This window comes from Amblyomma americanum, chromosome 1, assembly GCF_052857255.1.
Source record: "Amblyomma americanum isolate KBUSLIRL-KWMA chromosome 1, ASM5285725v1, whole genome shotgun sequence".
Classification (NCBI taxonomy): Eukaryota; Metazoa; Arthropoda; class Arachnida; order Ixodida; family Ixodidae; genus Amblyomma; species Amblyomma americanum.
Genome location: NC_135497.1, coordinates 245,098,058 through 245,168,611, shown reverse-complemented (window position 1 = coordinate 245,168,611; position 70,554 = coordinate 245,098,058). Strand labels below are relative to the sequence as shown.

Here is a 70,554-nt window from a genome sequence, read left to right as displayed (position 1 = left end):
TTCAATAAAAAACCAGGCACAAATAAATACGGATACGGGTGGAGGCAATACAGGCCTACACGTAGTCGAGACTGTTTTCACGTCATGATTCCGCCAACAAGTAGTGAGGAATGCGCGAGATGTGTAATCAACAAGAGAATCATTCACGATGCGGTGCCCATGTAGATACCTAGAAATCCACTAGCAGGAAGAACAGAAACGACGAAGCACGAGTAAAAGGGCAAATAAGAAGCCAATAGGCATTGCCGTCGTGCACGCGCACCTTCCACTTGGCCTCTAACCGGCGTTACCTCCAGCAGACAGCAGGCCAACAACTAAAGCTCTTACATAATCGTATGCTGCAGAAATCTCGTTAAGACAGGAAGCAACGGCGTGAAATAGCTTCATGGAGTAGTGCAACCAACGTCGAGACCAGCAGACCAGGCGGTGTGCGTTGTCTGTGGCGAGGAGTTGTTAACCTTGATTTTCTCACGTGCGCCTTCTGCTCTTCGGTGCGGCGCGCGCTCATTCATACTGGCTGCACGTCAAGAGGACTCGAAGGAAACCGCTGGCGGCGTCACAGACCACGCAGGTGGTGCAACGGATTGTTTTGACGCCATGAGCTTTCAATACAGTCGAAAGAGGTTTGCACGCACGTCGCTTGTTTTTTGGCTCTCAACCACAGAGGGTTGCAACAGAACGGGGGCCACGTTCTTGTGCGTGTAAAATTCAGCAGGCCGTTCTTTATCAGTACTCGCACTTTCTCACTTGGCACAGAATCCGTTGCGAAGAGCCAGATATGAACCATGAAGGCATTCTTGGTCTGCGTGCTGCTCGCTGCTTTCGCTGCCCTGAGCTATGCTCACCATCTGGAGCTCTGCGGTGAGTTTGTATGGTCGAGACATACGCTGCGTTCTGCGACCGATGGTGAGGCCATGACTGTTTGGCTTTTGCTTGAGTTAGATTGCTACCGCTGGCATCTGTAATGCGCCGTGGTGCTGCTGCCTGGCTGTATCGTTATAGAAATATATCTTATACTAGGTAAACTAGAAGCACTGCCGGAGAGGACATGTCGATACCGTATGTGATATCATACAGCCTGGTCTAATAATAATAATAATTGGTTTTGGGGGGGAAAGGAAATGGCGCAGTATCTGTCTCATATATCGTTGGACACCTGAACCGCACCGTAAGGGAAGGGATAAAGGAGGGAGTGAAAGAAGAAAGGAAGAGAGAGGTGCCGTAGTGGAGGGCTCCGGAATAATTTCGACCACATGGGGATCTTTAACGTGCACTGACATCGCACAGCACACGGGCGCCTTAGCGTTTTTCCTCCATAAAAACGCAGCCGCCGCGATCGGTTTCGAAACTGGTCTGAAATCCGGTTTCTTTCACGCAAAGATTTAAACTAAAGTGCATTTTGCAACTGACTTTTTCATGTTCCTCTCCCCTTTTTGCAGCTTAACCTGATGTACTGGATGCAGTGCGTAGAGTAATTTGATTTCATGAAAAATGATGCTTCGTAAAAACCATGCAGTAAAAAGCCACCTCACGTAAACGAGCTTCGTATGACAAACTGTGTCATTTGAAGAACGCATTCGGATGTGTCCGAAAAGCACACAAAATGGACTCCACAAGGGTTGATTTATGTGTGATAACATGCTCTGCCGAATATATTTTTTTGCAGATAAAAACGACGTGCAGCTCAAGAGCGAACTCCAGTGAATTCGGCGCTGCATCTCGGCAGCTGTAAGGCATGCCTTCGATTTCTCTGCCACCAGAGTGCAGTAAGGGAGGGCAGGCGAAAAAGAGTAGCGGGAGTAGGGGGCATGGATAAGATAAGTGCCTGAAAACATTGGGAAAATGCGGTGAGTGCCGGCAAGGTACCCCGATTTGTAGCGCACCCTTACCTCGTGGCTTGAAACAGCACAGTTGTTTTACGTCTCATTTTTCCGCAAACGACGAAAAAAGTGGTCAGGCGTTTTCGCCACGGCATCGCTTGATGTTGTTTACAGCATTTTTGTATCTGCGCAAACATTAACGATATGCATTACGCCGCAGCCAATGGGTACAAATGATAAATGGGATATAAATTTATTGGTGAAAAAAGGCTACAGAATAAATCGTTGAAAAATCTCACATCATATGCCTCGAAACCAACAAAAAAACAACAAACATTTTCACGCAACACACGCAATTGAATCAATAGCTTATAAAGATATAGGTGCCAAAAAACGCTTGGTGCGAAAGTAAAAATACGCTGGCTCTAGATCTACTGCGTATGCTGGTTCTCCAAGGTCTCTGTTCGTGTTCATCAGCGCTCCACGGTAAAAGTTTAAATGATTTCACAAAAGCGACTGCACATTGAGCAAATATGCACTTGGAGACCTAGAAAACACGCCTAAGGTCAATAATTTTTTTGTGATATTTATAATTCGTTATCTCAAAAACGTACTCATTGTTTCAATACTTTTGTGTTGTTCGTACATTAAATTTTCTTTCCTACGCTTAATTTTGCTGTGTGAAGTTACGCCTGCATTACTCAGCACAGGTTTTTGCTTTAATGACGTCTGAGAGAGACGCTGAATTCCTTGATTTTGGTTGTTGCAGGCCAACCGAAGTTTCGACAACGCGGCCAGGAATCTCGGCTGCCAAGACAGCGCATGCGTCATCCGAAAGCTGTGCGTCGGAAACGACCTGGTGAGTAGCCGTTCACTCTGTAACATTAACCACGTCATCCAATGTTGGACGACTGGCCTCTCCAGAGCACACGAACAGACGCTCGCGCTTTCAAAAGTAGTCAATTCATATAACAGGGATATGTGAAATGCGCACAAGGCTTAGACACGTGGAGAGAGAGATGCGGGACGGTTTTGGGGTAGACAGAAGTGCACGGAGAAGTAAACATGTTTCTTGAAAAGTGTTTTGGGTTCGGCCCCTGGATAAGGGAATGGATGGCGAAAGTGTATATTAACTCCATATCTATATCATTCCACCCCACATTTATGAAGTGCCCCGGTAGATAATCATGATTAAATTTTTTCTCACTTGTCATGTTCCTGCTTGATTAATAGAAGGCGACTAGAGGGGAAATACTTAATAAATGAAAGTAAACAGTCGCCGTGATGAAAAAAATTAAAACACATGTCATGTCGCACTATGTAACTCGTTGCCTGAGAACTGCAACGCATGTTCTTTAAAATAAAGTGTTGAGCCGGTGGCTTTAATTTGAAACATTGCAATTGGAAAAATAATGATTAAAAAATGCTTCGTGAAGTTCAGGACGAAAAAGGAACCCAATGAGCGTCTCCTTGGCTTTAGAATCTGGGCTGTGGGTTTAGAAATTTGACGGCAATATCCCTGGCAATTAAAGCTCGTCAGCAAAAATAATAATAATATGGACACTTTAGCAATCTACAGCTAACGGCGCGCGCGACATATCAGCAAGCTCACCCAGTGTTTGTCTATTTTTCTTCTACAGCAAAAAGCCATGGCAAAGCATTTTACGGTAAATGCATTATCTTGCTCATTATTGCTCTCCGCCTTGCTGAGGGAACTCTTTTTTTTGTCTTCTTGTCTTGGTGGCTAACGCAAGCTAACTTCGAAAGCCATATTAATGTCCACACAGGTAGTTCCATATAAGACAAATAAAATTGTGTAGTACCTTGACATTCATGACAGGTAACGTGCAGTGCTGAACAGCATGTTTGAACGAAAGGCACCCGGCACAGTAACAAATGAAATACTTAAACTTGGAAATTTAGATAAATTAAGCTAATTTTCTGTGAGATGTACATCGCCTTCAATGCAGAGGCCGAGTTAGCCATAAGTAATACTTTTCATACACATCAGTTATGCTAGCAGAACTTAGCACATAGGACACCTAGCGAAAAACTGTTTTTAAACATTAAAAAGGAGATTAAGGAGCTGCTTGCAATAAACCTCTACAGCACTTTCATTTTTTTTCTTTATTTAGAAAGGAGCTAATGTTTCGAAATTAACATTCAGAGGTGTTAACTGGTCATAACACGCAAATAAAGCCGCTCGACTAAGTTCGGTGCCGAAAGGGAAATTGCGACTCGCTTTTTCGACAAACAATGGCTTCACAATTTACCTGTTTCCTTTCCATGCAGAGGAGTGAAATCACGGAAGTCCACAACGCAGCCACTGCTTGCGATCCCAGCGCTGGTCACCACCACTGAAAGCTACGGGTGAAGTCATTCCACAAAACTGATCCCGCGGAGATGACAAGATTGTGCAAACAGCCTGACGGTCGTAAAAGCTCTGCCATCACTGGATTCCAGCGAACTTTTCTTCCCAACCACTCTGGACATTTGCAATGCCAAATAAATATGTTTCTTTTTTAATCACTCCTCACATACCATATTCTGACAACTGCCAATACACGATATAGAATGAACACTTACAGGATGAAGCAATATCCTGGCTGCCTATCAAAATGCATGCGTGCTTCCTTTTCGAGGATGTAGGGGCTTCAGATGCATTGTGAATTCACGTAAGCCGAAGGAGCGCATATGATGTGAAAATTCATTACTGATTTCAACCGCATTGAAGTAGATGAGATCGGGGCCATTTGCTAAGATTTTCAAAACACCTTTTGGTTAATTAACATTAAGCTCTTTCGTAAAGAGGCTCCTTTCAGCGGCTGCAGCCAATACTTTGCCTTCGAAAACAAAAACACAGTGTCACAAGCGCCCTGAAGTTGCAAGCCTCCGCATATTAGAGCGCGGCGCCTCCGGAAGAGCAAAGCAATACCTCTCAGATTTCGCCAGCAGCCAGTAATGTAGACATGACCGTGGATTTAAGATCGGAGGCGCATTTGTCTGGGTGGAAATGACACAGTCCTGAGACTAACCTGTAAGGAAAGATGAAGGACCGAACCTCCATATGACGCCTAGAGACTTTATTCCACTCCGTCTTCGTTCGTGGAGGCCGATTTCAATGGCTGGAAATACGATTCACCTCACCGAAGGTATTGGGAGAAACTGGCTGATGACCTCGCCTTTCTCAGCCGAATTTGTGAGTAAAGAGACCTAAGCTCGTCGCCTGCTGTGGGCGGATGCCCCCAAGTGACTCCTGTTACCAGTGATCTGCATCAAGTATAGCACGCCGGCGCAAGTCGCCTTGTTTTGTACGGGAATAATGGCCGCTGAATTTTTGTTTAAAGCCGTTCTGAGACTTTACATGCTTCTCCTTCTTAAGCGCATTGTAAGAATTAAAAAAATATATATATCTTCTTTGTCGTAAAATACTCCGTAGGATGGCGAAGTGCGGCAAAACGTTAATACTTTTGTACCAAGAGCTCAGAATGTCAAGTTGCAGCCGGAACATCCTGCTTTTCTGCTGATTCCCCCCTGATATTTTTGGCGCGTTAACTTTTCTATTAGGTGATGCAAATCGCAAAGATTTTTCGTAGAGCCCACTTATAGCATTTTTGGTATGTGCTAACAGAACTGCAAATTAAAAAAAACGCTCTAATACAGACCAATATGGACTGTATGGCACCATTACGGTACTGAACGTAATTTTTTCTGTGAGCTGTTAAATAGCAGGCAAGAACTTAGTGCTCTAACTTCTAGAAACCTGCTCATACTTCTCGCGTATCACCTTTGCTAGTCGAAACTACTTACAGGGGTGAAACTATTTCCGAGATGCAGGTGATGCCGATGCAGAGGAGAGAGAGAGAGAGAGAGAGAGAGAGAACACTTTAATGCGCGTGCAAGGCACTTCTTGCCGGTGAAAACTGCAGTATTGAGGTTGGAGTTCGGCACAGTGTGATGGTCAACGAACGAGGGATTGATGCGGCTATAGCGTTGGCCGCAGCAGTGCGCCAGATGAGCGGCCCATCTCTCTTAGGAATTTGCGATTTCATGGGCTATACGATGTGCTACTGGTAATTCAAAATAGCTTCCCTTGACGAGATCAAGCAGCCGCCACTATAGGGTCTGTATTGATGTCTATTTGGGCTTCGCGTTCGATCCCCGTATCCACAATACTAACTCAGCTGTGTAAACAGCCCACGATTGGCTTGGAGCAAGAGGGAGCCAGTCGCGTGTTCGGCGTCTTTAGTAGAACGCGAAGAGATCCTAAAGGCTGGGCGCACTGCATGATTTGTGATTTTGTGCTGTATGTGTATGTATGCTTTGTGCTATATACACTCTTAACTGCTGGGTTGATGAAATTTGGAAGTTAACTTCTGCGCACAGAGAAGCCCATCAATTTGACGCCGGACCAGTTTTGGCGGCCGAAATAGTTGCAGAACTGACAATACCTCCAGCAAAAAACATCCCGCGAGTCTTCTGGGGACGCCGCTGCATTGTGACGGCGTCCTGATTAAGCGATTAAAGGATTAAGTAACATCCTCGATCGTGCAACACATATGCCGCGCATAGACGTCGCGATGGGAGTTGAAGCGCAGTTGTGCCAGTCTGCCGAACGTTGAGCCCGTTAAAGCAGTTTGTGGCAGGGCCCACACACCTTCCCTGATTCAGCGGCAACATGGTCGAGTCAACATGCGCCGGTGTTATAAGAACAAACTGGCTGATTGCGCCGTGGGTTTCCTGCAACCTGTGCTATCACTTGGAAAAGCGCAGTGATGCTTTCCGAATGCATCGGTAGTGTTATAAACGGAAAGGCTCCAAAAAAAAACATAAATTTGGTGCCCCACGTGGATGCGGGCAAAGAAAAGTAAACAATTTTTTTTACAACGCTCTACCAGTGCATGCTTTAAAACTGCAGTATTTTTATCTGAACATAAATTTATGCAATATTTTTCTTTCTTTGGCGATGCAGCAAGCACTTCATTGGTACATACGCTGAATTTCACCTACGTACAAGGCCCTTAGAGACAAAGCCCGCAGTTTCCTCCGTCCAGACGGCATGCAGCAGAATCAAGTGATATAAAAATGTTAACCAGAGGGTCAGAAAAGCGCCTGTAGTGCTTCTCCAGAAGCATCAACTTTAAAATTTATTTTGCTAATATTTCTTAACCTTGGAAGTGGTTTTCAAACGCCTGAAGTAAAAAGCGAAATAACCAATTATCAATGAACAAATGTTATGCTATTGCACAAGTTTTGCTCGAAACAAGAATTCGGCACGAAAAACAAGACTGGTAGCACTAGGAACCAATCAAGTGTAGGCGATGAACACAAATTTAAAAGAAATGTCAATGAACAGTCCCAATCTAGCAACAAGTTAACCTACGTAGTCAGATGTAGTACCTTGTGTCCTTCCCCCAACATAGTCAATCCCTCAATCCCTAGACATGGACAATTCGTTGATTTTTTTCATTGCTTGATTTCTTGATTTGCATATTTTGATTATCGAATGTGGCTAGGATGTTATATTCAACTTCATTCTTTCGCGCAGCAGGCTCAAATCACGGAATTTCGCAACGCTTCCGCCGCGTGCGGTTTCAACCTCACCAGTGATGAACGCTCTTTTTTGACGCAGACAATTAAGTCCTCCTGTCAAAACGTTGAAAAGTATCTTGAGGCGTTTCTACCCCACGCTCATTCTTTGAGCACCGCTGACTGTAACCGAAAACGCCATCCATGACTACTGGCTTCCCGTCTGGCGAAAATCTTGACCAAAGCAAAGACAACTGTTGTCCGCTTAATTAAGTCAGCGAACTGCGTCTAAATGACTTTTCCTTCTACCGAGAGAAAATAAATATATTTTCCTGCAAAGGTTTCGTAGTGCGCAATTTGCTTTTATAAACACAGCTAGCCATATAGAGTTGTTGAACGCTTACGTGTTCAAATAATATGCGGAATCCTTTCCGGCCCTCTTTTTAAGACTTTCCGGACATGTATATTCAGTCGAGGAAGCCGATTGGCAGCGTACAACGATAAAATGTAGCTGTGGTTCGAGCCGGCTGAACCAAGTAAGACGACCGAAAGCTCTGTTAAGCATGGTTATCCAATCTGACGCCTTTCCATATCGTGAAGATGATCAGATTCCGCTTGACGGAGACGATACTTAGTCAAAGCATTAGTTCCATCACGTTGCTCATCCACGGCCATTGTGTCAACGTAAGCACACGCCACGCGCTTTTATACAGCAAACTGAGCCTCACCCGATTTTCCAGCAGTTGCCAGAATGCCGCCGGCTCGGCATACGCAGCTGTGGCGAGGCGCAGCGAGTCACGCGGTATGACGTAAGAGCCAAGCCTACGCTCCTCCTGGTTTGGAGGTGAAATTTCATGGCCACATGACCTTGAGCTTTGTAGGGGAGGAGTGGAGCTTTCGCTCTAAAACTGACTCGACGTCACTGTAGTTGGCTTGCTAAAACCGTCGAGGATGGCGGCGCCTGTATTAAATTTTTCTTATTTTCGACCCTAGAAAAGGAGCGACTTAAATCAAGAAAGAAAACAAAGAGTTTCATTCAGCTCAGTAAAAAACACCCATATAAATTGCGATCGCGCGAGCGCAGAGAACAATCATTTGTCGCAGTCGATCAGCTGGTCCCAGCTTCCCTTGGAAACGAGAATCAGCGGACCGTGCGTAGCATTATGTCACCAGGCAGCCGTAGTTCATTCTCGGGAGCCAGGAAAAGGCGAGGCTGCGCTAGTCGTATCAGTTGCAAAATGTCCTGCACAGATGGCGCTCCTCGCATGGCCTACAGGTTCACAGGTTCAGGTGACTTTACACCCGCTTGACCACCCTGTACAGCAAGGGAACATTGGTAAGGTGCAGCATCCAAATGTAGCGCCACTGCTGAGCCGGCAAGTAGTCACCGAAGTGGCCTTGTGCTACTGCCGACTCATTTCAGCAGCTGCGCTACTGTGCACCGGTCCCATTCTTATTGCCCTTGCTGCTGTCTTGGTCACTGGCTGCTGGCTTTTTCCCAGTGACCGTGGCGAACAAGAAGTGGCGGGTCCAGGAGAGCAGTGGCACGAGGAAGGAGGCTGCGATAAACCATTCTATGTACAGGAGCACCGCTTTGCAGGCACACTCGCCAACCATGCGGGCAAACTGGAAGGACAGGTGGAAGACGCCAGCGGCCAAAGGCGAGAGAATATCACAGATGGTGCCCAGCCAGCCGCCCAGGAGCTCGCACAGCGAACGCTTGAATGGACACAATATTGAGACAAACAGCGGCGTACACATGCGTGGCTCGAGGCAGGCCTGGCGTGTGAAGCAGGCGGTCACTCCGGCTGCGCTTACGAAAACGGCGGTATCGGGAATATCTGCGCAGTGGACGAGCGGCTTGGGCCCCAGAGGAACAAGGCTGAGGAACTCGAAGGGCGAACGGGTGACGTCGTTGCCCAAAATCGGCGCTGCGCGCTGCACGCTCTTGCGTATATTGTGCAGCCGGTGGTTGCGCAGCAGTCGCTCGGCCATGAACGTTACCTGCGGCGGTGATAGACACCTATGTTACTGATGGCCAACGCGTCACACACACGCGCTGAGCATCCTGCGCAGTTAGGGATTCCAGCGCGCATAGGAAGCGGGGCCGAGGCTCGTGAGAAGCGAGAGAACATTCAGACGAGTTAGGTAGCCTCGATAGACGGCTCGTATACGTCTAGACGGCAGCGGCATCCCCTCACCTGCAAGCGCGTCGGCTTGGAGCCTCACAGGTCCTCTGACGGAAGCTCAGCGGCGCAAGACGTGTCGTCACGCGTCCGCATTTGGTGGCTGCTGCTTCGCCTCTCGCGTGCACCACTGCGCTTCTTTGTTCTCTGTCGCTGCTGGTGCTCTTCCCTCGCAGCAATGAACCATGAGCACAAACGAAAAAAAAAGAAGACAGCAATGTCTTGACGCCTTACAACAAATAATCGCGGCAATGATTTAATATCACTCGCAATACCAAAGCCACTAAGCACTAAACATAACCACGTGCCTCAGTTAGTTGAAAACTGGCATGAGAAGAGAAGAAAGTGCTTTTAGATAATAGAAATGGGTGTTTCACGGAAGCCCGCCACGAATATTTAAAATAAAGTTTTTATGTAAAGAGAAGTTTTTCGCAGCTTATACAGTAATATCAGCGTTAGCGGGCGTTAGAAAGCAGACACTGGTTAACTTAATTCTAATCGTTAACTTGCTGGTTGGCAACAGTTAACTATTACAGGTGCTTAATTGCAATTAACGATTTGTAGGCGGCTGTGTGTAATAGCCATATCAATACTGAGAACTTCGAAAACGCATTTACTTGCCTCTGTAGCTAAATAAATTTTGGCCATTTCTTGCGTCATTCGAAAACCGCGTGCCTGCGGGGAGCACACTCCGTCACGCACGTACCACGTGACCTTCCATGCCCCGCCCGCGCTGGAGCATCGAGTGGCGAGGAGCGGAAGCTGCACAGCGCGCTCTTATAGCGCGCTATGCGAACCATCGAAGGCATAAGTTGCAAAAAGCTAAGGTGGCCCGCCACGGCGCACCAATCACGCAAGCAAAAACAGATGAAAGGGCATCCACGTAATGCTACGTGAAAGCACTTGCAACCTTTTTTGTTCGCTTAGGAGATTTAGCTTCAACTGTATTGCGCACGGATGATGTGGTAGAAAAAGCGATTCAAGAGAACGTGTGCGGGCGTTCAGTCGCGAGCATATTTGAGTGTAATGATGACAGTTAAATGAATCACGTGATGAAGCACTGGGCCACTTCGACACGATGCATCCGCAGTCAGCATCCGCATGGCTCTTCATCAGGCAAGGGATCTGATGCAAGCCGCTGAGGTTTTTCCGTCTAATTCTTGATCCTGGAACCGAGACGCATGTGTGCCGTGACCCTCGCACAGGCCTCCAGCATCGGACGTTGCATCCTCCCTCCAGTTACGTGATTCGTTGACCGCACCTGTCATTTCTCGAGAGCGAACCCGAAGAATGCTGCTGTTGCAATTTTCCACGCCTCATGTGGCACATATATTCACAGGCAGGATCATGCCGGCATCGGAAGGCGAACGGTAGGTAAACAACATGCAAATGCTATGAAAATAAGACAGCCCACAGCTTAGGAAAAATCAGGCGCAGGATGAAAGGGTCACTGTGGAAAACTATGTCTGCATTTTGTTTTTAGTAAAAGTAGATTCTGTGACTCTTTGTGGCTATGCTGACGCCGATATGGCGGCAAAAGAATTCATTGCTGATCAAGCCGCAATTAAATCTGTTCCCACCGCTCACGTGAAACGCGCGACCTCATGGCCCAAAGGAATTCAGCTATCACAGCCTTGGGGTGGATGGCGCCGCAGCCTGGCCTTGGGGATCCATGCACGAAAAAAAAACTTAGCCGTGATTCAACGCGGCTGTACATAGTAAGACGGGCGAAAGCTATGTTAAACATGGTTAGGCATGGTTGAGCTTAAATTAAACTTTATTGCATATCAATGGTGACGATACATCGTCGAAGCACTAGTTCCGTCACGTCGCCCATGCATGGCCTTTGTGTGATGTTAAGCACACGCCACGCGCTTTTATACAGCCAACTGAGCGTCACCCGATTTCCAGCAGTTGCGAAAGTGCCGTCGGCTCTGCGTACTATCCTGTGGCGAGGCGCAGTGAGTCACGCGGCATGACGTTAGAGCCAAGCCTCCACTCCTCCTGGTTTGAAGGTGAAGTTTTATAGCCACATGAGATTCAGCTTTGTACGGGAGGAGTAGAGCTTTCGCTCTAAAATCACACATTTCGACCTGGCGGAAAGAAGGAGTCAGCAGCTCTATATTTGTGCAAAATGTTGTGCAGGGTGCTGGCTATATGTTTCGAAATATTTTATTACTTCGCATAGACCCTAGCCGCCTGCTGGAACCACAGATTAAATATTGAGGCCATTGTACCAAACGCGCTGTAGTGTTGCCAGTCTATGCTTGCAATCGAGCGCGCCTCAGGACGAGCAAAACGGGGGGACGTGTCAGGGAAGAAAGAAAAGCAGATCACCCTGGTAACACGGATGGGAATGGCAGTTGAATTACTGATTAGATCTTCCAAAGTGAGAAGAAACGATCAAGCTCTAAAGCTACCGGGGCCTCCCTCCTCCTCGTCAAGCACCCCCTGCGGCGGCTGAGTGGATAGGGCCCTCGGCTGCTGAACGCCAGGACGTGACACTCGATTCCGGCAGCGGCAGCTACGTATCGGAAAAGCGTAGAAGACGCCCATATGTGATCTCGGTGCGCATTAAATATGTCGAGGTGGTCGAAAAATAATTCGAGGCATTTAATTAAGGCGCCCCTTTCTTTCCTCAATCTTTGACACCAGACGTTATATTTTCGAGAATGGCGTGGCTGAGTTGTGCACTAAAGGTCTGCTGCGACTTTCCTTCATTCATAACTAGTCGTTATGGCCCCAGCAATTTCAGTCACTAGGCACCGATTCAATCCCCTCAGGAGGTGTCATTGTTGAACTCCTGCGCGTTTGCCTGTAAAATTTTTCAGAACATGGAATGAACAGAAACGAGCACAAGACGCGGGACTGGCTCCGAGAAAAGCGGCCACAGAAGGACTTTAAAGACCACGTCAGGGTTTTGTTGGAAGCGGCTGGCTAGAGCGGATTTGGAAGAATTTAAGATTTTATACATAATGATCATCCTTATTTCGTGCAATGGCCCCAGCATCCCCTACGTCGTCCGGCACAACGAAGACCAGGCATTTCAAAGCGCAAGTTGCGTAAGCCTGCTTCTCTTGTGAAGGCTGAACCTGATCTTGTGTTGAAATAGTTGAGTGCGTGTGTATTTCATTACCCTAACGCAACAACGTTAAATGCCCTGTTCGTTAGAAAATCCGGTGTTGCCGCGTTGGCGGCATCGGCGTTGTGGGCGGAAAATGACGGGCGTGGCTCTGGCAGGTGGTCCCCAGAGACATCTTAGAGGGTAGGTGGACCACTTAGGTCACGTGACCTTGCGGCCTCGCCACAACCTGTCTACCGGATAGTGAGCAAACTAACCACCGTGGCAGATGGCAGTTAAATTAATGGTTCGGGTTATAGGGGCTTAACGTCCCAAAGGGACTCAGGGTATGAGGGAAGCCGTAGTGAAGGGTCCGGAAATTTGGACATCCTGCGGTTCTGGTGCACTGACATCGCACACTGCACGGCCCTTCAGAATTTCGTCTCCATGAAAGTTAGACCACCGCGGCTGGGATCGAACCCGCGTCTTTTGAGTCAGCAGCCGAGCGCCATAACCACTGAGTCACAGCGGCGGCCTCGTTGATTGGTCGCTCGGGAAGAGCAACCTGGGTCGAACAAGGCCCAACGCTGAGAGCACCTGCAATCGCAGGGCAGTGGCGTATCGCTTTACCGCTGCCCCACTGCGCCAGGAGGGGTATCGGGATCTTAGAGAATGACCTTCTGCATATATGGGAATTACCCCATTATGCTACCGCATCATACTCTAATGGTAGAGCCTAAGTGTCCCCTCCAGTTTTCTGCTAAGAGGCGCAGCGGTTTGTTTGCCGCCGGCCTTAATTGTCAACTTTTTTTTTTCCGATGAGAGTTCCTTAGTTCTGCGTAAAATAGTGGAGCGGAACGCGCTCTTCATGTGGTCGCATATTCATTTTCTTCTCTTGAAGGATTATAAAAGGAAATTTGCGATATTTTTCATTTTCAGTGCTCCTCAGGCTTCGCCATTGAAAGGTTTTTTGCGAAGGTTTGTTCCTTTGCAGCGTCTGTAATACCTCTAATCACTGAGCTACGTGGATGATGCATCCGCGATTGAATAGAACTAGAAAGAAGAGAAGCAAATAACTTATTTGCAGGGATTGTGACTGTAGCCTTTTCTTTTGTATTTGAATGTCTCGGGAACATGCACTGATATACCTCTATGTTCAAATATACTTATAGAGTGCAGCTCATACTTGAGTGCAGAGATGGCGAAGGTTGCACAGATGGCCTTCATAAAGAAGAAGTGCTGTTGAGCTAATCTCACACATGGCGAAGGTTGCACAGATAGCCTTTATAAAGGCGAAGTGCTGTTGAACTAATCTACAAGATATGTGGAACAATATGAAGAAGATTGGTTGGATTCCTTAGAAGCAATCTAAGACAAAAGATCGCCTGGCGCCCACCGTGTCATTGCTGTGCTTTCTGGTAAGCTTGTACTTGGCGAAACCGCGGCCGACCCCAGTGATGACTTCGAGCGTGGGCGCACGAAGCGCTCACAGAGCCCAGGAGGAACATCAGGAATAAGCAGCCGTTGTTGCCTTATTCCATGGAGTCCGAGAAAGCACAACGAACGTTGGTACCGATTGTAAAAGGAGCGCATCGGAAGTAGTTTCGCGGACATGTAACACTGCTAATGTTTTTTTCGTCTGCAAGCCAATGTTCTACAGTCGCTCGAAAACAATGCTGTTTTCGCAGGCATAACTTTTGTTTTATCAGCGGGGAACATACATATTTCTAAGACCGAACGAAACAACAGCTAAGCAAAAAAGAAGAGACAAATAAAACCAACTGAAAGACGTAAAAACAGATTCCTGGGCGAGTTGGTAAGACATATTCCTGAAAAACAGCGCAAACTTGAACACGGACAGAAGGAAGACAACAGACGGGCGCTGACTTACAACTCAAATTTTATTGCTGGGAGCAGGGAAATAAATAGGTGCCACCAAACAACAAAAAGAAGCACAACACTCACAATTCATTCACATCACCGAGAAAGCCATCGCTATGTCATTTGCGTGTGGTTTAAAAGTCAAGTTCTTTGCATGAAATTGTCAATGAGGGGCTGCTGACACATGTATCTGCTGATCTGGCGATTTTTTCGGCTTCGATGATTTCACGGGTTAGTTGATTCGTGTGCTTACTTATCACCTTGGTCTTCTTGATGTTGGGACGGCAATTCTTCTTTTCGCAATCTCTACAATGAATGGCCAGATGACCTTTCACGGTGTTATACACGTTGTTGTTGTTTTCTCTGAGGCGTTCGTTAAGGCATCTGCCTGTCTGGCCAATATATTGTTTGCCAGATGTCAGCGGAATGGCATACACAACACCTTCTTGGCAAGCTACTTAACGGTTCTCGCGATTAATGGTACATTATTTCTCGACATAGGGTGAATTAACTTTTTTTACAAATCTTAACTAGCTTATCGGAAGACGAGCAGACGACTCTAACATTTCGGCGCTTGCCTATCTTTTTCAGCCTGTGTGCGAAACGGTGATGTAGGGAACCAAGGTAGTCTTTTCGTTTTCCTTGTTAACGGGATTAGCCGGTTTTTTCTTTTTCTAACAAGCTTCGAAGGATGGATTCCGATATAGCGACGAGCAGTTGTTTGGGATACCCAGCCCTCAATAGAAGTTGGGTTTGGTGGTCGAAACTGTTTTGTATTGAATGAAAGCAAGATTTACTTAGAGCACTGGTGAAGCAAGACATAGCTACGGGACGCTTTACCAGTTTTGTGTGACAGGAAGTGTAAGGAAGCAATGGCTTATTACTGCGCGGTTCGTACGACCAGCAACTGTGGTTCTGCTCAAAAGTGAGTTTTAGGTCAAGAAATCTGATGGCCAGATTTTGAGGCTCTCCACTAGTCAATTTTAGTGGAAAACAACACTGTTCAAAAATACCTTGGGTTTGTGAGAATGCGGCATTGAAATCATGGACGTCGGTATCTAACAAGACTAGAAAATCGTCAACATAACGGAAACATTGCAGCACTTTGGACCCTCTTAACTGTTCTTTGAGAATTCTGTCCAATTTTGCTAGGTATAGGTCACTGAGCACAGGTTCAAGACCTTGGTTCTTGTATAGCGCCTGTGCTCAGTGACCTATACCTAGCAAAAATGGACAGAATTCTCAAAGAAAAGTTAAGAGGGTCCAAGGTGCTGTAATGTTTCCGTTATGTTGACGATTTTCTAGTCTTGTTAGATACCGACGTCCATGATTTCAATGCCGTATTCTCACAAACCCAAGGTTTTTTTGAACAGTGTTGTTTTCCACTAAAATTGACTAGTGAAGAGCCTCAAAATCTGGCCATCAGATTTCTTGTCCTAAAACTCACTTTTGAGCAGAGCCACAGTTGCTGGTCGTACGAACCGCGCAGTAATAAGCCATTGCTTCCTTACACTTCCTGTCACACAAAACTGGTAAAGCGTCCCGTAGCTATCTCTTGCTTCACCAGTGCTCTAAGTAAATCTTGCTTTCATTCAATACAAAACAGTTTCGACCTCCAAACCCAACGTCTATTGAGGGCTGGGTATCCCAAACAACTGCTCGTCGCTATATCGGAATCCATCCTTCGAAGCTTGTTAGAAAAAGAAAAACCGGCTAATCCTGTTAACAAGGAAAAAGAAAAGACTACCGTGGTTCCCTACATTCACCGTTTCGCACACAGGCTGAAAAAGATTGGCAAGCGTGGAAATGTTAGAGTCGTCTTCTCGGCACCTGATAAGCTAGCTAAGATATGTAAAAAAGCTAAGTCACCCTATGTCGAGAAAGAATGTACCATTAATCACGAGAACTGTGTCGTAGCTTGCCAAGAAGGTGTTGTGTATGCCATTCCGCTGACATCTGGCAAACAATATATTGGCCAGACTGGCAGATGCCTTAACGAACGCCTCGGAGAACACAACAACAACGTGTATAACACCGTGAAAAGTCATCTGGCCATTCATTGTAGAGATTGCGAAACGAAGAATTGCCGTCCCAACTTCAAGAAGACCAAGGTGATAAGTAAGCACACGAATCAGCTAACCCGTAAAATCATCGAAGCCGAAAAAATTGAGAGATCTGCAGATACATGTGTCAGCAGCCCCTCATTGACAATTTCATGCAAAGAACTTGACTTTTTAACCACACGCAAGTGACATAGCGATGGCTTCCTCGGTGATGTGAATGAATTGTGAGTGTTGTGCTTCTTTTTGTTGTTTGGTGGCACCATTTACTTCCCTGCTCCCAGCAATAAAATTTCAGCTGTAAGTCAGCGCCCGTCTGTTGTATTCCTTCTGTCCGTGTTCAAGTTCGCGCTGTTTTTCAGGAAAACCAACTGGCCGTCGCGGCGCAAATTTGGTGCTGCAAAGCGCTACCGATCATCATCACGACAGAGTTCACGTCCAGAATATCATGGTTTACTTGACACACTCTCACTATCCGCCATTTTCTGGATGAACACAGACATGGTTGACTCTTATTAGTGCGGGGTGACGCCACTAATAACTCGGTGGAGTGCCCTGCCTACAAAGAAAAACTAAACCTCTTACGCTTAAACTCCGCGCAAAATATTATAGTAAAGAAACACACGCTTGGGGAAAAAGTACGGGAAATTAGGTTTCAGTAAAGCCGTCAAAATTTCAAGAATTAAGAGAACCACGAAAGCGTATTCATAACCTAACAGGATCCGTTATAAACGGGCGTCCTGTCTTACTTAGCCAATTAAATATAGTTTTGAAGAACTTTTTGTTGGGCTATATGGTGCATTTTGTAACAAAAGAACTGTAGCGCTACCGAGACGAACACAAGAGAGAGGTTTCAACAGGACTTGTCGGGCTAGTTGGTTGATCATAATGCAAAAAAGACGAACTGCGCAACAAGAACACGGACGAAAGGGAGGCAGACACACACTAACGCAGAGGCACACAGGACTAGCGATAAGCCTGTGTGCTCTAACCTGTGTGCGCTTAGCGCTACTACTGTGTGCCTCTCTTTTGAGTTCGTCTTGGTTGCGCTACAGTTCTTTTGTTATAAATATAGTTTCCTTGGTGAGGAATGTAATGGCAGGCAATGAATATGCGCCCCAGTATATAGTGAAATCGCACCCTCCGCGCGATGCAGAAATCGAAAATCGAAGCTTCTGTAGTATTACATGGGCTAGTACTAAAAAAAGTATGCAAGCGCTGAAGCAGAGTTGTTGTACTCGCACAAGGGTTGTATTGAGGCGACGGCCAGTTCTATACTTGTTCCTTTTACGTTCCTTTAAAATATTGGGAGGAGTGCCCAAATTTCTTTCCTGTATCCTGATTAACTTGCACATCTTCCAAGTTTCTGGTTCCGGCACTCTCTGTTTAATAAGTCGTTGCCTTAATGGGCTAAGGCGAAAACTTATAGCATGGACGGTTTTGTCCTTTCCTCCTGCAGTGCATGAGTTTTTTTGTTTGTTTTTTGAGAAATAAGCCAAATCCAGGAAGTCAGTTTTTGCAGTAGTGGAAAGCTCACCGCTATATTATTCTTTTTGCAAAAACAGTGATAACGAAAGGCGCCAAATAATGCGTAGAAAACCTGCGCGCAAACTCTATGTCAAACTGAAAATGAGCCTGACACCATCGACGTGCGGATCAAAATGAGCCGGATATACTCGTGTGAAGTTTCTTTGTCAGCTTGAGCCTCATAGGTCGTACTGCTTCAAGCGTGGTTTCATTTATTCTTTCCCAAGCGCTACTTTCTCATTGACTGCCAAGGATATGAAGAAATCGGCAGAAGATCTGAATCCAAAAGACGACGATAAGGATGAAATAACTAGCCCCATCGCCGATGAAGGAATTAAGAATTGCGCGAATGAGATACGCACGAAGAAGATGCAAAGGCGCTCGCAAACGCAAACGTCTTTGCCTCTTCTCCGTCCGCGTCACGTTCGCGCAGTTCTTTCTTCGCATCTATACTGAACCAACTAGCCCGGCAAGTTCTGTGCTACAGTGAACGTTGAAGCGTTTACTTAGCCTAGTTGGCAGGGTCTTTCGCAATTCATTTCTACAAGCGAAGTAGCGCAGGGAGGCAGGAAATTAGAATCCTAGGCCTTCTCCCCTCGTTGTGGGTCCTCTACGCGTCTACAATTTTGAAACTGCTCATGAATACAGAATTGCGTGCTCAATTAAAATATTTTCTAGACCTATATATGCTAGGCACCGTGAACAATAAAAAATAAACGCTGTGATGACAGTACTTGCGACAGAAGCCCGCTATCCGCCTTTACTTGCGTGTTTTGATGCAGAGCAGGTGCCTCTAACGGCACACAATTAATGCTCTATTTGTTTTTCTTTAGTATTACAGCTTAATGATTTGAAAGATTACTTTAACAAACAGATATTGTAAATACCTGTAGAAAAATTGAAGAAAGAAAATTTTGCGAACAAACACTCGGTGAAATTTTGTTTTCGGTCGAAAAGTATCAAATATAAAGCATACATGCTGATATTGTCTAAACTAGTTGCATAATGTTTTACTAATTCGTGGCGTAGATTTGCTCTAAATGATATGCAACTGACATGTAACAGCTCGGATAGCGCTACTGTTTGTGCGGATACCGCGCTTTTCCCACCTGCGGTTAGGTGCATTAGGCTTAGTTTGAAAAAAAAAAACCTTAAAAAATCCGTTGCATGTGTTACCTCAATTGTTCTTTTTTGGCCTATATCACGTGTTGCTGGATTGCCAGGTGGGTGCTCAAAATAACTTGAAAGCGGAACCATCTGCGCATACTGGCGTTTGGCATTTGTGACAGCACAGTTTCTTTTGCAATCCTGTATTCTGCTGCAGACAGGAACATTGTGTTTTACCTCGATTAAGGTATTCGACAAGATTAACTCAGTTGGCTCATTAACATTAGCCGAGATTGTTGTGAAGTTTATTTACAGAAGCACTGCACGGGTAAAGCAAAGTAAACTAAAGAAGACCATTCATACTGCAGCATGGACGGTAGCGGCTATTATATGTCCTTTATTTGTTTGTGATACATTCAAAAATTTGTACTAATGTCGCTTCCATTTCAGTATTGAACTGCCCGAGGGTCAATTACCGGTACGCCTTCGTAAATGAATATGAAAAAAGATATAATTTGTGTTGTGTTATATTTTGCCAGCACCAAATCATAACAGATAGTAACCGTGTGCCGATGGCATTCGCCCCTGCGGGTAGCCATTTCCGTGTTCTCAGGGAGTTGGATAAGAACGGACACACTTTGACAATCTTAAATCATCATAAACGCATGCCTTTGAGAAAAGGAATGAACGGCTATTATATTATTCGCTCTCGAGATAGTTTGGGCGCTATACGGTGTTCGAACGTAGACTGCACGCGCATAAACGTTCCATTGCCCACGTTTCTATTTTGGACGCTCCACGCCTGAATTCAGAGTGGCAAATTCATGTGGTCACTCCAAAGTTGAGACCTCAGGTACGAAAGGCTCGTCTGCACCGCCATGCACGCGGCTGCAGAGGTACGTATTTTTGTTGTATGTGTGTTTGTGTGTGTGAATGTTGTGCGTATATCCACCAAACTGATTCGTTACGCAGTTAACGAATCCTTAACCCATTTCAGTCTACAATGGAGCTTCTTTGTCAACACCCTAGAGTTTCAAGAAGCTACTACGGAATGAAAAGCACCAGTTCATAGCCGATCCTTAGTCGACCAAAACACCAATGTTTTCGGCGTTAACTGATTCATGCAAGAGAAGCTATTTTTGGTGTCCCTACTATGCGGACGATGCTTTTAAACCTCGTATTATTTCTGGAATAAAGAGAATACTTTGCGAACATACCAGAGATTCTCACGCATTTTCTGTCGTTCGCATTAGCTGTCAAGACGGATATTTCCACTATACAAGACGCACCACTGACATCACCGCCCTTGTAGACGGTTTGTTAGTACTGGTTTGTATATATGAAAGTTGTGAGCAGGTTGAGCTGACATAATTTCCAAGCAACTCTGTATGATAGAGTATGCGAGCTGGCCTCCGTCATACAAATTACACGACGCGTACTCGTTCGCAGAAACATATTAACGTACGCACCAGGCAGAAAACAAACACTCTGTCTCTGACATACAAAAAAGTGCAGCCTACCCATATCTGGTGGTCTTTCGTCGCAGGGGACTTCTTTTTATGACAATTTATTCCTACAGAATTCAAAGCAAAGTTTCATCAGAGGTACATTCCACGTTCGTTTTTCGAAGTAAATGTCGACTGGGCTAAGCAAATAGCTCGCAGCTTTCCTAAGCGAGCATTTGTAGACGCAGCGGACACAGAAAGTAGTAATGTGCACGCCAGAAACGACGACATTTTCCTGCAGGACACCCCGTGGTCTAACAGCGATTTTATCGCAGCGGTCACCTTTTGGCCTTCCTAGAAAAAACGAATACAACATACAGGTGCAATATTGTGTAAAAAAAAAACTCACGTCTGAAGCACGAAAATATTATGTGCAAAATACGGTACTATCCATCTTTCATGTCTGGATGTGAAAAAAAAAATCTCACTGGACGATTACAATGGTCGATATTGATAAATTTCAGCGGAGCTGTGAGGCGTTATCATTTCCTGCTATACCGAGGTCAAGAGTTTGATCAAGACATGCACACGAATAAAGTTTTAGACAACTCTATTTTACCAAACGTACTCGTTCTTCGATTAGCATTCCTCTTCAGCCTTCAGTTTTTTGCAGGTGAACACCACCTCCACGCTGTCAGGATATTGTGGGCGGCTTGATGGTTGGTAGACGCAGAAATTGTAAATTATCGGGCAAATCTTCACAACCACTGCTCTCACTGTAAGTTTGGAGGGGGTACAGTTACAAACTTTTCCACCCCGCGTGCTAAAGATGAGATTGGTACACCTGATCGGCAATAGGGGCCACGTCTGATCAGCCGTTAGCCCTAGGCATGACACGTATACAAGTTGAGTAACAACACTTTGCTTAGGTAAAATAAAAAGAAGAATAATGTTACACAACAAAGCCTAGCAAAATAGCGTCGGTACAAGGGCCTCACGCAAATAACAACACAGAATAAGGGCGCAAATAAACTAAGGTGACAAACTGGGCATGTTGGTCTCCAAAGAGTCTCAAAGGTGACGTACGAGGCTCAAAAGAGACGCGTACGTCACTACTACCTTCAACAAAACGGATTGCTGTGATCCCGTACATTCATGGCCTGTCTCATTGCCTAAAAAATATCGGCGAACGGGGAACGTGAAAGTTGTTTTTTCTGCACCCGATAAGCTGCAAAAATTGTGCAGGCTTTCCAGGCCCAGTGATTTTAAGAATCTAAACTGCAAGAAGAAGCACCGAGCGAAGTTCGTAGAGTTTACACATTCTATTATCTTCAGCATCCCCTTGAAATGTGGCAAGAGCTATGTAGGACAAAGCGGCAGGTGTCTGAACGACCGCCTCCGAGAACATTGCAATAATGTGTCTGAACAGCGAGAAGGGTTTCTGGACGCACACTGCAGAAGATGTAAGAAAAAATGGAAAGTTGAAAATGATAGCGATTCAGATGAAGTGTTCGTGTGGCAGCCCGCTTACCAAGATTGCTCTGCTTTTGGCGAAAACCGTTGCAAACTGACTCGAAAGATAATAGAGGCTGAAATGATAGACCGGTTGTGTCGGTCCTGCGTGGCCAAGCCATCCATTGCTCTTACTCGTAAGGAGCTGTCATACTTGCGCCATCATATGAATGACTCGCCTACTGCGCATGCGTGACGTTTCTCCGTTTTTTTTTGAGCTATATATACTGGACCGAGGTTCAAAATAAACTGTTACAAGTCAGCGCTCGTGTGCTCCGTGTGCCTTCATCGTGTCCTCGTCCTTCTTTGCGCTGTACATTTTCATCAGCAAACAAACTATTTTTATGAAGAAGAAAACATGAAGGTGATAACTGTACAGGAGCATTACAAGAAAAAGGATACTGTACAAAAGATTAGGGCGAGAAACAGCGAGAGACGTGCAAAAGAGTTCAAGAGAGCGAGGAGAAACAGTGGCTTAGCTGCGGAGTGGCAAGATCCGGTCGCAGAGAGCGTAGAGCTGCGGATGCTTGTTGCGGGGCTGATGGGGTGTTGCGTATACGGGCGAACTTGGGCCACGCGTCTTGGGGGCCGCATTCAGCGTGCTCTTCGCGTCAGACCCCGCCTCGGCTCAGTTTTTGACCAGTTCCCAGGCTGTCCTCACTCACGTCCGCATGCACCGATTTCTCCAGGAAAACTGCTCGGCTCGCGGTTCTCCCAGAGCCGCGGTCCCTTGAAAAAAGAAAAAACAACTCTTCAGGCACTGCGCAGAAACAAGACGAAGATATTTAAAGAAATAAAAACACGAAGAAATAGTGAAGGAACACGAGAGAAAGCTCTGATGCCAACGGGCATCGCATGCGAAGGTCTCAAAGGAGGGTGCCGTGGCATTCACCCCACAGCGCTCAATGCCTACAACGTACAAGCGCTCGCGTCCAGGCGAAAATATGACGACGAGGTGGAATGTCCTTAATTGACCCTTCAGCATCGCGAGCGGTTAAACGTCTACGAAGGAGGCCAAAATCATCGCCGCCGCACCGCTACCTGTTTGCGAATAACAGGGGAGCCTTGGCTACCTCGGCCGGAAAAGTAAAAAAAAAGGCTAAGATAGGCGCTAAGTTTGAACACCCGTACCTAAAAGCACAATTGAGGTGTCAACTGACTGGAGCCAGTTATAACTGGAGCCAGTTATGTGCCTTTATTTCCCCCAAATCAACGGAGTCTGAACCTTCCGCTGGTTTTGAGAAAAGGAAAGGTGCATAACTGCTTTAATTTGTAGGTGGACGCCAACGCCTACTGACAGCGCAGGTTGTGGTGTCCACTGACCCAGTGGGCCAGTTACACTTTCTACTCAGAGGCTTCACACACATACAGTGATTCACACCACTGAAACCCCGGGAGTGTGGCTAGAGGTGATTTCGCAGGAATCCGCTTCGCTCAGCAATGCTTTCTCGCCACAGTATTCTTTATCGCTCAGCACTTAACTTACTTGTTCACAGGAGTCGATCAGAGTATTTGAATAAAGTAGAATTATGGCCGGTGTGGCAGAAAAACAGCGCCCGATGAGACAAAAACACAACTGCATAAGAACGTTTATAGGAGAAAATGGTACGACAACAAATGGTGTAAGTAACAGTATGACGATTTATCATGGGGTCATAAGATGACTTACTGGCTGATGTTGACGATGGGTACAAAAATGTAGCTAAATGAAAGTCATAAGGTACATCCTGCCCGCCACGGTCTGCCATTCACACTTAACGGGTTAAGGAACCGCACTGAGGTGATATCCAAATTTGAAAAGTACAAAAAAAGAGACCCCAGACAAATCAGCGGGCTTAATTTGTATGTAAAGCTAGAAATTGATATTCATCCTAAAATTGTAAGCAATATCACTGAAGGCGCAAGGTGTAAGCTCCCGTAAGGCAAAGTCTATAGGAAATAGCAAAGTCTGCGACAAAATATTTTATAGGAAATAGCAAAAGTATAATTCAAATACCAGCGTACGCTCTGAATCACGAGCGTAATTATGGGACTAACTACCAAGACAGTGTTCCATGAAAATTAAGACGTGCGCACTTCAACACAGAGACGCATCAATAAAGAAGCGGAAAGGAGCAATAACTACCCGTCGCATCGACTGTTTCTACTGCATAATTCAGGAAACCGATATTCAGCATCAATATAGAGATCAATACAGATACACAGATCAATGCGCAGGATCATTACACGATAAATACACGGCTGAGAAACCTCCCTCGCAATCGGCCACCTGCACACGGCTCCAATGTAGAAAACTTGGAAACACACTGGAAAGAAGTGTAAAAATGAGGAAGCAGGAGTCAAGAGAGGCATAACAAGGAACGCGGATTTCCGCAGCGCGTGCGCGCATGTAAATCACACACTTAAGCTCAAAAACGAAAGAAATAAATAACCTGCGGCAGACAGCAGGCCACCCAACCTCTCAATTCCGCTAAAACTGCCGCAATCGTTCTTAGAGAGAAAGAAAAGGTGCGAGGTTTATTTCAGGGCGTCTCGCAACCAGCGCAGGCGACCAGAAGGCAGCGGCGTGTGCGTACTCGGTGGCGATCGGCTGGCATCCTTGATTTCCTCACGTACGGCGTCTGCTCTCAGATGCGACGCGTGCTCGCTCATCCTGGCGGCGCGTCAGAAAGAGCGGAAGGATATTGCTGATGGTGTGGACGACTACGCAAGCGTTGCAACGGTTTGTCCTGACGCCACGTGCGCCCAATAGCGGCGAAGGAGCCTTGTTTTGATGTCATTTCTTCTTGTCTCTCAAACGCAACTGGCTGCCTGCGGGCTCGGGTTGCAAACCAATGTGGACAACGTTCCCGTGTGTATAAAAGCCAGCACGCTGTTTTCTCTGGGCATTCTCATTTTATCACTTGCAACTGCATCCCGTTGAGGAGAGCCCGATAGGAACGATGAAGGCATTCTTGGTCTGCGTGCTGCTCGCCACATTCGTTGCCCTGAGCTTTGCTCACCATCTGGAGCTATGCGGTGAGTATGCAGGCTTAGGATGTGTACTGAATACTGCACGCGCTGCTGAGGTCGTCACTGTTTGGTCCCTGCGTGACTTTCCGTACCTACTGCTGTGTGACCAATTGTCTGAAGAGGATATTTTGCTGCCTCAGAAGAATCTTAATGTAGCACTCCGTGTAAAGAGGTAACACAGTTTCAGAAGACCCAGTGGTCGACTGAAATTACGTTGATCGAAATTTCAATGCGCAACATAGCAAATAATTTCGTACAAAAGCATTTTTGACCGGGAAGCCGTTTATGAACGCAATTGTTTTCATAAAATGTCAGATTTCACTGTAACAATCAATATATCAGCAGGTTACCCGACTGAAGTCTTGCATTTTCTTCTATTAATGCATTTGCCATCATTCTATAGCAGTGTTAACCCTTCGAATTGATGCAAACACTTTAAAAGCAAGATTTTGCTACACATCAGAAGAATGGACCATCACCTTCAAGATTCCCGTGAAAGTGCCTTACATATTTCAAATTTTTTAAAATTTTTTCCAAGAAAGTTGAACATGTACCTGAATCACACATTTATTGACGCAGGCATTCAAGACAATAGCAATTTTAGAGACGTTTTCACGGCCTGTCCTCTTTTACTTGCTAAAGCGCGCGAAATAACCTACCGATTTCTTAGCTTAAAAGAAGACGGTGGGCATAGTAGAAGAAGAAATCATAACGAATAATGCCAATCTCAGACAGTCGAAAGTTCAGCAGTGCTCAGAATGAGGATGCAGAAGTGTAGACTTGATATTTGGTTGGATGCATTATGTGTGTAATGTTTTTCTGTGCAGATAAAAATGACGGCCAGCTCAAGAGTGAACTCCAGTGCATCCGCCGCTCCATCTCTGCAGCGGTATGACACTTATTCTTATATTCCTTACTTTTTCTCTGCACTTCCACCCGCTACGCTTTCTTTCCAGTAAGACAGGGAAAGAGCGTAGCTGGTCACAGTGGGGCGCCAATGAAGAAAAGCTCCCGAAAGCCAGGGAAGACGCGGATCATGTCGGCGATTTGTTCCGGTTACTCGTACACTGTTATGCGAGGGTTAGCTATGAATCTGTGCGAAATTTTTGGTCTTTTCACAAAAATATATATATAATTGTTTTTTTTGGGTAAAGGAAATGGCGCAGTATCTGTCTCATATATCACACAAAAAGGTGCAAGAAACTGAGACCGCGCATGCATCATGTCTACAGTGATTTCATTTGCTTGCAGCTTTTTACAGGAACCAGTAATCCCAAAGATATGCTTTACTTCTCATTGAAAGCCTTTCGAAACTAATGCTCCTAATGAATTTTCGAGCAGAAAAGAAGGGAGTTAAATATTTGCACATGCTCACAGTATATTAATTTCGTCTACACATGAGGTTCTTTAAATGCACTGGCGTCGCACAGTGTACGGGCGTTTGCGGAGTTCTCTCCCATCGAAGTGCAACCATTGCGGCTTCGAATTGATCCCACAGTCACGTGCTCAAAATAGCAATGCCTCAGCCCCTGAGACAGCGCGGTTATTACGAACAGATATCTATTTATTCAGGCTACTTTATTACGTAGTCCTTAAAAAGCGAAAACGCTAGAGTGCCGATGCTATTATCCTCTTTAAGCAAAGTAAGCTACGATCTGTATCTATTGAAGTTATTCACTCCGAGAGATGCATCTAATGGAGCGGGGTTCGAAGGTTTCGCGTAATAGCACTTCAATCCTAGACGAGGGAATAGAAGACGTGATCCTCTGGGGCACGGTATGACTGGTAATCTATCCTCCACGGCTGAAATTTCACGTGAGAGAAGGCCCAGCCATTTAGCGGGATCTTTAGCTGTTAAGAACGTTTTGGTTGGTTTGATGGAATCCAAAGAAATTTTTCGCATTTTTTTTAGTAAACTGATTAAATGGGATTGTCAATATCAGCAAAAATATACAGCTTAATCTGCAAGTGGACTTGAAGAACCTTTTATTACAAGCAACATGATTTTATGACACTAACAATCACATGACACATTGTATGATACTGAAAAAATTAAGGAAAAGGACGAGAAATTCTCGAAAACACTCCCTACAACCGGTAATTTCTTGATGGCAGCCCGGAAATGAGAATGAAATGGTATATTCCAGAGAATGAAACCAAGATAGACGAAGGCAAAAACGAATAAACGCTTGTGGCTCATGAGCAGGACCGAAAGTATCCATTAGAAATAATATTAGGGGATGTTATGGGGAAAATAAAGCTCTCCTGCTGGTTATCTAGATTTCAACATTAAATACACCGATTCTTGATTGTTTCCAAACGGTAGGAGGATTACGCATATTATCACGTATGCATAAGACCTCGACAGAGGCACTCACGTCTATAACTACCACAAAAAACGTTTTGAAACTAGCTATCTTACAAGGCTACGCGCACGCAGGGGCATTCGAACTGGCTGCAAGTTTCTGCTATGCTTTGGCAGAATAATTTTTAATCATATCCAGAATCGTGTTAATGTTGTATATGCGAAATCATTTAGTCCAAATTTTACATGTTTTCATTGCGGCAATTTGACTGAGACGCTAACTCACTTGATTTTGCATTGTAGGCGATCCAAAGCTTCGACAACGCCGCGAGGGATCTTCGCTGCCGAGACAACTCTTGCGTCATCAGAAGGTTGTGCGTGGGTAATGACCTGGTAAGATGTTCAGTCTGCGACATTGCGCTCGTTATTTAGTAAGCCCCAAATTATGGACGCTTGGCTTCGGCTGTGCGTATACTAGAAAGCAAGCATTTTTTAAGAACCGCTAAAGACGCTGTTTCAGCTCAAATATCTATTAAGAAAGTCTTTCATTCACTAAAATGTAGTTGATTAAATCATTGCGTTGCTGAAAGGTATCTCCAGTGAGTAACAGTAGTTTGGGAATATTTGAGAAGTGCGTCTATGCTGCGAAGACTACAATCTTCCTAAATGGGCGACCGAGATGTGTAAGTTGCGAGGAAAAAAAAAAGAAATGCCGTGCGTCAAGAGGATTGGCCCGCAAGAATTTCCCCAGGTCAAAGAAAAGTATTTTATCGACGTACATTACGCAGTTTAATTTTTTTTCTCTACTGAATGCGTAAGTATAGTAAGCACTTGGTGCAGATTATTTTTAAAATTTCGAGCGCTTTTTTGTTTCCTGCTTAACCTCCAAAGGGAGGTGAGCATGCAAACTTGAAAACTGCAAGCAAAAAGACAACAAACAATCAGACGCCACTCAAATCCACGGTTTCACGATTGCAACTTTCATCAATCGCCTTTAAAGCATAGTGATTTCTTTCTAAGCTACCTTTGTTCTTATTATGACAACTTGGCGAATAACAGAGGTTAACGCGCTTTACGGTTGAACAGTGCAATGAAATAAACCTTACCGCGGTCAACTGCGCGTTTGTTCCGATGAAATGCTGAGAACGACAGATGCCTGACAAGGAATGTATACGCTTTGTTAAAATTAAGACCATTGGTTGCGGGATTTGTAATTTTGCAGTTTGTTTCGTAGCACATACTGTAAACAGTATGCACTCAAAATACCTAACAAACGCTTCAGTACTGAACACATGACAATGCGCCTGGTTACACTTCCATGAACTTACAGAGTATTTATTGGTTTTTCTTGTGCAGGAAAAAGCCATGGCCAAGTATTTCACGGTAAGTTTCTTACACTGTGGATTTTAGACATTACGAGCAGCTTTATATGTTCTCCTTTTTTCTCTCTTGAATTTGTAATTCCGTCTGGTCAATGACCTCAGGATTAATAAGGATTGCCTGAGTAAAAACACAATTATGAGACAAATGGCAGTACTGACCAGCGCTTCGGTCAGAAGAAAATGGGAAGTTCGAGTGTAGTAGAGAACAACGACCTCTGCAAAGCCAAGATATCAATGACAGTAAGGAAGAGGACAGCTTCAGCGGGAAAGTTGGAAAAAATAACTGAGCAAGAAACGTGGTGGCCTGTCACTCAGTGGCCTCATTATGCTTCGTACTTTGTATATTAACTAAAGTACTGCAAGACTAGCAAGGCACAGCAATAAATAGAAGGCACTCGGTAACTATTGCCCGCACAGGGCAAAATGAACCATTTATCTAACACCTGCCCTGTCCAGCTGCCAAAGTATGATGAAACAGCGCAAGGGACAAGGGCGCAGAGAGTAGACAGTCTGTGCTCTGCTGTACGCATTTTCGTCCCTTGCGCTGTTTCATCAAACATGATCAACCAGCTAGCCCGCTCCCCAACTATTCTACCGATATATGTTAGGCGCTCACGAGGGCCGAAAATAATACTTGGGATTGCCTTAATTCAAAAAGTGAAGTTTCAAGCCACTTATACTGTAGACTTTGCTATGTGAATGTTATATTCAAGTGCTTTTTTTTGTTTGTGCAGCGGGCTCAAATCACAGAAATTCACAACGCTGCTACCGCATGCGACCCCAGCGCGGGACACCACCACTGAATGTGACCGATAACGCATGCTGGACTAGTGGCTTCCTACCGGCGAAAATCTTGTACCAAAGCAAAGGCAACTATTATGACCCCGCTTTCCGTCATAGACGCTTTCGAACTTCCTGGATTGGATTTTTTTCTCCTGACGAGACCAAATAAATATATTTTCCTCCAAAAAGTTTTGATGTTCAGTTGAAAAGATTTTTTTTTATAACCACTGCATGCCATAGAGTGGCTGAGCACTTATATGTTCAGGAAGTATGCCGAATAATTTGGTTTCTTCTTTTGAGGCTCTCTGAACTTGTAGATTCAGTTACCGAAACCGACTGATGGCGAACGAGGAAAGTTTAGCACACGTTTCAAAGGGGCGTAAAATAGAAGGTAGCAGTTATATATTTTTTGAAATTTGCACATTTCCGACTGCACTCCTGTGTTTCTAACTCCCACCCTGACACCCCCCCCCCCCCCAACCCCCTAAAATGGGTGCAAGGGTGTCCGGCTACACCTACGCAATGGGGCGTGGTAACTGTTGTCGCACCGTTTTGTCGATTGCTTTGCAGTTGAACAGGCACTGATTTTTAACAGTTTCACGTGAACCTCGTTCTTTGAAAAACGCTATTCATCAGTCTACCTTTAGGAAAAACTGCCCACGACTTGTCTTAATATAGACTGGAATTGCCTTATATTTTATTATACATATAATACACACATATGCCTTGCACGGTTTGCGGCAGCTGCTTGCTTTGGCCTCATATTTCTGATGTCCTCATGATGGTCACGGCGTGTACTTTTTTAAATGTATTCAAATATTTAAACAAAAAGATGGCCCATGCAACCACCATTCAGCTAACCCACTTCCAGAGCTACATGATGATAGGGTGTTCAAAATAAACTATTTAAAAGTCATGATGGAGGCGTTTTTGAATGGCTGGTGCAACGATGCTGAAATAAAGACATGCAGCTTTCTTCAGTCCCGAGAATAGAGTTAAGGGCGCCGGCTCTCCTCTCCAACTTTCATTTTTTGGACTGATTTTTAGAGTCATTTAAAGTAACTAAAAGTGTTGTAATCCTAATAATAGGTTGCCTGATTATTCAAGCAACTCGTGTTATTAGTAGAAATAGCGCCAAATGACTGGCAACACCAATTCGATGGCCTGATATTCATGTAATGCGTTTGTTATTGTTCCACGCATCGCTCCGTACTCCTGCAGCCAATTTTTGAGGGAAAACAAGCGAGACTATATATGTGAACTGTCTGATTTCGATATTCCGACACCCTATTTGAAAAAATATGTATACATTCGCCCTTATGTATACGTCTATATATATACATCTGCCCTTTCTGTTGACATTCGTTTAATACCGATCAACGATTCGAATAAGAGAGCTTCAGAAAATGCACTACTCAATGCGAATTAGGTGGGTGTGCATGAAGAGTGATCCCCAGGGCTCCGCTTCTAAAGGCAGCTGCAATCCGTTTTGCAAAGCGCAGCTGTGTTCTACATCACTCGCTACTTCACTTCGTTGTTTTTGAAGTTGATTTATGTATTCGAAATGAAGGAGAAATTTACAGAGGCTGACAGAAAAAATAGCGTATGATCCGAAAAAAAATGAACGTCTCAGAATATTTTAGAGAAAACAGCACGAAGGCAAAGTGCCACACCTATGAAAGTTTATCCTTAGGTCATGAGATGAGCGACTGTGTGATGTTGATGATGGTTTCAAGAATGTGTCCTAAATGATATTACTACGCTGCACCCTGCCTGCTACGCTTTATCATTGATGGCTACCATACTTGAGTCACTGAAGAACCGGATTGAGGTTACATTCAAATCTTAGAAATGCAAAAAAATACCACAGTCATCAGCGTGGTCAACGAGTTTGCAAAATTAGACATTAATATTTCTTCTATAACTTTCAGGAATTGCACTGAAGTGGATGTGGAGCAAGGTGATAAACAATCTTAAGGCAAGACCCCGACCGAACAAATGCTGAGAAAGGGGTGAAGGTATCACGCAGACGCCTGTTGGTGCTGTCAACTGAATGAACATAACTATGAAACCAGCCGCTGAGAAAAATATTGTTGGGAAATCAGAACTACGCTGACTAGCACAGAGACGCTGCATTTCAGAAGCGGCGAGAGCAATAATTACACGTCACGTCGACTGTTTCCACTCCATAGCTTAGAAAACAGCTAATATGGAAAGGGCTACAAAACCAAGCCACACCTTATAGTTACCTCGCTCAGAATCGGTCAGCTGCTCATGGCGCGCATTTTGCGGCGTGGAAACGAAGTGGAAAGAAGAGTAAGAATGTCGAAGCGGGAGTAAAAAGAGGAATAAAAATGAATGTGCGTTGCGGCCGCGGGTGACCGCACAGAAATAACGCAACGGCATATCTAACCTTCGGTAGACAGCCGTCCATCCAATCTGTCACTTCAGCGTATACAGCAGCAGTCGTTCTAAGACAGGAAGGAAAGGCGCGGGGTTGGTTTCAGGGCGGTGCGCCACCAGCGCAGGCGACCAGAAGGCAGGTGCGTGTGCGTCTCCGGTGGCGATCGGTTGATATTCTTGATTTCCACGTGTGCGGCTTCTGCTTTCAGGTGCGGCGCGTGCCCGCTCATACTGGCGGCGTGTCAGGAAGGGCGGAAGGATATTGCTGACGGCGTCGACGACAGCGCATGCGTTGCAATGGTTTATCTTTACGCCACGTGGTACCAAAAGCGGAGAAAGAGACTTGTTTTGATTCCTCTCAGCTCAAACGCATGTGGCTGCGCGCGAGCCTGGATTCCAAACCAAGGGGGCAAATTATTCATGCGTATAAAATGCAGCACGCTGTTTTTTTTTCTGGGCAGCCGCACTTTGTTACTTTGAACACTTGGAACAGCATCCGTTACCGAGATCCACATAGGAACGATGAAGGCATTCCTGGTCTTTGCACTGCTCGACACATTCGCTGCCCTGAGCTGTGCTGACCATCTGGAGCTGTGCGGTGAGTATGCAGGCTGATGATCTGTACCGCTCACTTAGCAGGGAGAGGCTGGGAAGCGCTGGCGAGATTGTAACCATATGGTTACTGTGTGACATTCGGTGCCTACTGGTTTGTGATTGATTGTCTAAGGGTCAGACCACTTGCTACTTAATAAGAAGCTCAATCCAACAACTCGGGTAAAATAAAAACCCTACAGAGGGAGGATATCGCCCAGTGAGCAAATTTGACCGCCCTGAATGTCGATGGCATTCGCGCAAAAAATTCACAGCAGGCAGTTGTTTGCTTGCAAAACTTTATGTGATAGGGCACTCCGCATTTTTAACGTGTAATGCACAGAACCGTGGTCAATACCCTGTCATGGGCAGCTTTCATTTGTACAAAAGACAACAAATCCTTAATTAAAGCGAATGCGTTCCGACGGAGCATTCCGAGGCCGAACGGCGTTAATTCCAAAAACCTTCCGTAGCTTGTCACTAAACAGCTTACAATGTGGTTTCACTCGATTTAATGTGATATGTGCATTATGCGTCGAATGTTTTTTTTTTTCTTGCAGATAAAACCGATGAGCAGCTCAAGTTTGAAGTCCTGTGCATCCGGCTCATCATCTCGACTGCGGTAAGACATATATTCCACCACTTTTTCCCTTCCGGAATTACAATGTACAGGGGAGGGGGGAGGCGTAGCGGATCAGAATGGGGCGGTGATGAACTAAACCGCCTGAAAACAAGGAACGAAATAGCGCCTTTGGGCAGGTTATTCCATTGACTAGCGCGCTGTGGCGTTAATAATGGTATACGAGATCTATAAACCAAGCTGTCTGAAGTTGCCGTCAATGCTCTAAAGACTCATCAAATTGAGACCACGAAATTCTCACTCCCACAGCGGTTTCTTTTGTCTGCGTATTTACTACAGCGACCACTAACGTTAAGGTTACGTTTTACTTCTCTTTGAAAGCGTTCTCATCTCAAGCGTCTCATGCGTTTTGCATCAAGGACAATGAAGTTAAATATCAGCACGCGCAGTCGAAAGATTTCTCCAGAACTTGGATGGCATCAACTGGTAATAGGCAGGTAGGTTTATGTCCGAAGTTACACGCGGGCCATGTCATGTGGGACGCCACGATAATTTGCTTCGGAATAATTTGACCAGCTGGATTACTTGAACGTGTGCTGGCATCGTACAGCACAGGCGCGTTTTCGTACTTGGGCCTCAAAGAAGTGCGGCCGCCGCGATTTCGTCCTCGGCAGCAGGATTGCTTAGGTTGGGGCGGGCAAATATTTGGAATATTTGAATTGGGAGTCGAATCTCTTCGTGTTCAATTCGCTGAACGAATCAAGCAGTGGATGGTAAAAGAAATTCAATAAGAAACGAACTTGTTCTCAAGTATTTAGACAGGGAGGGATCGAAGGCGGGGGTTCGCGTCTGATCTCGGAGGCCATGGCTCACATGCAACTCTTGCGCCACTAATCTACTGAGATGTGGTGCTAGGTTATCCACTGCCGTCATCAGTACTAAACAGAAATTTTTCGATACGCATTACATGAAGTCATAAGGTTAATATAATAACTTCAAGTTTCGTACCCCCTAGTAGAAATCAGTGTATCGCCTTTTTACAGCTGTACCAATAAATATCTAGGTTAATTTTAGCGCCGTATTGCAACGCTGCTCGAAGAGGCTCTTGCAGGAATATCTATGTTGTACGAATATCCTGACAGGTATCGAATATCCGTAGAAATGTTTTATCCTTAATCGATTCGGTTTTTAGCTGCACTATTCATATTTGTTTCGGTAAAAAAGCTACAATATTTCTATTCACTACAGTTTTCAAAAAAGTACTTAACGATTGAGCCACTGCGGCAGATTTCAAGATATATTTATTTGTTCACGCTGCTTCCTTAGGTAGACCGGTTCCTGTGGTGTACAATTTTCCTGAATTTCAGCTGAGAGCGTTCGCAGTTATAGGGGGAGCTTAAACTCATAACGAGGTTTTGGACAGTTAGCTAACTTATTGTAATTTTTTCGTATCTATCCGCCAGGGCTTTTGAGAAGAGATTAACCAGATCAGTAAAAATATGTAGCTTTTTCTAGTGATCTTAAAGCCCTCATGAGCAGGCAATTTTCGCGTGCGCCCACTTGAACCTTTTGTGGCACAACAACGCACGGACTGGATGCGTTGTATGGTGTCGAAACACAAAGAGAGATGAGTTGAAATTTCCAAAACACCCACTACAACCAGTAACTACTCTACGCCAGGCCAGAGGAGAGAATCGGAGAATTCATACCAGACAATATAACTCGAGGGAGAGTACACAAAAATGAAATTTTCCAGCTCATTTCGTTAGCTGAAACACATGCATTCAATGACATTAACATTAGGAGAGGTTTTCTGAGAAATTAAACTCAGTAATAAATATCCAGCATATATCTTTATATCCTGCTATTCGTGATTTCATCGAAGCGGTAGCGGATTATGCGTATCGAATCAAAACGCAGAAGCCGTGGGCTTACAAGAGTTCCCGTGAGTAGCTCATAGCAAATATTGGTTAAAATCAGCACTCGCACACAAAAATGTTCCTGATAAGTAAATGCTATATGGGCTGGCTGAAAGTTTCTGCTGGGCTTCTGCATAATTCTGTGTATGCTATACGGAACCGCGGTTCGTGTTGTGGATTCTTCGTCATTTAACAAGAATTTTATTTATTTTCATGGTGATGATGTGAAAGAAGGAAACTTGCTTTGCGTTGTAGGCGAACGTAAGATTTTTCGCCGCCGGAAAGGATCTTGACTGCCGGGACACCACTTGTATCATCCGGAGGCTGTGCACGCAGAATGATCTGGTAAGACGTCGTTCAGTCTCCGACAATGGGCACGTCATTTAATACGCCGAAAGACATGGACGCTTCGCTTCTGCTGTGCGTATTGTAGATAGTGTTGGTTTTGTCATCATCATCAGCCTGACTACACCCATTGCAGGGCAAAGGCCTCTCCCATGTCTCTCCAGTTAACCCTGCCATTTGCCAGATGCGCCCACCTTATGCCTGCAAACTTCCTAATTTCATCCGTCCACCTAACCTTCTGCCGCCCCCTGCTACGCTTGCCATCTCTTGCCATTCACTCCGTTGTCTCAACTTAAGGACCAGCGGTTATCTTGCATTCCATTACATTCCCTGCCCAACCTCATTTCTTCCTATTGATTTCGATTAGGATTTCATTAATCCGTATTTGTTTCCTCATCCACTCTACCCGCTTGCCGTCTCTTAACGATGAACCTGTGATTTTTCTTTCCTAGGCTCGCTGCGTAGTCGTTAATTTAAGCTGAGCCCTTTTCGTTAGCCTCCTCGTTTCTGCCCCATAGGTGAGTACAGGTGTTGTACACTTTTCTTTTGAGGGATATTGGTATTGGTAAACTGCCATTCATGATCTGAGAGAACATGCCATATGCGCTCCACCCTATTCTTATCCTTCTAGTTACTGTCCTGCCATGATCCGGGTCAGCGGTCACAATCCCTTTACCAATTCCAGCACCTCTCTACCAATTGTGAACTGCTTTTCCCTTGCTAGATTGTTGAATATTACTTTGGTTTTTACGTATGTTAATTTTTAGACCTACCGTTCTGCTATGCTTGTCTCTTTATTTAAGAGCTGAATAAGGTGGAGTTTAGATTCAAAGCATCACTAAGTAAGTGTGCTTGCATTCAATGAATTGCATTCAATGAATTGCAAGTAAAAAAAATTGTTGCCTTGCTTAAAAGTCGTACCAGTGAGAAAAGGAAACACTATTGTTGAAATATTTGAGGAACTCGTCTTCGGTGGGAGTAATAGAAACTTCTGAAATTGGTTACAGCTATAGGTAAGTTGAGGGGAAAAACAACGTGTGTACTTTACCAGAAAGCAATACCTGTGCGTCTTCTGCTGTGGTACTCAGTTATTTTGCCACCTACAGGCGTTGACAGGAAAAAAAAATTGTACTGAGCCACGTCGCTAAGCGGTTTTATCTTTACGACCGCACGACGTTTGTAAAAACCTTGAGAAAGTTCTGTTTGCAAAATTTTCCGGCATTTCCCTGCTGGACGTTTTGTTTCTGAACATACAAATGAAGGCAAACTGCATTGTTGAAAAATAAAGACCATAAATAGGAAGAAGGATGAATTAAAATGTGGTACGAAAACGCGCTTTCGTAATTACGACTTTCATTGTCGAACTAGAATGCTAAAGTAGTTTGTCTAAGTGATTTTTGCTTGGAGCATGACAACTCCTCTAGTAGCAGGGATTGAAGGGACGCTGAGGACGAATGCAAGTTGGCCTGTACCGATATAGTACCGCGTTTTAAGGAAACAGACTCTACGTTCTCTGAAAATGGAGATTTCTGAACCGGAAAGAAGCGAAAATTTTAATAAGATCGTCCACAGACCTGTCTCGAGCGCTCAAACTCCGTGCCGTCAGCGCTACGCAGCGCGCAGAGTGACGTCTAGCGGCAGCGCATGGTTCGAGACAGCGTACCTCTGAGTATGGTCTGGGAATCTGACAGGCACTGTCTCGAACCAGGCACTGCCGCTTGACGTCGCTTTGCGCGCTGCGGAGCTCGGACGGCACGGAGCTTGAGCGCTCGAGACAGGTCTGTGGACGACTGTACAGCTGCGGGCATCACCAGCAGACTTCGCAAGTGTACTGCGTGCGTCGACACAGTTTTACGGCACGGATCCCTGAGGCTAGGATGAACCGCCATTCACTTAAAATACGGCGATCACGGAATACTTTTTTGCCTTTTTGGTGTAGACCTCACCAGTGTGAAACGAGTGGCGGGAAAATTAGTAAATTCTACTTTCTCAGGAATAAAGCGTGTTGTTCTGCCAAAAAAATTTCATCGCGCCCAGAAAGAGCCATAGAGTTGACTTCTACTACGAACAAAAGTTCGATGAAGTTGTCTTCAATATCCTTTTAACGCCCTCTATACTTCAGCAAAGGAATGCAATAAAACCTATCTTCTCCGACTGCGCAATCGCGCCAATAAATTGTTGTACATATTCAATCTACTGGAGAAGAAATGTTTATTTTTAGTTGACAAAGAAGATCGCTGCGAGATTAGGAATCTCACAGTTCAGAAACGTATGTCGTACTGCATCAATCATTAAAATGATGAAAATGCGGCTCGTATTGAGCATACGACCGTGCTCCCAATAACAACTTGATCAAACTTACAGAACATTCGTCTTTTTTTCTTTCGCAGGAAAGAGCCATGGCCAAGTATTTCACGGTAAGTGCATTTCCAGCACATTATGGCCATATTCATTACGGGCAGCTTTAATTTTTCTCATTCCTTTTGCCCTTGTAAGTCTGACTATAGCGAACGACCGAACCGGTAATAATTATTGCAGTTGTAAAAATGCTACCTACAAGGCGTATTGCAGAATTGAGGATGGCTTCGCCCTGAACTGAAGCCAAAATTTAAGTTCATTAGAGCACAACAACCTTGGGAAAGTCAGGTATCAAGGACAGTAAGAAGAAAAAAGCTTCAGCGGGAAAGTTATAATAAGATAACAAGAAGTGCGGTAGTCTGTTCTTGGGTGACTCAGCTTTATTTCGTACTTTGTATTTCAATTACGGTGCTAGAAGACCAGCCAAATATCGCACTAAACAGAAGACTTTCATTGCGTTGGCCACTGAGAGGAAACGAAACATTTCAGCTAAGGCCTGTATTTTTCGCGCTGCCTTCGGGAATCGGGCGCGCCAACCGATGTGTGTTTACTTCAAATGATTTTAATTTGCATATTTTGATAATCGAATGTGGCTAGGATGTTATATTCAACTGCATTATTTTGCGCAGCGGGCTCAAATCACGGAACTTCGCAACGCCTCCGCCGCGTGCGGTTTCAACCTCACCAGTGATGAACGCTCTTCTTAGACAAAGACAACTCCTCTTATCAAAACGATGAAATGCATCTTGAGTTGTTTCTAGCCTACGCTCATTCTTTGAGCACCGCTGACTATAACCGATAACGCCATCCTTGACTGCTGGCGTCCCGTCTGGCAAAATCTTTGACCAAAGAAAAGACAACTGTTGTCCACTTCATTAAGTCAGCGAACTGCGTCTATATGACTTTTTCTTCGACCGTGAGAAAATAAATATATTTTCCTACAAGGTTTTTTGTAGTGCGCAATTTTTTTTTATAAATACATTTTATAAGACTTTCCGGACTTGTATATTCAGTCGAGGAAGCCGATTGGCAGCGTACAACGTAAAAATGTAACGGTGGTTCAACCCGGCTGAACCAAGTAAGACGAGCGAAAGCTCTCTTAAGTGTGGTTATTCAATCTCACGCCTTTCCATATCGCGAGGATCATCAGATTCCGCTTGACGGAGACGATGCTTAGTGGAAGCACTAAGTTCCATCACGTTGCTCATCCACGGCCTTTGTGTGAACGTAAACAGACGCCACGCGCTTTTATACAGTGAACTGAGCGTCACCCGATTTCTAGCAGTTGCGAGAATGCCGCCGGCTCCGCATACGCAGCTGTGGCGAGGCGCAGTGAGTCACGTGGCATGACGTAAGAGCCAAGCCTCCGCTTTTCCTGGTTTGGAGGTGAAATTTCATGGCCGCATGACTTTAAGCTTTGTAGGGGAGGAGTGGAGCTTTCGCTCTGAAACTGTCTCGACGTCACTGCAGTTGGCTTGCTAAAACCGTCGAGGATGGCGGCGCCTGTACTAAATTTTTCTTCTTTTCGACCCTAGAAAAGGAGCGACTTAAATCAAGAAAGAAAACAAAGAGTTTCATTCAGCTCAGTAAAAAACGCTGATATGAACTGCGATCGCGGGACCGCAGTGAACAAGCGTTTGTCGCAGTCGATCAACAGGTCCCGGTTTCCCTTCGAAACGAGAATCAGTGGACCGTGCGTAGCATTATGTCACCAGGCAGCCGTAGTTCATTCTCGGCAGCCAGGAAAAGGCGAGGCTGCGCTAGTCGTATCACTTGCAAAATGTCCTGCACAGATGGCGCTCCTCGCATGGCCTACAGGTTCACAGGTTCAGGTGACTTTACACCCGCTTGACCGCCCTGTACAGCAGGGGCACGTAGGTGAGGGGCAGCTGCCAAATGTAGCGCCACTGCTGACCCAACAAGTAGTCACAGAAGTGGCCTTGTGCTCCTGCCGGCTCATTTCAGCAGCTGCGCTCCTGTGCACCGGTGCCATTCTTTTTGCCCTTGCTGCCGTCTTGGTCACTGGCTGCTGGCTTTTTCCCAGTGACCGTGGCGAACAAGAAGTGGCGGGTCCAGGAGAGCAGTGGCGCGAGGAAGGAGGCTGCGATGAACCATTCTATGTACAGGAGCACCGCTTTGCAGGCACACTCGGCAACCATGCGGGCAAAAGACGCCAGCGCCCAAAGGCGAGAGAATATCACAGATGGTGCCCAGCCAGCCGCCCAGGAGCTCGCACAGCGAGCGCTTGAATGGGCACAATATTGAGACAAACAGCGGCGTATACATGCGTGGCTCGAGGCAGGCCTGGCGTGTGAAGCAGGCGGTCACTCCAGCTGCGCTTACGAAAACGGCGGTATCGGGAATATCTGCGCTGTGGACGAGCGGCTTGGGCCCCTGAGGAACAAGGCTGAGGAACTCGAAGGGCGAACGGGTGACGTCGTTGCCCAAAATCGGCGCTGCGCGCTGCACGCTCTTGCGTATATTGTGCAGCCGGTGGTTGCGCAGCAGTCGCTCGGCCATGAACGTTACCTGCGGCGGTGATAGACACCTATGTTACTGATGGCCAACGCGTCACACACACACACACACGCTGAGCATCCTGCGCAGTTCGGGATTGCAGTGAGCATAGGAAGCGGGGCTGGGGCTCGTGATAAGCGAGAGATCATTCAGGCGAGTTAGGCAGAGCCTCGATAGGCGGCTCGTATACGTCAAGATGGCAGCGGCTTCCCCTCACCTGCAAGCGGGTCGGCTTGGAGCCTCGCAGGTCCTCTGATGAAAGCTCAGCGGCGCAAGACGTCTCGGCACGCGTCTGCATTCGATGGCTGCTGCTTCGCCTCTCGCGTGCACCACTGCGCTTCTTTGTTCTCTGTCGCTGCTGGTGCTCTTTCCTCGCAGCAATGAACCATAAGCACAAAAGAAAAAAAGAAAACAGCAATGTCTTGACGCCTTACAATAACAAATAACAACAAATAACTACGGCAACGATTTAATATCACTCGCAATAAACCAAAGCCACTAAGCACTAAACATAACCACGTCCCTTTGTTAGTTCTAAACTGGCATGAGAAGAGAAGAAAGTGCTACTAGATACTATAAATTGGTGTTTCAGGGAAGCCCGTCACGGATATTTAAAATAAGGTTTTGGGGTAAAGAAATGTTTTTCGCAGCATATACAGAAATATCAGTGTTAGCGGACGTTAGAAAGCAGAGACTGATTAACTGAATTCTAATCGTTGACTTTCTGGTTGGTAACAGTTAACTATTAAAGGTGCCTAATTGCAATTAGCGACTTGTAGCCGGCTGTGTGTAATAGCCACATCAGTACTGGGAACTTCGAAAACGCATTTACTAGCCTCTGTAGCTTAATAAATTTTGGCCATTTCTCGCTTCATTCGAAAACATCGCGCCTGCGGGGAGCACACTCCGTCACGCACGTACCACGGTGACATTCTATGCCCCGCCCGCGCTGGAGCAACGAATGGTGAGGAGAGGAAGCTAGACAGCGCGCTCTTATAGCGCGCTATGCGGACCATCGAAGGCATAAGTTGCAAAAAGCAAAGTTGGCCCGCTACGGCGCACCAAAGAAGCAAGCAAAACCAGTTGAAAGGGCATCCACGTAATGTTACGTGAAAGCCCTTTCAACCTTTATGGTCACTTAGGAGTTTTAGCTTAACCTATATTGTGCACGGATGATGTGGAAGAAAAAGCGATTCAAGAGAACGTGTTCGGGCGTTCAGTCGCGAGCATATTTGACTGTAATGGTGGCAGTTAAATGAATCACGTGATGAAGCACTGGGCCACTTTGCCACGATGCTCGCACAAAACCAAAGTCAGCAGCCGCATGGCTCCTCATCAGGCAAGGGATTTGCTGCAAGCCGCTAAGGTTTTTCTGTCTAATTGCTGATCCTGGGACCGAGACGCATGTGTGCCGCGGACCTCGCACAGGCCTCCAGCATCGGACGTTGCATCCTCCCTCCTGTTACGTGATTCGTCGACCGCACCTGACATTTGCCGAGAGCGAACCCAAAGAATGCTGCTGTTGCAATTTTCCACGCCTCATGTGGCACATATATTCACAGGCAGGATCATGCCGGCATCGGAAGGCGAACGGTAGTTGAAGAACATGCAGATGCTATGAAAATAAGACAGCGCATATCTTAGGCAAGATCAGGCGCAGGATTAAAGGGTCACTGTGAACAAGTGTGTCTATTTTCTGTTTTTAGGAAAAGTAGATTCTGTGACTGTCGCTATGCTGACGCCGATTCGGCGGCAAAAGAATTCATTGCTGATCAAGCCGCAATTAAATCTGTTCCCACCGCTCACTTGAAACGCGCGACCTCATGACTCAAAGGAATTCAGCTATCACAGCCTGGGGTGGATGGCGCCGCAGCCTGGCCTTGGGGATGCATGCACGAAAAAAAAACTTAGCCGTGATTCAACGCGGCTGTACATAGTAAGACGAGCGAAAGCTCTGTTATACATGGTTAGGCATGGTTTAGCTTAGATTAAACTTTATTGCATATCAGTGTTATGGCTTGGACGGCGACGATACATCTTCGAAGCTCTAGTTCCGTCACGTTGCCCATGCATGGCCTTTGTGTGAAGGTAAGCACATGCCACGCGCTTTTACACAGCCGACTGAGCGTCACCCGTTTTCCAGCAGTTGCGAGAGTGCCGTCGGCTCCGCATACGGAGCTGTGGCGTGGCGCAGCGAGTCACGTGACTCGATACTTTGCTGGCGAGCGAGCACCACTGGCTCAACGCGCGCAGCTGTGGCGAGGCGTGGCGAGTCACGTGGAATGACGTCAGAGCCAAGCCTCCACTCCTCCTGGTTTGAAGGTGAAGTTTCATAGCCACATGACCTTCAGCTTTGTACGGGACGAGTAGAGCTTTCGCTCTAAAATCACACATTTCAACCGGGCGGAAAGAAGGAGTCAGCAGCTCTATATTTGTGCAAAATGTTGTGCAGGGTGCTGGCTATATGTTTCGAAATATTTTATTACTTCGCATAGATCCAAGCGGCCTGCTGGAACCACAGATAAAACATTGAGGCCATTGTACCAAACGCGCTGTAGTGTTGCCAGTCTATGCTTGCAATCGAGCGCGCCTCAGGACGAGCAAAACGAGGCAACGTGTCAGGGAAGAAAGAAAAGCAGATCACCCTGGTAACACGGATGGGAATGGCAGTTGAATTACTGATGATATCTTCCAAATTGAGAAGAAACGATCAAGCTCTAAAGCTACCGGGGCCTCCCTCCTCCTCGTCAAGCACCCGCTGCGGCGGCTGAGTGGTTAGGGCCCTCGGCTGCTGAGCGCCAGGACGTGACACTCGATTCCGGCAGCGGCAGCTACGTTTCGGAAAAGCGTAGAAGACGCCCATATATGATCTCGGTGCGCATTAAATATGTCGAGGTGATCTAAAATTAATTCCAGCCATTTAATTAAGGCGTCCATTTCTTTCCTTACTCTTTGACATCAGCCGTTATATCTTCGAGAATGGCGTGGTTGAGGTGTCCGCCAAAAGTGAGGAGGCTGCTGCGACTTTCCTTCATTCAAAACCAGTCGTTATGCCCCCAGCAATTTCAGTCACTAGGCACCGATTCAATCCCCTCCGTAGGTGTCATTGTTGAACTCCTGCGCGTTTGCCTGTAAAATTTTTCAAGAACATGGAATGAACAGAAACCAGCACAAGACGCGGGACTGGCTCCGAGAATAGCCGCCACCGAAGGACTTTAAAGACCACGTCAGGGATTTGTTAGAAGCGGCTGGCTAGAGTGCATTTGGAAGAAACTAAAGTTTTATAAAATGGTCAACTTTATTTCGTGCAATGGCCCCAGCATGCCCTACGTCGTCCGGCACAATGAAGACCAAGCATTTCAAAGCGCAAGTTGCGTAAGCCTGCTTTTCTTGTGAAGGCTAAACCTGATCTTGTGTTGAAATAGTTGTGTGCGTGTGTATTTCATTACCCTAACGCATCAACGTTAAATGCCCTGTTCGTTAGAAACTCCGGTGTTGGCGTTGCCGGCATCGGCGTTGTGGGCGGAAAATGACGGGCATGGCTCTGGCAGGTGGTCCCCAGAGACATCTTAGAGGGTAGGTGAACCACTTAGGTCACGTGACCTTGCGGCGTCGCCACAACCTGTCGACCGGATTGTGAGCAAACTACCCACCGTGGCAGATGGCAGTTAAATTAATGGTTTGGGTTATAGGGGTTTAACGTCCCAAAGGGACTCAGGGTATGAGGGAAGCCGTAGTGAAGGGTCCGGAAATTTGGACATCCTGCGGTTCTGGTGCACTGACATCGCACACTGCACGGCCCTTCAGAATTTCGTCTCCATGAAAGTTAGACCACCGCGGCCGGAATCGAACCCGCGTCTTTTGAGTCAGCAGCCGAGCGCCATAACCACTGAGTCACAGCGGCGGCCTCGTTGATTGGTCGCTCGGGAAGAGCAACCTGGGTCGAACAAGGCCCACCGCTGAGAGCACCTGCAATCGCAGGGCAGTGGCGTATCGCTTAACCAGTACCCAACTACGCTAGGGGGGGTATGAGGATCTTAGAGATTGACCTCCTGCATCTAAGGGAATTAACCCATTTAGCTGCCGCCACAGAGCCTTAAGGCGGAGCCTAAGTGTCCCTCCCCCCCCCCCCCCCCGGCATTTTGTCAACATCTTTTTTCCGAGGAGGGTTCCTAGATTCTACTTGAAAGAGTGGAACGGAACGCGCTCTTCGTGTGGTCGCATATTCGTTTTCTTAGCTTGAAGGATGATGAGAGGAAATCTGCAATATTTCTCATTTTGAGTGCTCCCGAGGCTTCGCAATGCAAAGCTTTTCTTGTGTAGGTGTGTTGTTCTGCAGCTTCTGCACTACCTGTAATCAAAGAGCTGCGTGGATGATGCGTCCGCAATCGAACAGAACTAGAAAGAAGAGAAGCATATAACTCCAGCCTTTGCTCTTGTATTTGAATGTCTCGGGAACACGCACTGATATACCTCTATGTTCAAGGAATTTTATAGAATGCTGCCAATACTTGAGTGCAGAGATGAATAACGTTGCACAGATGGCCTTCATAAAGGCGAAGTGCTGTTGAGCTAATCTTACAGATATGTGGAACAATTCGAAGATTGGTTGGATTCCTTAGAAGCAATCTAAGACATGAAATCGCCTGGCACCCACCATGTCGTCGTTGTGCTTTCTGGTAAGCTATTACTTGACGGAACCGCCGCCGACCCCAGTGATGACTTCGAGCGTGGGCGCACGAAGCGCTCACAGAGCCCAGGAGGAACATCAGGAATAAGCAGCCGTTGTTGCCTTCTTCCATGAAGTCCGAGAAAGCACAACGAACGTTGGAAAAAATTACCGACTGTAAAAGGAGCGCATCGGAAGTAGTTTCGCGGACATGTAAGACTGCTAATGTTTTTTTGGGTCTACAAGCCAAGTTTCTACATTGGCTCGAAAACAATGCTGTGTTCGCAGGCATAATTTATGTTTTATCAGCAGGGAACATTCTTATCTCTAAGACGGAACGAAACAACAACTAAGCAAAAACAAAGGGACAAATAAAACCAACTGGCGGTGGCGGCGCAAATTTGGGGCTGCAAAGCGTTACCGATCGTCATCACGACAGAGTTCACGTCCAAAATATCATGGTTTACATGACACACTCTCACTATCCGCCACTCTCTGGCTGAGCACAGACATGGTTTACTCTTATTAGTGCGGGGTGACGCCACTAATATCTCGGTGGAGTGCCCTGCCTACAAAGAAAAACTAAACCCTTTGCGCTGAAACTCCGCGAAAGATGTTAATGTAAAGAAACATAGGCTTGGTGAACAAGGACGGGAAATTAAGTTTGAGTAAAGCCGTCAAAAAATCGAAGACTTAAGAGAACCACGAAGGCGTACTCATAAATAACGCGATTCTTTACGAACGGGCGTCCTGTCACATGAATATTCGCTCCAGTTTATTGTGAAATCGCATCCCCCGCTCGATTCAGAAATCGCAAATCGAATCAACTGTAGGATTACATGGCTAAGATTCAAAAAATTGTTCAAGCGCTGAAGAAGAGACGTACTGCTCGAGCAAGAGGCTGTATTCAGGCGGCGGTCATTTCTATATTTGTTCTGTTCAGGTTCCAGTAAAATATTGGGTGTAATGGACAAATTTCTTTCTTGTATAATAATAAACTTGCACATCTTCCAAGTTCCTGGTTCCGGCGCTAACTGTTTAATGAGTTGTTGCCTGAGTGGGCTAAGGCGAACTCCTAATAGCATGGTCGGTTTTGTCCTCGGCTCCTTCAGTACATGATTTTTTTTTAGAAGTAAGCCAAATTCAGTAAGTGAAATTTTGCAGTCATGGCAAGCTCACCACTATATTATCCTTTTGCAAAAACAGTGATAACGAAAGGCGCCAAATTATGCTTAGAAAACGTGCTCGAAATCTCTATGTTAAACTGGAGATGAGCCTGGCACCGTCGACGTGCGGATCACAATGAGCCGGATATACTCGTGTAAACTTACATTGTCAGCTTGGGCCTCGTAGGTCGTATTGTTTCGAGCGAGGTTTCATTTATTCTTTCCCAAGCGCTACTTTCTCACTGACTGCCATAGAAATGAAGAAATCGGCAGAAGATCTGAATCCAGAAGACGACGAAAAGAATGAAATAACTAGTCCCATCGCCGTTTAAGGACGAAAGAACGAGAAACAAACGAAGAAGATGCAAAGACGCTCGCAAACGCAAACATCTTTGCGCTTTCTTTGTCCGCGTATCACTCCCGGTTATTTCTTCGCATCTATATTGAACCAAGTAGCACGGAAAGGACTCTGCTACAGTGAACGTTAAAGCATTTAGTTTGGCTAGTTGGCAGTGTGGCTTTCTCAGTTCATTACTACAGGCGAAACAGGAGTGACAGGAAACTAGAATGCCAGCCGTTGTAATGTCGTAGTGCTTCCAGTACCGGTCTACAAGTTTGAAACTGCTCATGAATATAGAATTCCATGCCGAATTAAAATATTTTTCAGACCTCATAAATTCTAGGTCCCGTGAACAATGAAGAAGGGAGCGAACAATAAAAGAAAAAGGCTGTCATGTCAGTACTTGCGACGGAAGCGCGCTATTCGCCTTCACTTGCTTGCTTTGAATCAGAGCAGGTGCCTCTGATTGCACTTAATGAAGGAATGGTGATGATGATGATAGTGAATTTTTATGGCGCAAGGACATCTGCGGCCAAAGAGCGCCATGGCACAATTAAGGTAGTTTCGTTTGCTCAAGGTGGGATCAAAGACCCATTTCCCAAGACTTTACCATGAATAAGCCGAGCACCAGGCAAGGGAAACCTTGTACTCATTGTATCACCGGTGGGTACCCCGTGGCACTGGGGATCGAACCCCGCACCTCCCGCATGCGAAGCGGATGCTCACAATGGATGTTCTGTTTTTTTTTTCTGCAGTATTCACAACATAATAATTTGAAAGAATACTTTCAAAAATACAGCTTGTAAATAACTGTAGAAAAATTGTAGAAATATATTTTGCCGAACAAAACTGGGTGAAATTCAGAAAAGTATCGGATATACAGTTTACATGCTGATATTGTCTAAATTAGTTGCTTAATTTTTATTAATTCGAGGCGTAGATATGCTCTAAGTGACATGTAATTGACGTGTCAAACTCTGATAGCGCTACGGTTTGTGCGGATAACGCATCTTTCTCACCTGCGTTTAGGTGCATTAGGCTCAGCTTGAAAAAAAAAGACCTTAAAATATTCGTTTCATGTGTTACCTCAATTGTTCGTTTGTGGTCTCATCACGTGTTGCTGGATTGTCAGGTGACTGGTTCTTAAACTGACTTGAAACCGGAACCATCTGCGCATACTGGCGTTTGGCGTTTGGGACAGGACAGTTTCTTTTGCAATCCCTTATTCTACTGCAGACAGGGACATTGTGTTTTAGCTGGATTAAGATATTCGATAAGATGAGCTCAGTTGGCTCCTTAACATTAGCCGAGGTTGTTGTGAAGTTTATTCACAGAAGCACTGCACGGGTAAAGCGAAGTAAACTAAAGCAGACCATTCATACTGCAGCATGGACGTTATTGGCTATTATATGTCGTTTATATGTATGCGCTGCATTCAAAATTGTGTACTAATATCGCTTTCATTTCAGTAGTGAACTGCTCGAGGGTCAAGAACCGGTACGACTACTTAAATGAATATGCAAATAGATATAATTTGTCCTGTGTTATATTTGCCAGCACCAAATCATAACGGATAGTAACCGTCTGCCGATGGCATTCACCCTTGCGTGTAGCCATTTCCGTGTTCTCGGGTAGTTCGATAGGAACGGACACACTTTGACAATCTGAAATCGTCATAAACGCATGCCTTTCAGAAAAGGAATGAATGGCCATTATCTTATTCGCTCTCGAGATAGTTTGAGAGCTATACGGTTTTCGAACGTAGACTGCACGCGCATAAACGTTCCATTGCCCACGTTTCTATTTTTGACGCTGCACGCCTGAATTAAGACGGACAAATTCATGCGGTCACGCCAAGGCTGCGATCTCAGGTGCGAGAGGCTCGTCTGCACCGCAGTGCACGTGGCTGCAGGGGTACGGTATTTTTTTCGTGTGTGTGAATGTTGTTAGTATATCCACCAAACTGATTCGTTACGCAGTTAAGGACGCCTTTATGCACTTCAGTCTACAATTGAGCTGCTTTGTCAACATCTTACAGTTTCAAGAAGCTACTACGGAATGAAAAGCACCAGTTGATAGCCGATCCTTAGCCGACCAAAATACCACTGTTTTCGGCGTTAGCTGGCGTATGGAAGAGAAGCTATTTTTTGTGTCCCTACTATGGGGGCAGTGCTTTTAATCTTCGTATTAATTCTGGAATAAAGAGAATACTTTGCGAACAGGCCAGAGATTCTCTCGCATTTTCTGTCGTTCCCATTAGCTGTGAAGCCGGATATTTCCAATATACAAGACGCACCACTGACATCACCGCCCTTGTAGACGGTTTCATAGTACTGTTTTGTATATCTGAAAGTTGTGATCAGGTCGAGCAGATATAATTTCCAAGCAACTCTGTATCATAGAGTATGCGAGCTAACCTCCATCATACAAATTATCCGACGCGTACTCGTCCGCATAAACATATTAACGTACGCACCAGGCAGGAAACACTCTGTCTCTGAGATACAAAAAAGTGCAGCCTACCCATATCTGGTGGTCTTTCGTCGCAGGGGACTTCTTTTTATGACAATTTATTCCTACAGAATTCAAAGCAAAGTTTCATCAGAGGTACGTTCCACGTTCGTTTTGCGAAGTAAATGTGGACTGGGCTAAGCTGGGTGGAGATCAGAAGGTGGAATGGCCCAGCTTTTCTAGGAATAGGAAACGGGGAGGGGAGAGAAATACGTGACAGTGGGTGTGGCTAAGGCGGCTCGGGATGTTGTGGCTGCAGAGGTGCCAAGATATAAAGTTAGCGCTTGCTCTACACGTAAGTAGACTCGCGGCGTGTGAGGTTGGCGAAAAATTGAAGAATTAGGCTGCTGTAAGTATGCAGTCATTTTAGTCACTGTCTTCTGTGACTGCAGTGTATGGCCCGCTTTTCTTTCGGGTTGTAATGTCCAGGCCAAGGGAATAAGTTGCTCGGAGGCATGTCGCGGGCAACGGCATGAGCCTCTTGTTCCTCTTTTTGCCTTGATGACCAGGAACCCGTTCCCGGAGGAAGTGTAAGTGAGATTCTTTTGCAGGTAGGTTTTCAGTTGTGCATGTATATCTCCACGGTGCAAAGGTAACAAAGTCACAAAGGGCACCCTCGAGATGTCCATGCACAACTGAAAACCTAGCTGCACCAGAATCGTTGGCTGTCGCGCGCAAAGTGATGGTGTTATTCTGGTGAAGATGTTTAAGGATGGATTCGGTGACCACTTGTGTTTTAGCTGCTGTGGAGTCAGAAACGCTACTGTTATGACAGACTTCCTGGTGGTGGTGAATAGAGACGAAGCCGTAGCTTTGGAATTATATAGGCGAATTCTCGAGATGACAAGCGGGGTTTCACGGCGTGACAGATCCCACTCCTGGCCCATGTATATGAAGGATAGCGACCGCAGACCTGACGTAGACGGTGTCATGTGTGTCAGGAGTAAGAGAGTGGTAGGAAGGGCTAGGTGGCGTAACCGGATGTTTTCCTTAAGACATCACATTTGCGAGAAGTTATCTGGAAGCGGTGTTAAGCTTTAAGTTGTGCTGCGGCATTCTTCTTTAGGGTGCTAAGGCAGTCTGCTGAAGTGTTCTTGAGGAAATGCTATTGTGTGTCGAAACATCAAGTTCTTTGTAGGCAAATGTCAGTATTGGTTTAAAGCTTAATCAGTTTTCTTTGGTGGAAATACGGAAAGCATAAATGATTTGTGATATAAATGCCCTTTCGACAATCTCGTCCAACTCATGTTTACTGAGCACGCTACTACTTAAGAAAGAGCTGTATGCTGGCAAAGCTAACCTGAATGCTTGTTTCAATTTAAGCGCGTTAGCTCTTAATCATCACATTTCGAGATGTCGTGGGGTCTGTTACCACCTTTGATCACAGCGCCATCTGTGGCAGCAACTACTCATCACGTTTCGAGATTTCGTGAGATCTCCTACCTCCCTGAGAGCAAAGCGCCATCTGTGGCTGCAATTAGAAAACACCTCAACTCGCATTGAGACTTGTAGCGCCAACTACAATAGCAATGTAGAAACAACCACCTGCCGCGTGCCAATGATGACGTCACGGTCCGATATGGTTGATACAGGGGGAACTATGTGAGTATGATGTCAGGGGACAAAATGGCGGCATAGTTTCGGTTTCTAGAATTTAAAATGGCGGCCATTACAATTGGTTGTACCCCCTCATCTCTTTCCGGCCTCCCATTACCAAAAAATATCCTGAAACTGGTAGCAGAACTGTCCCGTTACGGGACCGCTATGCGTGTATGCATTCCTTCCGCTATATATACTCCGACAACAACGGGCACCCATCCGGGAATTGTTGAGTACCGAATTTTGTAGGCTAATAAAATCATATCAGTTGTGGCATATAATAAAACCACAATAATTTAATAGGTAAATATTGTATGCATACAATTACTAATTGAAGCGTTACTATATCGCACCGCAAGCCGAATTTCAGACCCACCGTGACTCCCCAAACGAAGCAAATTCCATTTGGGACGTATCTTCAGGGGGTGCAACTCGACAATGGGTAGGCGTGGATCGTAATTTTTCTGGTAGATGGCGCTAGGCGGCGATCGTTCCGCTGGGCGGCGTGCGTGCACGCGTAGCCAAGCATGGTGGCAACGCACCCTGTTTAAAGGGTATTTATTACATTCCGTTTCTCGAGACGAGCGGCGCGTTCTTCTTCGTTTTCTTCATCTAGTAAACCAAACAGCTAACCTTCGCTACTTCAACGTCTTCCTGACGGTGGCGGCCGTTTTTGTTCAAGAAATCACGGCGAAGAATTGTCCCATTGACGCAATAGGAAAATGTAAGTCGACAGAACACTTTGTGGATTACAACTACTCTGATTAAGCTATAGATAAAATGAATTGCAGAGAGAGAGAGAAAATAACGTAAACTTCGCATATCCCGTGGCTTCATAACATTTTGATACAAGTGGTGACATTTTTTTCGACAGGTGGATTTACGCTTCCCCGTATATTGTAAGGAAAGCAAGCGGAGTGTGATCGAACAAGTTCCTTGAGATATTTAGTTGGGTATGAATACAACTTAAGTCTGATGCACGTGTATCTAGAGCAAAAACAATCATCAAAACAATAAAAAAGGAAAAAGTGGTTTCGCTTCATTTAGTTGGAGCGTTCATTTCTCGTGGATTTGTGACGGCACGCTTCACGAATATTTTTTAGGATTTATGTAGATCTTTTGCATTTGGCGGGGAGGATATGGAAACGCCCCCCATGTGAGCTGTCGAAAAACCGGTTCCGCTGGCGTTTCCACCACGCTAGCGCGGGCTTCAATCATTAGTGCAGAAAGAGCGAGGTGGCGACGCCCAATGAGCTATAATTACAAAGATCTATATCCCGCAACTGAATATAACGCCGCGTTTTGCAACTATAGGAGCCGCATCCCAGACGACATCCCTTTTCCAGATGGCTTTGGAGTATTTGTTTTCGTTTATGAAAGCTGTGGAAATGTTGAGTTGATATTTATTTGAGGCAACACTCCAAAGAGACATAACACACGCTCTGCTCTATGATGAGCCCGTATGCGGAGTAAAGTCTGTCCTTTTGAAGCACTGCTTCTTCGTACGGGGCTTATCTTTGATTTTTCATTGCCCTATCGAATACTCATCGTATATGCTATGCGTCCTGTGTTCACCTAACGCGTAAACACACCTTTCGGTAATAAAATAGCTTGATACCGTTATGTCAGGATATGCCAGAATCGCGAACCACCCACGCACGTACGCACACTTGAACATAGTATTATGTATACATTTAATGTTTATGTACGCATGTACACTAAATTAAGATCGTGTACTTCAATAAAGCTGATACCTGGATTCATTGCTTCATATTTTAAGCATGTTGTCAAAATGCTTCAAGGGCTGAAATTTCTAGGACACATTGTGAGCTCTATCGATACTTACCCAGATTCATAAACGATCTGAGAGCCGTTTTCTGAGTGTCGGCGAGTATTAACAGCCTTTCACAAAATATTTCTTGATGTTAGCCGAACACTCCACCCAGCCGGACGAAGCCAGAAAGGCGTGCAGATACAATTAATGCCCTCCGCAAGAGTCAAAACCACGAACGAACTAATATACTCGGACGCTTAGTCCCCGAGGAGTTCGACAGAGACTGACGTTACGGCACGAATATAGATATCGGCCTCCACGCGGTCTTTATTGAGCTGCAGGATAATATAAATCACACTTTCTATTTTGGAAGACACACCTTATCTCAATGCGAGGGCAAGTATTTCGTCGCGCAGAACAAGTCTAAGTGTTGTGGGGAAAGTTACGAAATTCCGATCTTATTTTTATGGTTGTCCTTTTTGAGACAGACAGAAAAATGGGCCGTGTTTTTGCCTGGGCGTACAATGTGAGCCTTTAGCCCCATGTCATTGCTTCAAATGGGGGATTATGTATGACGCCATGGGTATGTACAGCCAGACAGGGTCGCAGAACGCCTTGTAGTTCTAAGAGTGGAGCCGTTCAACGCCGCCTTACATGAGGCACGTGAGGAGGTAGAATGGCATTGGGGAGAAAATATGGTGGCCTTAGAACACTTCTGTGCATGTGTTCATTGTCTGCGAATCTCTCTCCGCTTTGGAAGCGATCGTTGAACATGTCGCAAGGTCAGGAGTACGTTTGAGCTTGTCGAAAGTTAGTGGCATCGCATCGTGAGAGAGCGTGCGAAGGAGATGGTAAGCGGCAGTGGTTCGAGCAAAAATGTTGAAGGCAGCTTCTTTGCATTATGCGGGGATGGCGCTTTCCTCTTTGGGGGGATAAATGCCCGGCCAGAATGGACGGGTGCTCGGTGGCTGCGTTTTGCACACAGGGACACGTGACCGTGCTCCCTAATGGCCCGAAACCCATTCTGAGAAGAGCCGCAGTTGGCCGTGTTGGGGCACATGTGCGTTGAGAGGCCCATCAGGTGCTCCAATTTTGAGTTGTAGACAGTCACTGTCCACTCCATTTTGCTGACGAACCTGAAGAACCTTCAGGGCGATTTTCTCGCTGGAATCTTCGGTTGCAAAAATATGATCTGACTGTCGTATACAAGCGATGGGAAGGAACATGGCGGAACTGAATGTCTCTCCCATGGTTCTATTAAGCGCAGCCCAGCTGGTAATTAATGTCCTTCCTTTTTTTTGGCGCTGTAAACGCGTACGTCTAAATCCGACCAATTAGAAACAACTCTGACTTACAACCGCTAAGTGATCACACTGAAAGAGAGTCCAAGCTTCTCGGCAGGGCTTTTTTACTCGGCAATTCCCGGTATTCTGTTTTCACGAACGCGTCCTCTGAAGAATGCCCCCCCCCCCCCCCCCCCTCAGTAGTCTGGGACGTTTTCATGTTACTTTGCAGACGCGGACATTGTCCGAAGAGTCACACAAGACCCTTCTTTAATTAAGTCGAACGAATGTGCCTCTGTGGCCCAGGGGTAGCATTTCTAACTCCGGATCCAAGAAAACAAGTTCGATTCTCATCTGAACCCGGCTTCTCTTCAGTGCATTTACTTCATTTTACAGTTTTACATGTCATAATGCCGATTTAGTCATGTTTCAACCTTATATTCGAAATTTATGTGAACTTTTAACCACTTCTCATACCCACCGCTCCACGAGTGACGTCACAGCCCATTCGACCAATCCGCATTTTCACGACACGCCGCTTCCGCACTCGGATTGTCCATTGAAGGGGAAGCCTGAACGCTTGACCTATAAAATTACAGTTAACCTAAAATGCGTCTCTACCCCCAGCGTCGACGACCGATCACAATGAAGTCATAGTCGTGTGAACGATTCGCCATCTTCCGAATATCTTGCCTTTTCCAGAACGTTGGAAATAGGGGGCAAGGGAGGGGGGTCTATTATTTTGTGCCTGATAGTACACGCTTCATGGAAAAAGCACAACGCGTGCTTAGAAGATTATGATCTCGTCGTTTGCGTTCCTGGAGCTTATCTTGACGAATGACGGCAGTAAGACAGCGCGACGGTCTCGACATATGCTTCTATTTGAAAGAAATTACTCCTGTTCCTGGCCGAAATGGTGTTCAAAGCGTAGTGCAGGCCTGATTTGCACGCGCATCAAACATAAAACTCGGCGTAAGCATGATGTTAAGAGTGCAACTTTTTATTGTTTATAGCGGCTTTCACAGTAGCGCATTGGCCGCTTTAAGATATTAACTCCCCAATTTATAATTTCTATATATGTTGATTCCGACCACTAAACTGCTGCTGGACACTCCTTTCCGTCACATTTTTGTTTAAAACTGAACTAAGCTTGAATGAACGACACGTTTTACTCATTTTCGCTTCTTCCACAAGCCGTGACCCGCCAGCTATGTTGGAAAGCATGAGACAGTTTTAGCATTGCGTGATATGTTCGACCCGCGACCGCGCTCCACTACTGCAGGAGCTATCTACGCATGCGCATACGACCCTGAGGCCCGCACACCTGCCACTGCGCAGGCTCAACTTGGTCCCCGCGTAAGTGTTGTTGTTGTTGTTGTTGTGTTGAGTTTTATGGCACATAGGCGGCTAAGGTTATCATGCGCCAAACGCAAGGTATAGAAAATTGTCCTGTGCCGGATTTTATATGAAAGAAATGAAACGGTGGTGTAAAGGACCTAAAATGTTATTTTTCACCATCTAGTGAAGGTAAACGGTAGAATTTTTCGAAATGGCCAATGGTAAAAGCTTTAAAAAAGGTCAGATAACCTCGGCAGCCATCCTTTGCAAAGGAAGGATGTCGAGGCCCGCAACCAATGAAATATACACCTCAGCATTCTTCTCAGGAATGAGAAAGTGGCTGAAGTGTATCACATAAAAGTGAGGCATTTACAGTTCATTAAGACAACCAACCTCTCGTAAAAAGTTAAAAACATAAGAAATGTCAACAATTGCATTATCGCTCAAGAGTAGTGCTGCGTGAAATAGAATGCACTGATTATAAAATTGATTAAAATACTTTTTTCTTAGTTTTTCTAGGTTTGAACACGCGAATAAGATATGGTTTAGTGTGAGCTCGTCTCTGCATCTTTCTCAAACAGGTTTGTCTTCTTTTGTAAGTAAGTAGTTGTGTGTCAGGTGTGTGTGTCCTATGCTAAGAGGACATAATGTTACTTCAGTGAAGCGTTCCTGGTGTCTGCATGACTTGCATTGCCCCAACCTGCGCTTTATGAAGTGTAGTTTGTTGTTGAGTTCGTTATCCCAATCTTTCTGCCATTTGTTCTTTAATGTGTTATGTATCAACTTCATGCAGTCTTTAAAAAGTATGCGCACATTTTTTTATGTCACCATTTTGAGCTCGTACTGCTGCTGCGTCAGGTCTGTCGTTACCCTCTATTGTGACGTGGCTCGGGACCCAGCAGAACCTTATCGCATGCCCTTGTGTTGTGAAATTTTCTATTTTGTGTATGATGATGCCCACTAAGGGTTCAATTGCATTTCTTGACTGCAGCGCTGTGACTAGGCTCAGAAAATCGGTGTATATTATTCTGTTTTCGATGTTCACATGTATTATTTTGTTCACAGCCATACAGACTGCATAGCATTCGGCAGTAAAAAATGATACATAATTTTGTAACCTTACTATTTTTTCCTATTTCCCCTTTCTACGGCACTTTTAATGTGCATCGCTGTTTTAGAGCCGTCTGTGTAAAATTCCATGTAGCTTCAATATTTCTCTTTCAAAGCCAAGTATTCTTGTAGTAGGTGTTTACGTGGTGTTTGTTTTTTACGAAACTGTATTAGCGTGAAGTCACATGCAGTGGGAAGGCAGTACCATGGTGGCAATGGATCGTGTATCGGGGCAATTTTAGGTAGAGCATCTAGTATTCCCAGTTCACGACATGCATCTTCAAAGCGTAATAACAAAGGTCTGATTGATTGTGGTTGATTATTTAACAGTCGTCTAGATGTGCACTTGGTAACTATGGAGTAACAAAGGTGCTTTGGTAAGGATCTTAATTTTAGTACATACACACAGGTAGGCATTGCTCTTCTGTTTGCAAGAGATGGTTAATTTGCTTCTACATATACACTGTTTATTGGGGATGTTCTGTATAAACCGGTTGATAAACGGAGACCAACGTCTTGTATAGGATCCAGTTTTTTGAGGTATGATGGTCTTGCAGACCCATACACAAAGCATTCATAGTCCAAAGTGGACCGTACTACGGAGCGGTAGATCTGTAAAAGGCATAAACTATCGGACCCCCTATGTTTCCGTGAGAGTATCTTCAGTATATTTAGCGATCGGGAAGCTTTCTTTTTAAGGGTGTTTATGTGGGGTAGGAATGTGAGCTTTCTGTCAAAAGTTATGCCTGGGAATTGATGCTCTTGTTTTACTTGTGGAACAGTTTCATTGACGTGCAGGCTGGGATCAATCTGCACGCCTCTTTTAAGCGAGAAAAGGACGGCAACTGGTTTTTGTGGAGAGAACTTAAATCTATATTTCTCTACTCAAGTCGCTACTTTGTTCAGTGTAAGCTGTATCTGTCTTTCGCATGTTGATAAACTGGAAGATGTGCATGAAATTTGAAGGTCGTCAACATATACGGAATACATACTGGACTTTGGAATTATCTGCCATATTCAGTTCATTTTTACAATAAAGAGTGTGGTACTTAGACACAGCCCTGCGGAACGCCATTTTCTTGGATGAATTTTTTTGAAAGCATGCAACCTAGACGTACACGAAAGGAACGGTCAGAGAGGAAATCTTTTAGACAGTTTAGCATCCTGCCGCGGATACCGAGATCCGCGAGGCTACGAAGAATCCCAAACCTCCAGTTCGTATCGCAAGCTTTTTCCAAGTAAAAAAATATTGCCAGACAATGCTGTTTGTGTATGAATGATTCACGGACTGTGTTTTCAAGACGTACGAGATGATCGTTTGAACAGCATGCTTTATAAAATCCAGATTGGTGGATATCAAGAAGTTTTCGCGATTCTAGGATGAACCTTAAGCTAATGTTTAGCACACTTTCAAAACTTTTAGCAAGACGACTCGTAATGGCTATTGGCCTGTAACTACCAGCCGATGTTGGAGGTTTTCCAGATTTCAGGAATGGCACAACCAATGCGTTTTTCCACGCCTCTGGCATTTTTGCAGACTGCCATATTTTACTGAAGAATTTCAGAAGAGCTTCTACAGCATCTTCGGAGAGGTGTGCAAGCATTTCATAATGAATTTCATCTGGGCCTTGTGCCGTCTGCTTGCCGGCCGAAAGTACTGTACGGATTTCTTGTAGTGTAATTAATTTATTGTAATGTTCATTTGCACTGCCACTGGTCGGCACTCGTTGTTTTTCAGTTGTGTTCTTGTATTTTAAAATGATTGTGTGTAGTACGAGGAGCTCAAAACTTTGGCGAAGTGTTCCCCTAGTTTGTCGGCCTGTTCGCTAATGCTTGTTTGTCTATCCGGAGATGTTACGAAAGGAATTGTGAGGAGAGAAAAGCTGCCATTAAGTTTGCGGACTTGTTGCCACATTTGTTTTGGTGTACCTGAAATATTTATTGACGATACGTAGTTTTTTCACGTAGTTTTTTCAGCATTACGATGGATATGTCGTGATTTTGCTCTCGAATTTTTGAAATTTATGAATTTGTTGTGTGTGGGGTATCTTGGGAAAGTTACATAGGCTTTGTTTTGATTCTTTTTCGCTTCTCTGCAATCTTGGTTATAACAAACCTTGTGGTTTCGGCGTACTACTCCTGACGACTGCGGAATAGGTAGACATGCAGCCGCAATTATACATGCTGTAAAAATTTCATTTATTTCCTCAATGCTAAGATCATCCGAAAATATTTTCTCCAGACAGGCCTTTTCTTGAAATAGTGGCCAGTCCGCTAAGTGCAGTTTCCAACGGCGTGGTTTAGTTGGAATGATTGGTGGTGGTGATGGAAAGTTAATTATTACTGGAAAGTGATCCTTCCGTAAGGGTTATCAAGAAAATTCCACTTAAAATTTGTAAAAACGGGTGGAGAGCTAAAAGATAAGTCTATGCAACTCATCTTACCTGAGGATGAAGAGCAATATGTGGGTTTGCCTATATTGAGCAAGCAGACGTTGTTGCACAGAATAAAATCTTCTAAAACCCGACCTCTACTGTCTGTCTGTTCACTCCCCAAAAATGGGGTGTGCGCATTAAAATCTCCGACTGCCAGATATGGCTCCGGTAACTCATTAAAAAGTACTTCTAGGTCATGAAGTGTTACTGTGAGGTGTGGTTGAAGATACACTGTGCATATGATAATTGTTTTAAAGCCAATGACAGTGACTGCGACGGCTTCATAATTCGTCTGGAGCTTGATTTCATGCGTTGCAACACCGCTCTGAAATACAACAGCAACGCCTCGAGAGCCTGTTCACCTTCTCACGGTCATGGCAAAAGACTTTATACTTTTTAAAAATATTTTTGTGTAAAGGTCCCAAATTGGTCTCCTGAAGGCACAGTGCCACAGGAGACAGAGAATGTAAGAGATCTGTTGCATCACCATAGTTATTTAAAATTCCACGGCAGTTCTAGTGGATCAGAAACGCCATTATAAATTTTTAAGGGGATGTATTCTGAACCTCAGGTCCCTCCTTTTTGAGGGCCTGTTATCATTATTTTTTTATTTTTTTCGGTCAAGGGAGCCCCGCCGCCGTTGCGGCCGAGGCGAGCTCTGAGTTGTATCTATCGCCTCAGTGGAGGCGCTGGAGTTCCCCGGGGAACCCACGGGCAAGGGGTGGTGGACTTCTCCCGAAGGGGGAAGCCTTGCGGCCTGCCGACTTGGTGGCCGGCGGGCCCGTTTGCGGGGGTGGAATAGCAGCTTTCGCGGCATCTGCCAGGGGCGCGGATGGCCCTGCCTCAACCTCACTTAGTGTGAGCGTGGCAGGTGCCGAAGGCCGCGGTGATGCGCCGCGCCCGCGCACCACATCGGCGAAGTTTTTGTGAGGAGTGATGGAGAAAGTGCCGTGTGACATCGCATAACGCCTTCTTGCCTCTTTAAATGTGATATTGTCTTTTGTCTTTATTGTAATTATTTCCTTTTCTTTCTTCCAGGCAGGACAAGACCTTGACTAAGCAGCGCGGTCGCCTTCGCAGTTTGTACTGCGTGGCGCGGCATCGCAGTCGTCTGACTGGTGGTGATTTGAGGCACATTTAGCACAGGTGTTATGGCCGCGGCAGCTTTGTGAGCCGTGACCGAACTTCTGGCATTTGAAACAGCGTCTAGGTTTGGGTATATATGGGCGAACGTAGATTTTTGCATAGTCTACCTCGATTGACTCGCGTAGGGTGCAAGAGGCGAACGTCAGGACCAGGTGTTTTGTTGGAATTTCTTTGTTGCCTTCGAGGATTGTAATTCTATGGACAATGGTTACATTTTGCGGAGGTAGTCCTTCAAGCATCTCTTCCTCGGTTAGGTGCAGAAAGTCATTGTCTGAGATGACACCACGTACTCTGTTCAATGATCTGTGTGGTGTGGCAGAGACAGGAATGTCGCTAAAAGTTTCAATGTTTGCAAGCTTTGATATCTGAGTAATGTTGAGCAGTTCGAGCAGGAGGTCACCACTAGCCAAATGTGTGACTTTGTACTGAGGGCCCAAGGAATCTGTAAGAACTCTTGAAACAAGGAACGGGGATATTTTTCTGACTGGCTTTTCTGTTTCTTTACTGTGGACGATGTGGTACTTAGGAAAAGTCTTCTTTTTGTTGAAAAACTGAGATATGACATCGGTCCGCCCCCTTTTCAGAGGGCGATCATTAGTAAGCAGGGAGGAGAACATAAAAAATTTTGTTCTTCGGCCATGGTGCCAGCCACCCACAACGGAGCCCAACAAGGGGACGGGACAGGAACTTTAAAACAAGCCCTGCCCACGCCAGCTGTACACCACTGCTATTACCAAATATGACGCAACTCAGGGTGATTGGCCACACAAGGTTAACCCTCGCCGCCTATAAAAAGAGAAAAACCGAGAAGGAAGAAGACAGGAAAGTTCTAAGAAATATGTTAGGAGAGTGAAAGATGGAGCGGAGGACAGAAAAAGGCGACTGCCGATTTCCCCCGGTCGGGTCAGGCCGGGGGTGCCGTGTACAAGAAGCTGGGGCCAAAGTGATGTGTTGCCTCCGCCGAGAGGCCTTAAAGGTCCAAACGCTCAGCATCGGCTCAACCACCAGGATCCCCTTTTCCCCGGACATGGCGATGCCACCCACGGCGAATCGCGAGTGCTGGGGTCCGTGGTGATGCACTGGTCACCATCATCCCCCTGCGGGGATGTCCCTGCGGATGCTCGGGAACCCGTGGTGTCGCCACTCACCAACGCCTGCAAGCTGCAGACGCCCCCCTGCAGGGATCCGCGTAAGTGGACCAGGGTACTGGGATGCAGGTTGCGCTATGCAAAATGTATGTATTATCTCCGTCCAGGCAACGCCCAATTCCTTAAGAGATGTCGATTGTCAAGATGCTCGACAAAGAATCAAATGTCAACAACAAAACGGCGCCCGTTGGTGAAATATACTCCACAAGGCGGTGGTTTTGTGAACCAGGCATACGTTTTCTGGTACGCATGCCCATCGGCCTCTGAGGTCGGTAGAAAAAACTTTTAATTCGCTTTTCCGGCTGGCATAAACTATTGCGCAAGCTCAGGGGATTAAACTACGAAGTATTCCCGCAAGGCACAGTGCGCCTTTAATGAATTCCAGGAAGTCATTTAGAGGGCGCTAACTGTTATCTCATAAATAACTCTCTTGTGAAGAGTTGTTGCCTTCACATATCGGTGTTGCCATGAGCTTGTACAGCAGAATAAATAAAGAGCCAACACAGAGGTGAGTTTCGCATCTCAGAAAAACCACTTCCAGAAGAACGTTCATGGAGTTTAATGAAGAGACGTCATTCGTAAACAGAAAGCACTGCCGTTCTGGCCCGAAATTCGTGCAATAAAAAAGGTAACCAAGGTTGAATTGCGGCCACATTGAGCATTTACACTGGCAAGGCCCTACACTGTCGATTTAATGTAGTGGCATTGGGGGCAAATTGAGAAAAGATGCATGCCCATTTAGCCGGAATGCCTCCCTTGAGCCGAAACGTCGGCAGTTCGTGCAACGTTTTTTTTTTCTCGCGTGGTCGTTGCTTAAAAGATATATCTGCGAAATTGTGAAAGCGACTTTCATACCCAAGCAGCACATATAATCGGCCATATATTGGAAATAGATGGCATCACTCTGGGCCTTTGTTGTTCCGGCCTTTGAAAATACGCTTCTAATCGTGGGCCGATTGCCTGTGCTGCTTGGTAAGGAGGAAACGTTCTAATTTGGACTATAGACAAATAGATATAACCGTTTCGGAGAAAATGCACCAACGAGCAGACAGTTTTATTCAAGTTCATCTACACCTCTACTCACCTTGGATGAATGGTATTCATTAAATGCGCTTTTTGAAGTAGCACATTACCGTCATATCAAACGCCAACGAGAATTCAGATGTGAAGGCAAGGAAACGAAAGAATTACCCAGAAGAAAAATATGCTTCAACATCGTCGGCTAACTTTTTGATGGGGCTGTCAGTGCAGCTTACAAGTGGTAATTAGAGCGCCCAATACCCGTGGTTGTTCAAATGACTCGAACGAAGCAAAGTACGCTATGGCTTACCCGCGGTAACATACGGCCCAAACGAGGCTCGCTGTGTTCATATCAACATTTTTTTCTTCAGATTTCTTCTTTTAACTATAGTTAAAATTACCGTCAAGCGCCGAGTCGATGCTTCTCGGAAGAGATCAGTAATACCGCACCGCTAAGCCCTCGGCTTGTGCCACCTAGCGGTCGCTTTGAATTAGTGCACTTAGGGCGAGCTTGATGCAGGTTAAGCCCAGGCGTCTCTCCTTCCTCCTGTCGCAAAGTTCAGAGCGTCGCCAATCTGACAAAGTATCCCTTCATCGTCCTGTTTTGAGCGGGACAGAGTGAGAAAAAATATATATGGAGTGATGGATATTGACATTCGAGTGTGAATTGGAGAAACAACAAATAAGGGTGAAGTCTGAATTAGGTACACCTCCAAGCGAGGCTTATTCGTTAACACTGTCGCTAAATGCATTTCGTAACTTTACGCTATCATCAAGATCGTCAGAAGCCAAGTCCAACGCTCTCTACCTGGAATACTCTGAAAGCCTGGTTGCAGCCTGTTCCTTCGCAGGTTGGATTTTTTATTTTGGTTTGAATTAGTGCATTTAGGACGAACTTGATGCAAGCTACGCCCAGTTGTATCTTTTTCCTGTCTCCTAGAGTGAATGAAAAATATTCCAGTAATTATATCGTCTCTAAGCTGAGAGCGCCGCAGATATATGACAAAGCTACGCTTCGTCATCTCGTTTTATGCCAGAGATAGTGAGGAAAAAAATTCTACTCTCTCATTATTCGGGTGCGAATAAGAAAAGCAAGAAATAAGTGTGAAGCTGAAGTCTAAAGTATACCTCCGAACGAAGAAAATTCGTTAATTCTTCTCCGCCGTCACTCAAGGCACTTAATAATTTTACGTTATCATTATCGAAAATGTCAGAGGCCAATCGCTACACTCTCTTCCTGGAATACACGGAGAAACTGGTGCCAACGTCAGTTTTTCAGCACGCTGTTGGCACGTCGTCCTTTACTTTCTCATCCCATGAACCACGGGGTTAAGATCCGCTGCAGTGTGTTCAATGAAAGACAGCGCAGTTTCTTCTAACAATGAAATAAAAGTTCCCAGCTCTAAGAGAAGAAGTAGAGAGGTGGGTGTAACTGGGGGCCTAAATTTGCATTTTCTGGTGAATTATTAGTTCTCCCTAAAGCGCGTTAAGGCGATTTTTCAGACTTGACCGGACAATCTGAAATTCTTGACAATAAAAAATTTTTCAAGTGGAAGAACAGGGGAGCTTACGTATCACTTGTCTCATCTCCAAAATTTGTGGAATAAGAATAATTCTTTCTGCACAATTCACGCCATTCAAACCGCAACGCTTACATGCACGTTTGGTTCTGGATAATATCCATTATTAAAATAAAAGCCACGAGAGTTGCCTTAAGTATAAAACGTTTAGGTTGGTAAGCCTACATATTAAGGCATATTACCCTTCTGTGTGCAAACCTCAGACACTGATGCAAGTATGCTCTTTTGCAACGTGCCGAATGAGATCATTGCGAGAAACTATATTACATACGCCTTCAACTTTGCTGAGGTTGTATTCAGTGAAATCTTTGATGTAAACTTTTAACAAAAATACGTTTCTTTAAATGTTACTTCAAAGTATTTGGCGAAATTACCCAATGAAAGCAGCTATTTCGCTTGAGTCATTAGTTGCAAAGAACGCTGATAAGAACAGCTGTCATATATTTGCCGTATACTTGAAGGAATGCAGACAAAAAAGTTTTATTGCATGAAATTTTTTTTGCGATCATGGGAAAGACATCTGTATACTGTGACTCCCAAGAGGTATTCACCTTTCATCCATAAATAATATAGAATGGAATTTTTTCTCGTGCTCTGTTTTCTACAGCTGAACGATGGCTTTGACGTCCCAGTTCAGTACTAGTTACGTGCGATAGGAAAAACCTATCTGCGGCTTCCTAAATGCTGCTTCCTAAATGCTGCTTCTAAATGCTGCTTTCTAAATGCTGCTTCTTCATTCTTTGTCATTTCGGCTCATCAGGCAGGCTTGCTTAAGCGTTGCAGTGAATTAAGATTGCGAAGAAGCGATTATATCGCGGGTTTCTTCATGTCTCACGTGACTTATACTGGACTGTCGCGTAAAATTCGTCCTTGATCAGTTGTAAGCGAAATCGAAAGAGCAAGGGAAAAGAAATCAGAAATAAATTATTAATCGCTCGTTGCCGAATACTAACTCGTGAGCCATGTATACTAATGTGTTACCCATCATTACACAGAAGAAATCACACAACCAAAAATTTATTGTCGATACTTTTGTAACGACACAGACTACGGACAATGTAATTCACGCAATTAAGAGCGTCTGCCTGGCATCTGAGGTGCGTCAGGCAAAGCCGTGTTAATTAAAATATGTCTTCATAGAAAAGATGGGCTGGTTATTTGCCATCGGTGTTGCACGGTCCAACACGGTAGCCAACAGGAGCGGAGTAGGCGTCTGTATTGTGTATGACCTCTGTGGCTACATAATCGCTACAACCAATAAAATGATATCTATAATGACACCGGAAGCCATTTAAACCAATCTTACCTCAGGAGTCCTAAAAAGAGTGTTGTGAATCAAATCTTCGTTGAGCGCAAAAGAGGGGCTGGCTGCGCAATTATAAATGCGGAACGAAGCGGGAAGGACCGAATACGAGTAAGTGCTGGATTCGCATCAAGAAACTGTTTACGTGGCGGGCTGTGCAAATTTATATGTGGTTTTCAGCAGGGAAGTATTCAATTGCAGAGTTGCACCTCAGCAAAGTATTCTGAGATTATACTGCGCCTTCCCTTTAGTGCATTCACTGCATACGTTTCACTAAAACCCGTTCATAGCTCGCGAAAAAGTTGATACGACTTCAAGCCCCTTTTTTATGTTTACTTTCGTGATACCGCAATCAATAGTTGCGCTTCCAGCAGACTAAACTGTTCCAACTTGCCCTTTTGTACCAAGAGTTAGCTCCTCTATAAATGCACTAGAAATCCATTCTACGGGAATCAGGCTACTGATACTCAATGAAAATGTCGCGTTATTTTCGTCAAATAACTGACAACACCCGTTTAAAGCTTCATTGTCATAATTATCATTTTCTGCAAGCATCTAGCTTAAGTTGACAGCAGGAAAGGCTATTGCCGAAGGTCCCTAATTAGCGCAGCCGTAAGCTATCTCTAGGGATCCTACATTTCAGCCAATTTCAAAATCTCCTGTCCCCACCATATTCTATCATACTCCGATACTTTTCATTGTCATAGAAATACTTTTGTTCAAATCACACCATGAGTTATCTTTTCTCCTTGTTGCACATTCTGCTCAAGCCGATATTCTGTTCGTAATTTCCAATAGTTATCATTAACAAGAGTTTCCTTCCCGCTTTTCAGCACTAATTTAATAGCGTCGTGCCCCCTGTTCTGTAGCGCTCTTACCCTTCTTGCATGTCACCAGAACTTGATTAGTGGAAACAAAATAATGTAGAAGGCTTATTAAGTTGGCTGCAAAAAAAAAAACACCTGTAACGACAAAAATGCACTCTTCATAATGATATCTACGAAACAGCACGATCACAATGAGCGATACTAAACACATTTGTAGTGTGTTTCTAAGCTGTGGATGGTACACATTGTAGGGTCCACGACAGAATAAAAAACATAGAGGCGCGAAGAACCAGCATCTGTCGGCGCTCCCATTCATAAGTGTCACTCAGCCATGAGCTACTTAACAAATTTTCAATAAAAAACCAGGCACAAATAAATACGGATACGGGTGGAGGCAATACAGGCCTACACGTAGTCGAGACTGTTTTCACGTCATAATTCCGCCAACAAGTAGTGAGGAATGCGCGAGATGTGTAATCAACAAGAGAATCATTCACGATGCGTTGCCCATGTAGATACCTAGAAATCCACTAGCAGGAAGAACAGAAACGACGAAGCACGAGTAAAAGGGCAAATAAGAAGCGAATAGGCATTGCCGTCGTGCACGCGCACCTTCCACTTGGCCTCTAACCGGCGTTACCTCCAGCAGACAGCAGGCCAACAACTAAAGCTCTTACATAAACGTATGCTGCAGAAATCTCGTTAAGAAAGGAAGCAACGGCGTGAAATAGCTTCATGGAGTAGTGCAACCAACGTCGAGACCAGCAGACCAGGCGGTGTGCGTTGTCTGTGGCGAGGAGTTGTTAACCTTGATTTTCTCACGTGCGCCTTCTGCTCTTCGGTGCGGCGCGCGCTCATTCATACTGGCTGCACGTCAAGAGGACTCGAAGGAAACCGCTGGCGGCGTCACAGACCACGCAGGTGGTGCAACGGATTGTTTTGACGCCATGAGCTTTCAATACAGTCGAAAGAGGTTTGCACGCACGTCGCTTGTTTTTTGGCTCTCAACCACAGAGGGTTGCAACAGAACGGGGGCCACGTTCTTGTGCGTGTAAAATTCAGCAGGCCGTTCTTTATCAGTACTCGCACTTTCTCACTTGGCACAGAATCCGTTGCGAAGAGCCAGATATGAACCATGAAGGCATTCTTGGTCTGCGTGCTGCTCGCTGCTTTCGCTGCCCTGAGCTATGCTCACCATCTGGAGCTCTGCGGTGAGTTTGTATGGTCGAGACATACGCTGCGTTCTGCGACCGATGGTGAGGCCATGACTGTTTGGCTTTTGCTTGAGTTAGATTGCTACCGCTGGCATCTGTAATGCGCCGTGGTGCTGCTGTCTGGCTGTATCGTTATAGAAATATATCTTATACTAGGTAAACTAGAAGCACTGCCTGAGAGGACATGTCGATACCGTATGTGATATCATACAGCCTGGTCTAATAATAATAATAATTGGTTTTGGGGGGGAAAGGAAATGGCGCAGTATCTGTCTCATATATCGTTGGACACCTGAACCGCACCGTAAGGGAAGGGATAAAGGAGGGAGTGAAAGAAGAAAGGAAGAGAGAGGTGCCGTAGTGGAGGGCTCCGGAATAATTTCGACCACATGGGGATCTTTAACGTGCACTGACATCGCACAGCACACGGGCGCCTCAGCGTTTTTCCTCCATAAAAACGCAGCCGCCGCGATCGGTTTCGAAACTGGTCTGAAATCCAGTTTCTTTCACGCAAAGATTTAAACTAAAGTGCATTTTGCAACTGACTTTTTCATGTTCCTCTCCCCTTTTTGCAGCTTAACCTGATGTACTGGATGCAGTGCGTAGAGTAATTTGATTTCATGAAAAATGATGCTTCGTAAAAACCATGCAGTAAAAAGCCACCTCACGTAAACGAGCTTCGTATGACAAACTGTGTCATTTGGAGAACGCATTCGGATGTGTCCGAAAAGCACACAAAATGGACTCCACAAGGGTTGATTTATGTGTGATAACATGCTCTGCCGAATATATTTTTTTTGCAGATAAAAACGACGTGCAGCTCAAGAGCGAACTCCAGTGAATTCGGCGCTGCATCTCGGCAGCTGTAAGGCATGCCTTCGATTTCTCTGCCACCAGAGTGCAGTAAGGGAGGGCAGGCGAAAAAGAGTAGCGGGAGTAGGGGGCATGGATAAGATAAGTGCCTGAAAACATTGGGAAAATGCGGTGAGTGCCGGCAAGGTACCCCGATTTGTAGCGCACCCTTACCTCGTGGCTTGAAACAGCACAGTTGTTTTACGTCTCATTTTTCCGCAAACGACGAAAAAAGTGGTCAGGCGTTTTCGCCACGGCATCGCTTGATGTTGTTTACAGCATTTTTGTATCTGCGCAAACATTAACGATATGCATTACGCCGCAGCCAATGGGTACAAATGATAAATGGGATATAAATTTATTGGTGAAAAAAGGTTACAGAATAAATCGTTGAAAAATCTCACATCATATGCCTCGAAACCAACAAAAAAACAACAAACATTTTCACGCAACACACGCAATTGAATCAATAGCTTATAAAGATATAGGTGCCAAAAAACGCTTGGTGCGAAAGTAAAAATACGCTGGCTCTAGATCTACTGCGTATGCTGGTTCTCCAAGGTCTCTGTTCGTGTTCATCAGCGCTCCACGGTAAAAGTTTAAATGATTTCACAAAAGCGACTGCACATTGAGCAAATATGCACTTGGAGACCTAGAAAACACGCCTAAGGTCAATAATTTTTTTGTGATATTTATAATTCGTTATCTCAAAAACGTACTCATTGTTTCAATACTTTTGTGTTGTTCGTACATTAAATTTTCTTTCCTACGCTTAATTTTGCTGTGTGAAGTTACGCCTGCATTACTCAGCACAGGTTTTTGCTTTAATGACGTCTGAGAGAGACGCTGAATTCCTTGATTTTGGTTGTTGCAGGCCAACCGAAGTTTCGACAACGCGGCCAGGAATCTCGGCTGCCAAGACAGCGCATGCGTCATCCGAAAGCTGTGCATCGGAAACGACCTGGTGAGTAGCCGTTCACTCTGTAACATTAACCACGTCATCCAATGTTGGACGACTGGCCTGTCCAGAGCACACGAACAGACGCTCGCGCTTTCAAAAGTAGTCAATTCATATAACAGGGATATGTGAAATGCGCACAAGGCTTAGACACGGGGAGAGAGAGATGCGGGACGGTTTTGGGGTGGACAGAAGTGCACGGAGAAGTAAACACGTTTCTTGAAAAGTGTTTTGGGTTCGGCCCCTGGATAAGGGAATGGATGGCGAAAGTGTATATTAACTCCATATCTATATCATTCCACCCCACATTTATGAAGTGCCCCGGTAGATAATCATGATTAAATTTTTTCTCACTTGTCATGTTCCTGCTTGATTATTAGAAGGCGACTAGAGGGGAAATACTTAATAAATGAAATTAAACAGTCGCTGTGATGAAAAAAATTAAAACACATGTCATGTCGCACTATGTAACTCGTTGCCTGAGAACTGCAACGCATGTTCTTTAAAATAAAGTGTTGAGCCGGTGGCTTTAATTTGAAACATTGCAATTGGAAAAATAATGATTAAAAATGCTTCGTGAAGTTCAGGACGAAAAAGAAACCCAATGAGCGTCTCCTTGGCTTTAGAATCTGGGCTGTGGGTTTAGAAATTTGACTGCAATATCCCTGGCAATTAAAGCTTGTCAGCAAAAATAATAATAATATGGACACTTTAGCAATCTACAGCTAACGGCGCGCGCGACATATCAGCAAGCTCACCCAGTGTTTGTCTATTTTTCTTCTACAGCAAAAAGCCATGGCAAAGCATTTTACGGTAAATGCATTATCTTGCTCATTATTGCTCTGCGCCTTGCTGAGGGAACTCTTTTTTTTGTCTTCTTGTCTTGGTGGCTAACGCATGCTAACTTCGAAAGCCATATTAATGTCCACACAGGTAGTTCCATATAAGACAAATAAAATTGTGTAGTACCTTGACATTCATGACAGGTAACGTGCAGTGCTGAACAGCATGTTTGAACGAAAGGCACCCGGCACAGTAACAAATGAAATACTTAAACTTGGAAATTTAGATAAATTAAGCTAATTTTCTGTGAGATGTACATCGCCTTCAATGCAGAGGCCGAGTTAGCCTTAAGTAATACTTTTCATACACATCAGTTATGCTAGCAGAACTTAGCACATAGGACACCTAGCGAAAAACTGTTTTTAAACATTAAAAAGGAGATTAAGGAGCTGCTTGCAATAAACCTCTACAGCACTTTCATTTTTTTTCTTTATTTAGAAAGGAGCTAATGTTTCGAAATTAACATTCAGAGGTGTTAACTGGTCATAACACGCAAATAAAGCCGCTCGACTAAGTTCGGTGCCGAAAGGGAAATTGCGACTCGCTTTTTCGACAAACAATGGCTTCACAATTTACCTGTTTCCTTTCCATGCAGAGGAGTGAAATCACGGAAGTCCACAACGCAGCCACTGCTTGCGATCCCAGCGCTGGTCACCACCACTGAAAGCTACGGGTGAAGTCATTCCACAAAACTGATCCCGCGGAGATGACAAGATTGTGCAAACAGCCTGACGGTCGTAAAAGCTCTGCCATCACTGGATTCCAGCGAACTTTTCTTCCCAACCACTCTGGACATTTGCAATGCCAAATAAATATGTTTCTTTTTTAATCACTCCTCACATACCATATTCTGACAACTGCCAATACACGATATAGAATGAACACTTACAGGATGAAGCAATATCCTGGCTGCCTATCAAAATGCATGCGTGCTTCCTTTTCGAGGATGTAGGGGCTTCAGATGCATTGTGAATTCACGTAAGCCGAAGGAGCGCATATGATGTGAAAATTCATTACTGATTTCAACCGCATTGAAGTAGATGAGATCGGGGCCATTTGCTAAGATTTTCAAAACACCTTTTGGTTAATTAACATTAAGCTCTTTCGTAAAGAGG

At 45.2% G+C, this 70,554-nt stretch overlaps 4 protein-coding genes and 1 pseudogene across 7 annotated transcripts; 4 read left to right on the top strand and 1 right to left on the bottom strand.

The window, feature by feature from the left end:
- Positions 1-553: 553 nt before the first annotated feature.
- LOC144096270 (antimicrobial peptide microplusin-like) lies at positions 554-4,319 on the top strand. 3 transcript variants are annotated; one of them, XM_077629386.1, is made up of 5 exons: positions 554-861; positions 1,667-1,728; positions 2,590-2,679; positions 3,461-3,487; positions 4,113-4,319. In XM_077629386.1, the coding sequence occupies exons 1-5, from the start codon at positions 838-840 to the stop codon at positions 4,192-4,194; spliced, it is 285 nt and encodes a 94-aa protein (XP_077485512.1). In that variant the 5' UTR covers positions 554-837; the 3' UTR covers positions 4,195-4,319. The 3 variants fall into 3 exon arrangements, with proteins under 3 accessions (XP_077485512.1, XP_077485511.1, XP_077485513.1); XM_077629385.1 differs by having other exon boundaries at positions 554-906; XM_077629387.1 differs by lacking the exon at positions 1,667-1,728.
- A 4,461-nt stretch (positions 4,320-8,780) lies between these two features.
- On the bottom strand, positions 8,781-9,678 carry LOC144116384 (uncharacterized). The gene is made up of 2 exons (XM_077651153.1): positions 9,551-9,678; positions 8,781-9,353 (listed from the first exon to the last, which is right to left on the bottom strand). The coding sequence occupies exon 2, from the start codon at positions 9,342-9,344 to the stop codon at positions 8,781-8,783; it is 564 nt and encodes a 187-aa protein (XP_077507279.1). The 5' UTR covers positions 9,345-9,353; positions 9,551-9,678.
- Positions 9,679-25,009: 15,331 nt separating this feature from the next.
- LOC144114876 (antimicrobial peptide microplusin-like) lies at positions 25,010-29,798 on the top strand. Its single transcript, XM_077648880.1, has 5 exons — positions 25,010-25,146; positions 25,968-26,029; positions 27,749-27,838; positions 28,802-28,828; positions 29,562-29,798. The coding sequence occupies exons 1-5, from the start codon at positions 25,071-25,073 to the stop codon at positions 29,628-29,630; spliced, it is 324 nt and encodes a 107-aa protein (XP_077505006.1). The 5' UTR covers positions 25,010-25,070; the 3' UTR covers positions 29,631-29,798.
- Positions 29,799-32,484: 2,686 nt separating this feature from the next.
- LOC144114874 (antimicrobial peptide microplusin-like) lies at positions 32,485-38,720 on the top strand. 2 transcript variants are annotated; one of them, XM_077648877.1, is made up of 5 exons: positions 32,485-32,611; positions 33,165-33,226; positions 35,359-35,448; positions 37,839-37,865; positions 38,436-38,663. In XM_077648877.1, exons 1-5 carry the CDS (start codon positions 32,536-32,538, stop codon positions 38,511-38,513), a joined length of 333 nt encoding a protein of 110 aa, XP_077505003.1. In that variant the 5' UTR covers positions 32,485-32,535; the 3' UTR covers positions 38,514-38,663. The 2 variants fall into 2 exon arrangements, with proteins under 2 accessions (XP_077505003.1, XP_077505004.1); XM_077648878.1 differs by lacking the exon at positions 35,359-35,448 and having other exon boundaries at positions 38,436-38,720.
- Positions 38,721-66,475: 27,755 nt separating this feature from the next.
- Positions 66,476-70,236, top strand: LOC144096254 (antimicrobial peptide microplusin-like; annotated as a pseudogene).
- The last annotated feature ends 318 nt before the right edge of the window (positions 70,237-70,554 follow it).

What these genes read in the sequence shown, in the direction of transcription:
- LOC144114876 (XM_077648880.1), top strand. Translation starts at nt 25,071, where the DNA reads ATGAAGGCATTCTTGGTCTGCGTGCTGCTCGCCACATTCGTTGCCCTG. An exon ending in TCACCATCTGGAGCTATGCG is followed by an intron (nt 25,147 to 25,967) that starts GTGAGTATGCAG and finishes TTTTCTGTGCAG; the next exon opens with ATAAAAATGACGGCCAGCTC. An exon ending in GCCGCTCCATCTCTGCAGCG is followed by an intron (nt 26,030 to 27,748) that starts GTATGACACTTA and finishes TTTGCATTGTAG; the next exon opens with GCGATCCAAAGCTTCGACAA.
- LOC144114874 (XM_077648877.1), top strand. Translation starts at nt 32,536, where the DNA reads ATGAAGGCATTCCTGGTCTTTGCACTGCTCGACACATTCGCTGCCCTG. An exon ending in TGTGCACGCAGAATGATCTG is followed by an intron (nt 35,449 to 37,838) that starts GTAAGACGTCGT and finishes TTTCTTTCGCAG; the next exon opens with GAAAGAGCCATGGCCAAGTA. An exon ending in CCATGGCCAAGTATTTCACG is followed by an intron (nt 37,866 to 38,435) that starts GTAAGTGCATTT and finishes TATTTTGCGCAG; the next exon opens with CGGGCTCAAATCACGGAACT.
- LOC144116384 (XM_077651153.1), bottom strand. Translation starts at nt 9,344, where the DNA reads ATGGCCGAGCGACTGCTGCGCAACCACCGGCTGCACAATATACGCAAG.
- LOC144096270 (XM_077629385.1), top strand. Translation starts at nt 838, where the DNA reads ATGCTCACCATCTGGAGCTCTGCGGTGAGTTTGTATGGTCGAGACATA. An exon ending in GGCGCTGCATCTCGGCAGCT is followed by an intron (nt 1,729 to 2,589) that starts GTAAGGCATGCC and finishes TGGTTGTTGCAG; the next exon opens with GCCAACCGAAGTTTCGACAA. An exon ending in TGTGCGTCGGAAACGACCTG is followed by an intron (nt 2,680 to 3,460) that starts GTGAGTAGCCGT and finishes TTTCTTCTACAG; the next exon opens with CAAAAAGCCATGGCAAAGCA.